This window comes from Salvelinus fontinalis, chromosome 33, assembly GCF_029448725.1.
Source record: "Salvelinus fontinalis isolate EN_2023a chromosome 33, ASM2944872v1, whole genome shotgun sequence".
In the NCBI taxonomy this organism is placed as follows: domain Eukaryota; kingdom Metazoa; phylum Chordata; class Actinopteri; order Salmoniformes; family Salmonidae; genus Salvelinus; species Salvelinus fontinalis.
The window spans coordinates 31,515,429-31,573,867 of NC_074697.1; the positions used below are offsets into that span (position 1 = coordinate 31,515,429).

Below are 58,439 nucleotides of genomic sequence, written 5' to 3' on the forward strand. Positions count from 1 at the left end.
AAGGAATTGTCCGTAGAGCTCAGAGAGGGTGCCAAAACATTTCTGCAGCATTGAAGGTTCACAAGAACACATTGGCCTCCATCATTCTTAAATGGAAGAAGTTAAGAACCACCAAGACTCTTCCTAGAGCTGGCTGCCAAACTGAGCAATCGGGGAAAGAGGGCCTTGGCCCGTTAGGTGAACAAGAACGCAAGAGTTCCTCTGTGGAGATGGGAGAACCTTCCAGAAGGACAAACATCTCTGCAGCACTCCACCAATCAGGCCTTTTTTATTATTATTTTTATTTTTATTTAACTTGTTTGGGATAGGGGGCAGCATTTTCACGTTTGAATGAAAAGCATGCCCAGAGTAAACTGCCTGCTACTCAGTCCCAGTTGCTAATTTATGCATATTATTAGTAGATTTGGATGGAAAACACTCTGAAGTTTCTGAAACTGTTTGAATGATGTCTGTGAGTATAACAGAACTCATATGGCAGGTGAAAACCTGAGAAAAATCCAACCAGGAAGTGGGAAATCTGAGGTTTGTAGTTTTTCAACTCTTGGCCTATCGAATACACAGTGTCTATGGGGTCATATTGCACTTCCTAAGGCTTCCAATAGATGTCAATAGTCTTTAGATCCTTGTTTGATGCTTCTACTGTGAAGTGGGGGCGAATGAGAGGGGATTGAGTAAGGTTTCTCCCAGAGTGGCATGAGCTGACCATGCCACTCCAAAAATCTGACACCGAGGTTGCATTAAGGAGACGTATATCTTTAATTCTGTGAATAACACTTCTATCTTTTATCAATGTTTATTATGAGTATTTCAGTAAATTGATGTGGCTCACGTGAGTTAGCTTGAGTTCCATTGTTTTTCTGAAGACAAAGGAATTCTCCTGTTGGAACATTATTGAAGATTTATGTTAAAAACATCCTAAAGATTGATTCTATACTTCGTTTGACATGTTTCTACAGACTGTAACGGAACTGTCTGCACCTAGTGATCGCGCGTCATGAATTTGGATTACTGGGCTAAAAGCGCGAACAAAAAGGAGGTATTTGGACATAAAGATGAACTTTATCGAACAAATCAAACATTTATTGTGGAACTGGGATTCCTGGGAGTGCATTCTGATTGAAGATCATCAAAGGTAAGTGAATATTTATAATGTTATTTCTGACTTCTGTTGACTCCAACATGGCGGATATCTGTTTGGCTTGATTTGTTGTCTGAGCGCCGTACTCAGATTCTTGCATGGTTTGCTTTTTTCGTATTTAAAAAAAAAAATCTGACACCGAGGTTGCATTAAGGAGACGTATATCTTTAATTCTGTGAATAACACTTCTATCTTTTATCAATGTTTATTATGAGTATTTCTGTAAATTGATGTGGCTCTGTGCAAATTCACAGGATGTTTTGGAGGCAAAGCCAAATGTAAACTGAGGTTTTTGGATATAAATATGAACTTGATCAAACAAAACATACATGTATTGTGTAACATGTTGTCCAGGGAGTGTCATCTGATGAAGAATATCAAAGGTTAGTGATTAATTTCCTCTCTTTCTGCTTTTTGTGACTCCTCTCTTTGGTTGGAAAATGGCTGTATGCTTTCTGCGACTAGTTGCTGACCTAACATAATGATATGTTCTGCTTTCGCCGAAAAGCCTTTTTGAAATCGGACACTGTGGTTGAATTAACGAGAAGTTTATCTTTAAAATGGTGTCTAATACTTGTTCCGCTAGCGGAACCCCGTTCCCAGACAGGTTAACTGGGCAAGTCAGTTAGGAACAAATTCTTATTTTCAATGACGGCCTAGGAACAGTGGGTTAACTGCCTTGTTCAGGGGCAGAACGACAGATTTTCACCTTGTGGATTCGATCTTGCAACCTCTCCGTTACTAGTCCAACGCTCTAGCCACTAGGCTACCTGCCACCCCCTTTATTGTTGAGTAGCCACTCCTCAGTAAAAGGCGCATGACAGCCCTCTTGGAGTTTGCCAAAAGGCACTTAAAGAACTCTCAGACCATGAGAAACAAGATCATCTGATCTGCTGAAACCAAGATTGAACTCTTTGGCCTGAATTTCCAAACGTCACGTCTAGGGATAACCTGGTACCATCCATACGGGGAAGCATGGTGATGGCAGCATCATACTGTGGGGATATTTTTCAGCGGCAGGGACTGGGAGTTCCATCCTGAAGTTGGAATGTTGCAGGCCCTAGCTGTCATTCCAATCTCAGGGGCTTGGACCAAAATTAGGAGAGCAACTTTTTCACTCCGGACGCTTTATCTGGACATGGTTTGTCAGCACCTTCAACAGCCGAAGCTAAGTAGTAACATTAACATGATGCCTTCTAATTGCAATTGCTGTACTCATAATATACAGGAGAACGATCGTCTTACGGCGAGGATAGCTGTGCTGCAAGCCCAGCTTCAGACGCAATCGTTAGACAAGGGTAATTTCAGTGTAGGAAAGGATGAAACAGCGTCTGTGCCACCAGTAAGTACAGATAGTAGTATAAATCCCCTTGCACAGTCCCCGCAGCCGGACAACTTTCTCATGGCTTCTGGATGGAAATGCTGTAGGAATGCTCAACCGGTGTCGCTCATTCAGCCGACAGAAACTTTCAACCGGTTTTCCCCATTAAGCAGCGAGTCGGAGTCTGAGGCCGAGCCTTCTCTGGTCTCTACTCCTCCCGTTACGGCGTCTGAGACGCCGAAGCTTCCCAACATTAGCTCTGACAAATTGAAAACCCTAGTCATTGGCGACTCCATTACCCGCAGTATTAGACTTAAAACAAATCATCCAGCGATCATACACTGTTTATCAGGGGGCAGGGCTACCGACGTTAAGGCTAATCTGAAGATGGTGCTGGCTAAAGCTAAAACTGGCGAGGGTAGAGAGTATAGAGATATTGTTATCCACGTCGGCACCAACGATGTTAGGTTGAAACAGTCAGAGGTCACCAAGCGCAACATAGCTTCAGCGTGTAAATCAGCTAGAAAGATGTGTCGGCATCGAGTAATTGTCTCTGGCCCCCTCCCAGTTAGGGGGAGTGATGAGCTCTACAGCAGAGTCTCACAACTCAATCGCTGGTTGAAAACTGTTTTCTGCCCCTCCCAAAAGATAGAATTTGTAGCTAATTGGCCCTCTTTCTGGGACTCACCCACAAACAGGACCAAGCCTGGCCTGCTGAGGAGTGACGGACTTCATCCAAGCTGGAGGGGTGCTCTCATCATATCTACCAACATAGACAGGGCTCTAACTCCACAATGAAATAGGGTGCAGGCCAGACGGCTGTTAGCCAGCCTGCCAGCTTAGTGGAGTCTGCCACTAGCATAGTCAGTGTAGTCAGCTCAGCTATCCCCATTGAGACTGTGTCTGTGCCTCGACCTAGGTTGGGCAAAACTAAACATGGCGGTGTTCGCCTTAGCAATCTCACTAGGATAAAGACCTCCTCCATTCCTGCCATTATTGAAAGAGATCGTGATACCTCACATCTCAAAATAGGGCTACTTAATGTTAGATCCCTCACTGCAAAGGCAGTTATAGTCAATGAACGAATCACTGATCATAATCTTGATGTGATTGGCCTGACTGAAACATGGCTTAAGCCTGATGAATTTACTGTGTTAAATGAGGCCTCACCTCCTGGTTACACTAGTGACCATATCCCCAGTGCATCCCGCAAAGGCGGAGGTGTTGCTAACATTTACGATAGCAAATTTCAATTTACAAAAAAAAAATGCCGTGTTCGTCTTTTGAGCTTCTAGTCATGAAATCTATGCAGCCTACTCAATCACTTTTTATAGCTCCTGTGTCACGCCCTGGCCTTAGTATTCTTTGTTTTCTTTATTATTTTAGTTAGGTCAGGGTGTGACATGGGGAATGTTTATGTTTTGTGGGTTTTGGGTGTTGTTTATGGTAAAAGGGGTTTGTGTATAGTATATGGGTTTGTGTGGAGTACATGTTTCTAGTGTTGTCTATGTATGTTTAGTTGTCTAGGAGAGTCTATGGTTACCTGAATGAGTTCCCAATTAGAGACAGCTGATTTCGGTTGTCTCTGATTGGGAGCCTTATTTAGGGTAGCCATAGGCTCTCATTGGTTGTGGGTAATTGTCTATGTCAAAACGTTTGTAGCCTGTATGTATGTGCACAACGTTTGTAGCTTCACGGTCGTTTTGTTGTTTTGTTAGTTTGTAAAGTGTTTTGTGTCGTGTTCATCTTCGTGTTGTTTAATAAAGAAGATGGCTTATTTTCCAACTGCTGCTTTTTGGTCCGTCAATCCGCCACACGATCGTGACAGAATTACCCACCATAGGACCAAGCGGCATGACCAGCGGCAACAGGAGCAATACAAGGATTTATGGACATGGGAGGAAATTTTAGACCGGGAGGTACCAGGAGAATATAACCGCCCCAAAGCTGAGCTGGAGGCAGCGAAAGCAGAGAGGCGGCGATATGAGGAGCTAGCTCGGAGGCAGGAAAAGGAACCTACAAAGGATCTGGGTTACACTACGTGGGAGGAGATCGACAGGTGGGCGATCAACCCAGGGAGAGTGCCGGAGCCCGCCTGGGATTCTCTGGCGCAGTGCGAGGAGGGATACCGGCGAATGGAGGCAGCACGACGAAGCGGTAGGAAGCCTGTGGGAAAACCCAAAAAATTTCTTTGGGGGGGGCTTAAAGGGAGAGTGGCGAAGTCAGGTAGGAAACCTGCGCCTACTCCCTGTAATTACCGTGGAGAGCGAGAGTACGGGCAGACACCGTGTTACGCAGTAGAGCGCACGGTGTCTCCTGTACGTGTGCATAGCCCGGTGCGGGTTATTCCACCTCCCCGCACTGGCAGGGCTAGATTGAGTATTGAGCCGGATGTCATGAAGCCGGTCCTACATATCTGGCCACCAGTGCGTCTCCTCGGGCCGGTTTACATGGCACCAGCCTTACGCATGGTGTCCCCGGTTCGCCTACATAGCCCGGTGCGGGTTATTCCACCTCCCCGCACTGGTCGGGCAACGGGGAGCATTCAACCAGGTAAGGTTGGTCAGGCTCAATGCTCAAGGGAGCCAATACGCCTGCACGGTCCGGTATTTCCGGCGCCACCTCCCCGCCCCAGTTCAGTGCCACTAGTGCCTACACCACGTAACAGGCTTCCAGTGTGTCTCCAGAGCCCTGTTCCTCCTCCACGCACTCGTCCTATGGTGCGTGTCTCCAGCCCGGTATCACCAATTCCGGCACCACGCACTAAGCCTCTTGTGCGTCTCCAGAGTCCTGTGCATCCTGTTGCTGCTCCCCGCACTAGCCCTGAGATGCGTGTCCCCAGCCCGGTGCCACCAGTCCCGGCACCACGCACCAGGCCTACAGTGCGCCTCAGCCGGCAGGAGTCTGCCGTCTGCACAGCGATGACTGAACTGCTCGTCTCCCCAGCGCCATCTGAGCCATCCGTCTCCCCAGCGCCATCTGAGCCATCCGTCTCCCCAGCGCCATCTGAGCCATCCGTCTGCAATGAGCCTGCAAAGCCGCCCGTCTGCCATGAGCTTGCAAAGCCGCCCGTCTGCCATGAGCCCACTGAGCCGTCCGCCAGACAGGAGCCGCTAGAGCCGTCCGTCAGACAGGAGCCGCTAGAGCCGTCCGTCAGACAGGATCTGCCAGAGCCGCCAACCAGACAGGATCTGCCAGAGCCGCCAACCAGACAGGATCTGCCAGAGCCGCCAACCAGACAGGAGCAGCCAGATCAGTCAGCCAGCCATGAGCAGCCAGATCCGTCAGCTAGCCATGAGCAGCCAGATCCGTCAGCTAGCCATGAGCAGCCAGATCCGTCAGCCAGCCATGAGCAGCCAGATCCGTCAGCTAGCCATGAGCAGCCAGATCCGTCAGCTAGCCATGAGCAGCCAGATCCGTCAGCTAGCCATGAGCAGCCAGATCCGTCAGCTAGCCATGAGCAGCCAGATCCGTCAGCTAGCCATGAGCAGCCAGATCCGTCAGCTAGCCATGAGCAGCCAGATCCGTCAGCCAGCCATGGGCCATCCCTCAGTCCGGAGCTGCAGTCCCTCAGTCCGGAGCTGCAGTCCCTCAGTCCGGAGCTGCCATTCTTCAGTCCGGAGCTGCCCCTTATCCTGGTGCTGCCCCTTATCCTGGTGCTGCCCCTTATCCTGGTGCTGCCCCTTACCCTGGTGCTGCCCCTTACCCTGGTACTGCCCCTTACCCTGGTACTGCCCCTTACCCTGGTACTGCCCCTTACCCTGGTACTGCCCCTTACCCTGGTACTGCCCCTTAGTCCGGAGCTGCCCCTTAGTCCAGAACTGCCCCTTAATGCAATGGGGTTAATGTGGAGAGGGGTCATTTTGAAGAAGCTAAGGAGGTGGTTAGGGACTGTGGTGAAGTGGGGACCACGACCAGAGCCGGAGCCGCCACCGTGGAGGGAAGCCCACCCAGACCCTCCCCTAGACTGTGTATGGTGCGCCCGGAGTTCGCGCCTCAAGGGGGGGGTTATGTCACGCCCTGGCCTTAGTATTCTTTGTTTTCTTTATTATTTTAGTTAGGTCAGGGTGTGACATGGGGAATGTTTATGTTTTGTGGGTTTTGGGTGTTTTTTATGGTAAAAGGGGTTTGTGTATAGTATATGGGTTTGTGTGGAGTACATGTTTCTAGTGTTGTCTATGTATGTTTAGTTGTCTAGGAGAGTCTATGGTTACCTGAATGAGTTCCCAATTAGAGACAGCTGATTTCGGTTGTCTCTGATTGGGAGCCTTATTTAGGGTAGCCATAGGCTCTCATTGGTTGTGGGTAATTGTCTATGTCAAAACGTTTGTAGCCTGTATGTATGTGCACAACGTTTGTAGCTTCACGGTCGTTTTGTTGTTTTGTTAGTTTGTAAAGTGTTTTGTGTCGTGTTCATCTTCGTGTTGTTTAATAAAGAAGATGGCTTATTTTCCAACTGCTGCTTTTTGGTCCGTCAATCCGCCACACGATCGTGACATCCTGTTTACAGGCCTCCTTGGCCATTTACAGCGTTCCTCACTGAGTTCCCTGAATTCCTTTCGGACCTTGTAGTCATAGCAGATAATATTCAAATTTTTGGTGATTTTAATATTCACATGGAAAAGTCCACAGACCCACTCCAAAAGGCTTTCGGAGCCATCATCAACTCAGTGGGTTTTGTCCAACATGTCTCTGGACCTACTCACTGCCACAGTCATACTCTGGACCTAGTTTTGTTCCATGGAATAAATGTTGTAGATCTTAATGTTTTTCCTCATAATCCTGGACTATCGGACCACCATTTTATTACGTTTGCAATTGCAAAAAATAATCTGCTCAGACCCCAACCAAGGAGCATCAAAAGTCGTGCTGTAAATTCTCAGACAACACAAAGATTCCTTGATGCCCTTCCAGACTCCTTCTGCCTACCCAAGGACGTCAGAGTACAAAAATCAGTTAACCACCTAACTGAGGAAATCAATTTAACCTTGTGCAATACCCTAGATGCAGTTGCACCCCTAAAAACTAAAAACATTTGTCATAAGAAACTAGCTCCCTGATATACAGAAAATACCCGAGCTCTGAAGCAAGCTTCCAGAAAATTGGAACGGAAATGGCGCCACACCAAACTGGAAGTCTTCCGACTAGCTTGGAAAGACAGTACCGTGCAGTATCGAAGAGCCCTCACTGCTGCTCGATCATCCTATTTTTCCAACTTAATTGAGGAAAATAAGAACAATCCAAAATGTATTTTTGATACTGTCGCAAAGCTAACTAAAAAGCAGCATTCCCCAAATGAGGATGGCTTTCACTTCAGCAGTAATAAATTCATGAACTTCTTTGAGGAAAATATCATGATCATTAGAAAGCAAATTACGGACTCCTCTTTAAATCTGCGTATTCCTCCAAAGCGCAGCTGTCCTGAGTCTGCACAACTCTGCCAGGACCTAGGATCAAGAGAGACACTTAAGTGTTTTAGTACTATATCTCCTGACACAATGATGAAAATAAACATGGCCTCTAAACCTTCAAGCTGCATATTGGACCCTATTCCAACTAAACTACTTAAAGAGCTGCTTCATGTGCTTGGCCCTCCTTTGTTGAACATAATAAACGGCTCTCTATCCACCGGATGTGTACCAAACTCACTAAAAGCGGCAGTAATAAAGCCTCTCTTGAAAAAGCCAAACCTTGACCCAGAAATTATAAAAAACTATCGGCCTATATCGAATCTTCCATTCCTCTCAAAAATTTTAGAAAAAGCTGTTGCGCAGCAACTCACTGCCTTCCTGAAGACTAACAATGTATGCGAAACGCTTCAGTCTGGTTTTAGACCCGTCAAAGCACTGAGACTGCACTCATAAAGATGGTAAATTACCTTTTAATGGCGTCAGACCAAGGCTCTGCTTCTGTCCTTGTGCTCCTAGACCTTAGTGCTGTTTTTGATACCATCGATCACCACATTCTTTTGGAGAGATTGGAAACCCAAATTGATCTACACGGACAAGTTCTGGCATGGTTTAGATCTTATATGTCGGCAAGATCTTAGTTTGTCTCTGTGGATGGTTTGTCCTCTGACAAACTGTAAATTCCAGTGTTCCTCCAGGTTCCAATTTAGGACCTCTATTGTTTTCACTATATATTTTACCTCTTGGTGATGTCATTTGGAAACATAATGTTAACTTTCACTGCTATGCGGACGATACACAGCTGTACATTTCTATGAAACATGGTGAAGCCCCAATTTTTGCCCTCCCTGGAAGCATGTGTTTCAGACATAAGGAAGTGGATGTTGGCAAATGTTTTACTTTTTAACTCGGACAAAACAGAGATCCTGGTTCTAGGTCCCAAGAAACAAAGATCTTCTGTTGGATCTGACAATTAATATTGATGGTTGTACAGTCTTCTCAAATAAAACTGTAAAGGACCTCGGCCTTACTCTGGACCCTGATCTCTCTTTTGACGAACATATCAAGACTGTTTCAAGGACAGCTTTTTTCCATCTACGTAACATTGCAAGAATCTGAAACTTTCTGTCCAAACATTATGCAGGAATAATGTATCCATGCTTTTGTTACTTCTAGATTAGACTACTGCAATGCGCTACTTTCTGGCTACCAGGATTAAGCACTAAAAAAACTTCAGTTGGTGCTAATCATGGCTGCTAGAATCTTGACTAGAACAAAACCATTTGATCATATTACTCCAGTGGTAGCCTCTACACTGGCTTCCTGTTAAGGCTATGGCTGATTTCAAGGTTTTACTGCTAACCTACAAAGCATTAGATTGGAGCCAGCCCATGTATCTTTCCGATTTGGTCCTGCCGTACATACCTACACATACGCTACGGTCACAAGACGCAGGTCTCCTTATTGTCCCTAGAATTTCTAAGCAAACAGCTGGAGGCAGGGCTTTCTCCTATAGAGCTCCATTTTTATGGAATGGTCTGCCTATCCATATCAGAGACGCAGACTCGGTCTCGATCTTTAAGTCTTTATTGAAGACTTATGTCTTCAGTAGGGCCTATGATTGAGTGTAGTCTGGCCCAAGGGTGTGAAGGTGAATGGAAAGGCACTGGAGCGACGAACCACTTGCTGTCTCTGCCTGGCTGGTTCCCCTCTCTCCACTGGGATTCTCTGCCTCTAACCCTATTACGGGGGCTGAGTCACTGGCTTACTGGTGCTCTTCAATGCCGTCCCTAGGAGGGGTGTGTCACTTGAGTGGGTTGAATCTCTGACGTGATCTTCCTGTCCGGGTTGGCACCGCCCTCGGGTTCGTGTTTCTCTCTCTCTCTCGACCTGAGCCCTAGGACCATGCCTGATGACTCCTTGCTGCTCTACTTTCAACTGTTCTGCCTGCGGCTATGGAACCCTGACCTGTTTACCGGATGTGCTACCTTGTCCCGGATCTGCTGTTTTCGACTCTCTCTCTACCGCACCTGCTGACTCTAACTCTGAATGATCGGCTATGAAAAGCCAACTGACATTTACTCCTGAGGTGCTGACCTGTTGCACCCTCTACAACCACTGTGACTACTAGTATTTGACCCTGCTGGTCATCTATGAACGTTTGAACATCTTGGCCATGTACTGTTTTTTAATTATCACCTGGCACAGCCAGAAGAGGACTGGCCACCCCTCAGAGCCTGGTTCCTCTCTAGGTTTCTTCCTAGGTTCCTGCCTTTCTAGGGAGTTTTTTCTAGTCACTGTGCTTCTACATCTGCATTGCTTGCTGTTTGGGGTTTTAGGCTGGGTTTCTGCATAGCACTTTGTGACATCGGCTGATGTAAAAAGGGCTTTATAAATACATTTGATTGATTTCTCCAGTGTCAGATCATTGGTCTTTAACTTCTTATGGCTGCAGGGGGAGTATTGAGTAGCTTGGATGAAAGGTGCACAGAGGTGCCCAGAGTAAACGGCCTGCTCCTCAGTTATAGTTGCTAATATATGCATATTAGTATTAGTATTGGATAGAAAACACTCTGAAGTTTCTAAAATTGTTTGAATTATGTCTGTGAGTAAAACAGAACTCATATGGCAGGCAAAAACCTGAGAAAAAATCCAAACAGGAAGTGGAAATTCTGAGGCTGGTCGAGTTTCAACCAAGATCCCATTGAAATCACAGCGAGATATGAATGCGTATTCACTTCCTACGGCTTCCACTAGATGTCAACAGTCTGTAGAACTTTGTCTGATGACTCTACTGTGAAGGGGGGGGGGGGGGGGGGGGGGGAGAGGAGAATTGAGAGGCTGAGATCTAGTATGAGGGACAAGGGGATACAGGAGTATATTGAGTAGAACCTCATTAGATATAGTCTGGAATATTTTATATTTCTTAAGCGCAACGGGGCTGGCAGGTAGGATTTAGTTTCTCCCTGTGTCTGGTCCACACTCCAGTACAGTAGATGGCGGTAATGCACCATAATGTTGGATGCCTACCGCCGATAAACCCCACCGAAGAAGAAGACTAAACGTGGAGTTGCTGGTACAGAAAGAAGCAGACGTTCAGCCAACATGGGACCACAGGTTCGTTCTCTGGCCCTCGTCTGGATCAACTTGCTCTAATACTCTAGTAAAATAATTTTGACATGCAAATATTACATTTTTAAGTTGGATTCAATGATTATATGATTCGTTCCACCAATTCAGTGCCTTTTGAGAAGTGTAACATGGTAAAACAAAAATGTTTGATTTCACCTAATTTTAACATAAAGAGCAAATGTTCAACTTCATAAAAAACATGTTTTCACATCTGAAGGCATTAAATAAAAAAATATACTATAGTAAGTGCCAAATAAAGTAACAGGGTTGAAGACTTCTTCTTAAATCAGACATAAATCCCCTTGTGATGGGGGAGTGGAAGCTTGTGTGCAACCGGGAGTGGCAATTGAATACAAGCTTCACCCAAAAAAATGACATTGTTAAAACATTTCTAGTTTGTCTGTCTATGGGTAACAGGGTTGATGTGTTTTCCTCAACCCGCTCAGTTTTCCACCACAAAACACCAGAAAATTGCCAAAAAGAGTAGAACTAGCTCACCTGCTTTTACACTATGATTTGACTATGATTTTCTTTTGAAAAAGATATCTTACAAATAATAGTTTCAACATATTAAAATGACTGTTAAGGTCACGTAATAGGGTAGACCTTAAAATGAGGGACAGATATGAATAAATCACTAATCACATTATAATATTTTTATTTAATTAACCTTTATTTAACTAGGCAAGTCAGTTAAGAACAAATTATTATTTACAATGACGGCCTACCAAAAAGCCTCCTGCGGGAACGGGGGCCTGGTATTAAAAAGACAAAATAAATACAATATAAATATAGAACAAAACACACATCACAACAAGAGAGACAACACAACACTACATAAAGAGAGACCTAAGACAACAACATAGCAAGGCAGCAACACATGACAACACAGCATGGTAGCAACACAACATAACAACAACACGGTTAAATCAATCAATCAAGTTTATTTTATATAGCCCTTCGTACATCAGCTAATATCTCGAAGTGCTGTACAGAGACCCAGCCTAAAACCCCAAACAGCTAGAATGCAGGTGTAGAAGCAAATATAATGTATTATTTAATTAAATAATAGTCTTCAGAAATTACTTTGTCAAAGCAACAAAATAACTAAGGCTTTTCAGTAATGGTGAAACTTGGGATACATTTTGGGATTGAGTGTGTTAAAATCTTCCTAGAAGACGGTTGATGGCGGAAGGTGTCAAAATGCTGAATCTTGGCACTTTAGCAAGCCTTTATTCAGAAATACTGGTGTGCAAAACGGATGGCACTGTGATAGACTGCATCCAGTTTCCTGAGTAGAGTGTTGGAGGCTATTTTGTTAATGACATTGCCGAACTCGAGGATCGGTAGGATAGTCAGTTTTGAGGGTATGTTTGGCAGCGTGAGTGAAGGAGGCTTTTTTGCGAAATAGGAAGCCGATTCTAGATTTAATTTTGGATTGGAGATGTTTAATATGAGTCTGGAAGGAGAGTTTAGTCTAGCCAGACACCTAGGTATTTGTAGTTGTCCACATATTCTAAGTCAGAACCGCCCAGAGTAGTGATGATAGCCGGGCCGGCGGGCGGGTGCGGGCATCGATCGGTTGAAGAGCATGCATTTAGTTTTACTAGCGTTTAAGAGCAGTTGGAGGCCCCGGAAGGAGTGTTGTATGGCATTGAAGCTCGTTTGGAGGTTTGTTAACAGTGTCCAAAGAAGGACCAGATGTATACAGAATGGTGTCGTCTGCATAGAGGTGGATCAGGAAATCGCCCGCAGCAAGAGCGACGTAGTTGATATATACAGAGAAAAGAGTCGGCCCGAGAATTGAACCCTGTGGTTCCCCCATAGAGACTGCCAGAGGTCCGGACAACAGGCCCTCCTATTTGACACACTGAACTCTATCTGAGAAGTAGAAGTAGTTGGTGAACCAGGCGAGGCAGTCATTTGAGAAATCAAGGTTGTTGAGTCTGCCGATAAGAATACTGTGATTGACAGTCGAAAGCCTTGGCCATGTCGATGAAGACGGCTGCACAGTACTGTCTTTTATCGATGGCGGTTATGATATCATTTAGTACCTTGAGCGTGGCTGAGGTGCACCCGTGACCAACTCAGAAACCTGATTGCACAGCTGAGAAGGTATGGTGAGATTCGAAATCGTCAGTAATCTGTTAACTTGGCTTTCAAAGAATTTAGAAAGGCAGGGCAGGATAGATATAGGTCTGTAACAGTTTGGGTCTAGAGTGTCACCCCCTTTTAACTGTGCGCCGCCCTATGGGACCCCAATCGCCGCCGGTTGTGATACTGCCTGGAATTGAACCAGGGTCTGTAGTAATGCCTCTAGCACTGAGATGCAGTGCCTTAGACCGTTGTGACACTTGGGAGCCCGGGTCTGAATACTTATGTAATGTGATATTTTTTTAATTTTTTTATAAAATATGGAAAAAGTTGAGGGGTCTGAATACTTTTCCAGTGAACTGTACATAACCAGATGCCAAATTATCGTGAGGCTAGCCTTCATCCTACTATAGGAATGTACTCAAGGAACTGGTTTCCCGGACAAAGATTAAGTCTAGTCCTAGAGTAGAAATCATGCTCAATGGAGAATCTCCATTGAAAGTGCTTTTTTGTCCAGGCTTTTCTGCCTAGGAAACCATGCGGCTTTCATCTCCGGCCGACAGTCCCGTCTTCTGCACCTCTCCTGAGCGCAGTTTCTCTTTCAGACACATGGGCAGGTACTTCTCTGGGTCCAGGATAGTACGTGCTCTCTGTGGACACACACACACACAATCCAGACTTCTAAACAATTCACATGCTTACACACAAACACATACAGTTGCAAGAAAAAGTTTGTGAACCCATTGGAATGACCTGGATTTCTGCATTGATTACTCATAAAATATGGTCTGATCTTCATCTAAATCACAATAATAGACAAACACAATCTGACTGAACTAATAACACACAAACAGTTGTACTTTCAAATTTTTATTGAAGACATTGAGTAATCATTCACGGTGCAGGCTGGAAAAAGTAGGTGAACCCTTGAATTTAGTAACTTGTAGATCCTCCTTTAGCAGCAACAACCTCTGCCAAATGTTTCATGTAGCTGCTTATAAGACTTGAACAATGTTGTGGAGGAATTTTGAACCATTCGTCCCTACAAATCTGTTTCAGTTCATCAATATTTCTGGGTTGTCTTGATTGCACAGCCCTCTTCAGGTCATGCCACAGCATCTCAATTGGATAAATGTCAGGACTCTGACTTGGCCATTCCAAAACATGAATCTTCTTCATTTTCAGCCATTCTTTAGTTGATTTACTTGTGTGCTTCGGGTCATTGTCTTGTTGCATCACCCAACCTCTCTTAAGCTTAAGGTCATGGACTGCTGCCCTGACATTCTCCTGTAAAATGTCTTGATACACTTTGAATTCATTGTTCCCACAGGCAGCAAAGCATCCCCAAACCATGATTCTCCCTCCACCATGCTTCACAGTTGGGATGAGTTTTTCGTGTGCAGAGTTTTTCCTCCATACATAGCGTTGTGCCATTTTCCCAAAAAGTTCAACTTTTTTCTCGTCTGTCCACAGCACATTTTCCCAGAGGCGTTGTGGAACATCCAGGTGGTCTTGGGAAAACTTGAGACGTGCCGCAATGTTTTTTTTTTAGATAGCAGTAGTTTGCTTAGTTGTGTCCTTCCATGAACACCATTGTTGTTCAGTGTTTTTCTGATAGTGGACACATGAACACAGACTTTTGTTTTTTGTAGAGTTTTCTGGAGGTATTTTGCTGTTACCTTTGGGTTCTTTCTCACCTCTTTCAGGATTGCCATTTGTGCTCTTGGAGTGATCTTCACAGGACGCCCACTCCTAGGGAGAGTAGCAACAGTCCTGAATCTTCTCGATTTGTAGACAATTTGTCTTACCGTGGATTGATGAACACCAAGGTCTTTAGCAATGCTTTTGTAACCTTTTCCAGCTTTGTGCATCTCTATAATGCGTCTTCTAAGGTCCTGTGAAAGTTGTTGGGATCGAGGCATGGTTCACACTAACCAATCTTTCTGGAGAAGAACAGATTTGTCAGTAACCAGGCTTTGTGTGCCTTTATTTAAAGGGCAGGGCACCTGTGAAACCCGCACCTCCAATCATCTCCTTAATTGAAACAACTGACTCCAAATAGCTTTTGGAGAAGTCGTTAACACAGAGGTTCACTTACTTTTTACAGACTGCACTGTGAATGATTACTCAATGTCTTTAATAAAAAAAATAAAAGTACAAAAATATAATAACAAAATGAGCACAAACCCTGCTCTTTACTCCGGAGCCATAAAAAATGTAATAAAAGTCTCACAATACAGGTCCCATGTACACACCTCTTTGTACTGGATCTGCTCTGTGAACTTCAGGTCTCCCATGCCAGTTGTGAACTTGAACAGTTCCAGGGTGGTAAACTGGAGGTTGTTGAAGGTTACGTGAATGTGGACATGATGGTGGTATATTTCTGGCCAGTGTCCAATTCCCATGACGGGGACTCATCTATCAGGGCCACAACTAGAGGTCGACCGATTATGATTTTTCAACGCCGATACTGATAAATTGGACGATTTTTATTTATTTATTTGTAATAACGATTACAACAATACTGAATGAACACTTATTTTAACTTAATATAATACATAAATGAAAAAATCAATTTAGCCTCAAATAATGAAACCTGTTCAATTTGGTTTAAATAATGCAAAAACAAAGTGTTGGAGAAGAAAGTAAAAGTGCAATATATGCCATAAAAAAGCTAACGTTTAAGTTCCTTGCTCAGAACATGAGAACATATGAAAGCTGGTAGTTCCTTTTAACATGAGACTTCAATATTCCAAGGTAAGAGGTTCTAGGTAATATAGTATTTATAAGACTATTTCTCTCTATACCATTTGTATTCCATATACCTTTGACTATTGGATGTTCTTATAGGCACTTTAGTATTGCCAGTGGAACAGTATAGCTTCCGTCCCTCTCCTCGCTCCTACCTGGGCTCGAACGAGGAACACATCGACAACAGCCACCCTCGAAGCAGCGTTACCCATGCAGAGCAAGGGGAACAACTACTCCAAGTCTCAGAGCGAGTGACGTTTGAAACGGTATTAGCGCGCACCCCGCTAACTAGCTAGCCATTTCACATCGGTTACACCAGCCTAATCTCTGGAGTTGATAGGCTTGAAGTCATAAACAGCGCAATGCTTGAAGCACAGTGAAGAGCTGCTGGCAAAATGCACGAAAGTGCTGTTTGAATGAATGCTTACGAGCCTGCTGCTGCCTACCATCGCTCAGTCAGACTGCTCTATCAAATATCAAATCATAGACTTAATTATAACATAACACACAGAAATACGAGCCTTTGGTCATTAATATGGTCGAATCCGGAAACTATCATTTCGAAAACAAAATGTTTATAATTATCGCATATACCCTGACTCTGCGTGCAATGAACGCAAGAGAAGTGACACAATTTACCTGGTTAATATTGCCTACTAACCTGGATTTCTTTTAGCTAAATATGCAGGTTTAAAAATATATACTTCTGTGTATTGATTTTAAGAAAGGCATTGATGTTTATGGTTAGGTACACGTTGGAGCAACGACAGCTTTTTTTCCGCGAATGCGCACTGCATCGATTATATGCAACGCAGGACACGCTAGATAAACTAGTAATATCATCAACCATGTGTAGTTAACTAGTGATTATGATTGATTGTTTTTTATAATAAGTTTAATGCTAGCTAGCAACTTACCTTGGCTTCTTACTGCATTCGCGTAACAGGCAGGCTCCTCGTGGAGTACAATGAGAGGCAGGTGGTTAGAGCGTTGGACTAGTTAACTGTAAGGTTGCAAGATTGAATCCCCGAGCTGACAAGGTAAAAATCTGTCGTTCTGCCCCTGAACAAGACAGTTAACCCACCGTTATTATTGGGGCGATGGTTCACATTCCAACAGGACAACATCCCTAAGCACACAGCCAAGACAATGCAGGAGTGGCTTTGGGACAAGTCTCTTAATGTCCTCGAGTGGCCCAGCCACAGCCCGGACTTGAACCCGATCTAACATCTCTGGAGAGACCTGAAAATAGCTGTGCAGTGACGCTCCCCATCCAACTTGACTGAGTTTGAGAATATCTGCAAAGTAGAATGGGAGAAACTCCCTAAATACAGGTGTGCCAAGCTTGTAGCGTCACACCCCAAAAGACTTGAAGCTGTAATCGCTGCCAAAGGTGCTTCAACAAAGCACTGAGTAAAGCATCTGAATACTTATGTAAATGTGATATCAGTTTGTTTTTACTTTGTCATTATGGGGTATTATGTGTAGATTAAGGGTGGGGGGGACAATTTAATAAATTTTAGAAAAAGACTAATGTAACAAAATGTGGAAAAAGTCAGAGTACTTTCTGAATGCACATGTTTAGAATGACTCACTGTATATCATTTGAAAATTCAATTTCATACATATCACCTCAAGCCTTGCTGTTACAAATAAAATAAACAGAATCGGTTTTGCAAATGCAAACTTTATTTTGGTTAGGGGAGAATGTTTGTGCAAGGCATAGTTTCTGAAGGATAGGCAAACTGGAATAACACAATTCTACAAAGTAGAGAAACATGAGCTTCCCCAACCACTGCCATTCATGTCACATTTCCACTTATATGGAGCAGAAACTCTCTCTCACAAGCACAATTTAGTCATCACAGTCCCACATGCTGATCCTACAACTGTCTAGAGGAAGGTAGACAACTTTTGTCACCACCTTAAAATAGCATGAGTCATTAAACTTAATTCAATCCAACCTGCCTAAAGAATGTTTGTGTCCAAAATGGCCCCCTATTTTCTAAATAGTACCTTAGGTCAAGTCATACACTATAGAGCAAATAGAGTGCCATTTCGGACACAGCCTGTATCTAAGCTTTGGGCCATGGTGGTGGGGAAAGCTTGGTGACTTTGGTCAGTGGTTCAGTAGCAACCATTCAGACTCCTAACAGTGTCTGGAAACATTGTGGCACGTGAGAACGGACTTCTGTCTAGTATCAGTAGTTACAGTTAGAAGCTTGGGCCCCCAACAATGGATAGAAGTGCACCACTGTGTAGTGTGCACAAGCACCTAGGCTATGCTTCACACCCTTTCTCTCTCTCGCGCACACACATTCCATATTAAATCCAGTGGAGGCACTTCATTTGAAATAGTAACTGTAAACCTTTTCTCGAGCGGTACAACATAAAACAGGACAAATCAGCTAAAATGTAACGACAGGTACATTGCTTGGTTCACTGTAGCAACAGTTGGTCCATTTCCACTGCAAAGATGTACCATCTCGCATTTCAAAAATCCATGACAACAGTATAAATAGTAACCTTTATTCCACTAGTACAACCCATACATCATTACTATACACACACACACAATTGTGTGTTCAGACTTGAATTCATTAGCAGCTTCAAGGGCCAGGCACACAACAGTAGTAAGAGCCAAACAGAATCTAGCTCCCGCCCTCAGGGAAGAAAGCTCAATCCATAAGATTAAAGGTGCTACACATAGGGGACAAATTATATCCGGAAGCTCTGTGAATTGCAACAGCACTAGGCTACTTCCAAAACAAAATCTACCCTCTCCCGCAACCCATTTCCCCTAACATGGAGACTCACGCTTGAGCCTTTTAATTTCGGTTTTGGTCCACCAGCTTCAAAACAGCTGTAAAAATGATATATTTTTTGTTATTGAAAATATATTTCACCGATTTAGATGGTACAATGATTCCCTACACTATTCAGTGCTTGTTTTCTTACATACAACTGAAATACAACAGGAAATTACGGAGCGTTTTTTTTTTTTTTTTTTTTTTTACATTGGCCGCTTGACCCGATTTCCACTAAATAACACAGCTAAAGTCAAAACAGCTTTCCCATTTCAACAACATGTTGCTCTGGCGGGAGACGAATATCACAGCTAATTGGGCAGGTATGTAATACTATGAAACGATATCATTCCACTATTACTGCAGATATATTATGGCCATTTTATGAAATGACAATGCAAAATCCTATGTGTAGCACCTTTAAGGCTACATAAAATGACTTATGACTTTTCCATCTCTTACTGAATGCAGCTAATTGTGAGACGTCAGTTTGCATTGTTTTGTGTCTAATGATATGCTTTACCTATGGCACCTATGAGGAAAAACCTATGACTTCAGAATGCTGTGATCAAGGAAATAAATTAGCTAAGATCTAAATTACTGAAGGCTATGTCACATAGAAACAACTAAAGAAACGTAGTCTGAAGACCATAGTTACAGCCCAGTGCCACACACACCTATAAAACTCTGCTAAATACTATTCATCCATTAAAGGAGGATTTTTACTTAGCAATTTAACAGTGTCCTTAAATGAAAACATATGCAGAAACAATTGCTAGTATCATAACTATTTTCGATATAGGATTCTACACCATGCAGTTTGAGGAAATCCAGCATGGTGTGTAGTAAGTCATACAACATTTAAGGTGTCGAGGGTAACTAATACAACATTTTAAGGCTTTCTTTTCAAGAGTTATCAGGGAGGAGGAATGTGAGGCCATCAAAAAAGTAAGCCGTTACCCAAGCTAAACTGAGGGAAAATGCAGCATGCTAGACCCATAGAAATACAATTACTAGAATAAGAAGTAATTATATTTCTATGGCTAGACCCATCTACTAGCATGAGGTAACCTGCATTTAAAAGAACTGGATCTCAGTTCTTCTTTCTAGGTAGTACAGAGACAATATACAATTAGGGTTAGGCTAGCAACTGAAGAACAGGCGTATCCTACGAAGCAAGCTAGATCTACTTAGGGTTTTCTAAAGCTAGCCAGAATCCGTTAGCGTCACAATCCAGCTGTTATTCGTACTACGAAGGTGGATATTGCTCATCCGCAGGGTAGGGTAGTGTAGTAACTGCACATGTGTCGCACATGGCTGAAACATCAATCCATGGGTGAGTCAGTGCCACATTTTCATTTGTGGTGAAATCAAAATAAAATCTTTCAAATTCCACAGACTATGGTATGAAATGGGCTTTTAGAAGCACCATCTTTATTACTTATCGTTGATGCCAACTTGGTGCGCTTATCAATGAACAACCACAAGGACCTGTTTCCCCACTCCTATCGATACAATTTTATAAATTTATTAAAAGTGTTACTGGGTGTGAAGTATAAAATGCATTGTCATTACCAAATATGTAATGTGATATATTTTAAGATTACTCTAAGACAAACAAAAATGGATTAAATATTTAAATCACTAATCTTCCTCAAATGAAAGGGATCGTGACGCTATCTTTGCAAGAGGGTGGAAATCTAACTCTGTTGGTCCTCCACTCGTGGCTCAGTCATTTCATTCAGTGTAAGTGGAGTTAGCCGTGAGTTAGCCTTCCCCAACGCAGGTTAGTTCTGAAGGATTCGTTGCCAGAGATTTACCTGGCTAAAAGGTGAGCCACTTTCGTATGACCGGTTATCCCGAGTTGAACTCAGTTGACCAAAGTTACCTCTCTAACTCCTCAAACCTGCTTCGTAGGATACCCCTCAGCTTACCACAACCCCCACAGACAGGCAAAGATCCACAAGGAATTGTTTACAGTAGTGTATAGTGGTGAAACAAAGTAGCAAATTAACCTCCTGGTATGTTCAGTTGTACTTGCAAGTGATCAATTTGGTCTTTGCACACACAGATAATTCCTTTCAAGATCAAGGGATTGATTCTACAGGGTTCACATTATTCAAAGACATGTAATGTTTTCCAGAAGTGAGCTTATGTTCCCTTTGTAATTGTTTAGCATAACATTTTGATTCTCCAAGTCATCATACTGAAAACGTCACCGGTGAAATTCAAGTAGAGACAATTAAAGTAACAGCACAAGGTAGGGATAAAATAAAACAATTCAAAATTACTTCAAAAGCACTCCGTCTTAAGGCCTCACCATACACAAGAGGGCAGGACACAATGGCTGTAGCATTACCTTACTGTATATGGGGAAAGATTGAAGTAAGAATATACTCTTAGACATTGACCTGATTCATATTAGCATACACAAATACCCCTTCAGCAAATTAGTCTCATTGGGGCATTAAAAAGCATTTATCCTCCATCATGTCTATATGGAATTTTTCTAGATGCATAATTGTAAATGTAAACATAGGACAGGAAAGAAAACCCAATTTTAAGCCACTGTAAAAGGGAGTGGTTGGTTCCATGACAACCTGGGCATAACTGGCACTTATGTGGACAGGATGTAGCCCTACTAGGTTCTCTACCCAGTCCTAGATCACAATAGTGTTTCCCAGAAAATACTACAATCAGCAGATGTCCATGTTGTGGTATGAGTAAGTATTCCTCATCACTGGAATAACAATATAAAACCTTTCATCTGGCACTAAGGTTTAACAGATACCATTTTAATGGGCTGAGGACGCATTTTTAAAAAGACAGATAAGTCAGCGATTGAACATTGAGAGCAGGAGCAACCAACTAGGGAGAACATTCAATTGATCACTTGCAAGATATCTACAACATGTTTACACCTGATTGTAACCTTGAATCATTCACCAACCATAACACATGACTGGTGAGGTGAAGAGAGATATCTATCTATAGCCTGGGTGGTGAGCATGGATATTTCTACTGTTACCTAGCTCTGGGCTCTGGGCTGGAGCTCTACCCATGGGGGGCCTGTGCATCTTCCCCATGGCGCCTGGGTTCTGCTGGAACGCCTGGAACTCCCCAGACAGGTAATCATTCACATTCTGCTGCATCAGCTTGGTCTGACCCAGGTCTGGGACCCCGGGTCTGGCTCCAGGTCGGTACTGTGATCCTGGTGTGCTGCAGTCTATGGAGGCCCCTGCCGGGCTCCCCTGGAAGGCCATGGGCAAATCCTGTGGGCCTAGACAGTCACTTTTGGCTGCTTGTAGGACGCTGCCCCATGGAACCTGCAAGTAGCGCCCGTTGGTGTAGCTTGGCATGATGCCGCCCGCTGGGCCGGTGACGGGGGGCGAGGGGATTGTCTTGTCTGATGGGTGTTTAATGGGGAAAGATTGTGGCTGCGAGGCCAGAAGCTTTTGGGGATAGTTGTGGGTCTTGGCAGGGAAGCCAGGCCCAGAGGGGGCTTCTCTCCTTGGGTTCTTGCAGGGGTGGGCTCCATCAGGCAGGTGCTGCATGTGAGCCAGCTGGTGCTGGTTCCAGGAGCGCTGCTGTTGGATTTGCTGCTGTTGGAGCTGATGTTGCTGCTGTAACTGATGTTGTTGTTGCTGCTGCTGGTGAACCTGTTGCAGCTGCTGTAACTGATGTTGATGCTGGTGAGCCTGTTGTAACTGCTGTAATTGCTGCTGCTGTAACTGCTGCTTCGTGTCAGTGTGGAAAGTAGGTGGCATCCTGTTCATAACAGCCATGTTGGGCTGTAGGCCATTAGCACCAGCAGGGCCCTGGGACCCCCCAGGGGCTTTCTCTGTGTGGCCCAGCAGGCAGGAGGGAAGGAGGCCAAGGTTGTGGGGTGTGTTGACCCTGGAACTGGCGTTGATGAGGAGGTTACGGCTGATGGGGCTGGGGTTGGCGATCTGGCCCTCGCACACTGAGGTGGCGCCTAGTCCGGCCCGAGCCTGGCAGAACTGGTTGATCTGGTGCACGATGCTGCTAAGGTCGGTGCCCGGCCGGTTGTGGTGCAGGGCGGCCGCCATGGACAGTGGGATGGTGGAGGTAGATACGGTTACGTTTGGTGGGACGTCTGCATCTGGCAGCTTCCTGGGGCCATAGGGGGGGCCTGGCTGGGGTTGCACGGCATTGGAAGCAGAGGGGGAGCCAGGGCCGGCACCGGAGGCCTGGGGGAGAGGCTGAGATGGGGGGAGGCCCTGGGAATGTTGCAGACTGGGTGGCTGGGCCTGGGCCACATCAGGCAGGTGTCGCAGGCCCTGGGGGAGAGGCTGTGACAGGGCCAGGCAGTGGGGGTGCTGCAGGCCCTGGGAAAGTTGCAGACTAGGTGGAGGCTGGGCCTGGGCTACGTCAGACAGGTGCAGGAGACCTTGAGCCCGAGCCTGCTGTAGTAAAGCTTGTTGGTGGGGAAGAGTCTGGTGCTGCAGAGTCGGAGGATGAAGAAGATGCTGCTGTTGTTGCTGCTGCTGTAAGGTTTGTGGCCGAGTCTGATTTTGCTGCTGCTGCTGTAGTAAAGTCTGCGTGTGAGGCAAAGTCTGCTGCCGCTGGACATTCTGCGGGTGCGTCAGATTCTGCTGTACCGTTTGCAGCTGGGACAAGCTTTGTTGCCGCTGTAAAGTTTGAGGGTGGGCCATGTTCTGTTGCTGTAAAGTCATGGGGTGAGCCATGTTGTGCTGCTGCTGTAGAGCATGCTGTGGATGTGGGGGGCCCTGTTTCTGTGCAAATGCCTGGGACTGGGTTTGAGACATGCCCTGGAGGTGGGGGACAGGCTGGGGGAGGTTTAAAGTGCTCTGAGCAACGTATGGCCCGCTGTGGAGGTTCATGGATTGTTTGGGAAGCAGACGGGCTCGGCTGCTGTCTGTGTCTTTGAGGACGCCTTTGCCGGGTGAAGTGCGGAGGACGGCCAGGAGGCCCGCTCTGGTGCTGCTGACCTGAGACGGGTAAGGACTCTGGCGCTGGCTGGAGCTGGATGTGTCCAACCCGTTCACAGTGCGGCGGATGTGCTTCCTCTGTGGTACTTTGACACTGTTGGGGAAGATCTTTATGGTCAGAGGATTGTTGGCAACTTTCTTAGCAAAGGCATCCAATTCTGCTGGGGTTGGATAGTTGGCAGATTTCATCTTCTGTGTAGTGTCCCCTAGGATGGGAAAAAGGATAGAGTGAGGGAACAAGGAATTTTAGCCTAACCAAAGTTAATTCATTCAACTAATGACTGAAAGGATATACAACTCATTAAGTGGAAATATGAAGAGGAAACTGATTTCTCTGATATTATAGTACTCAATTCTATCAGATAAAAACACTTACATTGCTGAAGTCCAGTGTTCATCTGCGTGTGGGAGAGAAATTGGGGGGTAGGTTCACCTGATGATGCTGGCAGACAGGCCAGCATGTCACACTTCCACTAATGCAACATGGGAAAAGCTCTCCTCACCATGCTGAGAGAGACACACACACATCAGCAGTCAAACACCACATTGACCATGTAAAATGACTCAGCCATAACGCTATTTATTTCCTGTACATTGTGTCACGGCTCCTCCTCTGCAGTGCAGGGGGCGGTTCCTCCTGCAGGCAGAGGGTCGTTAAGTGATTGGAGCCACCTGGGCTCAGGGTATAAAGCTGTCACTAATCACTCTTGCTCTCTCTCTCTCTCTGCTCCTCCAGGTATGCTCATGATTTGTTTGTTCCTTTTTAGTTTTGCATAGTTTTCACTCAGTCATGTTCACACACACATATTCACGCACCCATGCACTTTACAAACACCTTACATCATGATACTTCCACACCTCATTCCTTTTTCTTAGTTTAAGTTAATAGTTTGTTTAATAATAAAGAACACTTTTGAATTGGCCTATACCTGTTGTTCGTGTCCTCTCATTTGTCACAGGCTATGAGCCGGCTTGTGACAAGTGGGGGCTCGTCCGGGATAGTAGTTAACTTGGGTTAGTTTAGTTCAGATTGACAATTTTTTTTTTTTTTTGAGTGGATGTTTTGGTTGGGCCAATTTTGTTGAAGAGAGCGTTGAGAGCCATGTGTTCTTTTGGTTCAGTTAGCTTGGTAGCTAAGCAATTCACTCTGTTTTTTTCTGGGTTTTGTTCAGGTGGGAGTCCTCTCCTGTTCAGGCATATCAGCAAGTGTCCATAGGAGGCTTGTGGTGTTTTTGTTTTAGGTGGCAGTGAACGTGGGTAGAGCATCCCTTTCCCTTTTCCCCTACATCGGCTCGGGAGCACCTCCGTGGTTATGGGAGGGCTGCCAGTTTCTGGTTGTCTTTTCCACTCCACTGGTTTTGTGTGCATAAAACCCCACCACATGTGACTGCACGAAGACCAGGGCCAGTTAGTTAGTAGTTTTTGGAGGATAGTGGGGTGTGGCTCCTGTCCTTGAACCCAGATTGACAGCAGGTGAGTTGTGTTTTTTTGAGCATTTGTAATAGTTGTATTGGTTGAGGAAAATGTCTTCCATTTTGAGTAGTTTTGTTCAAGCTCCTTCAGAGGTAGCCTTAGAGTTGTGTACTAAGGAGCAGTTAATTGAAATTGCTGAACATTATCAGATTGAGATTGTTGATAAAAAAATTAAAGAGACTGTTAAAACTAGCTTAAAGCAGGGTCTTAGGGAAATGGGTGTTTTTGGCGGTCAGTCTGCTAGTAGTGAGGGTGCAAGTTTTCAGGCTAGCCCTTCATTAACTTTTGAGCAGCAGAGGGAACTGTTGCAAATGCAATTAGAGCAAATGCAAATGCAATTAGAGATAGAGCGATTGAAAAATGCTAATAGACCGGAAAGACTACCACAGTTTGATGTTTCACAGAATCTTCGTTTGTTGCCTAAATTTGATGAGTCAGATCCAGACACATACTTTACTTTATTTGAGCGTATTGCGGAAGCTAGAGCTTGGTCAGATTTGGACATGACTACGTTGTTGCAATGTGTACTTACAGGTAAAGCACGTGAGGCTTTTGCAGCACTGAGTGTAGCTGACAGTAAAGTTTATGCTAAAGTTAAATCAGCAGTTCTGAAGGTCTACGAGCTTGTGCCAGAGGCATATCGTCAACGTTTTCGTTACAGGAAAAAGTTAGATTCACAAACCTATTCTGAGTTTGTTTGTGATTTAACTTCTGCATTTAAGCGTTGGTGTACAGCTTCTGAAGTTAGTACTTTTGAGGGTCTGTCTAATTTGATTGTGTTAGAACAGTTCAAAAATTCTGTTTCTGACCAGGTTGCTACATACATGAATGAACGGAAAGTTAAGTCTCCAAGTGATGCAGCAATCCTTGCAGATGAGTACAGGCTAACACATAAAAGCCATTTTGAGTCAAACAGTGACATGTACCATAAAAATAACTTTACTCCTAGGAATAGGAGGTCACCTTTTTTTGGAGATTTTTTCAAAAGGCCTCGGCAGAAGTTTAAGTCTGGAGGACTTAAAGGACCGGTTAATGCTAATACCTGTCGCTACTGTTTAGTTGAAGGACATTGGAAGAAAAATTGTCCTCTGCTTAAATCAAAACAGTCAGTTCAAGTTAAACCTGTTGTGATGGCAAGTCCTGTTACAGCCTCTGACCACCAGGGTGAGCTGTTTCAGCCACTAGTTGAGTTTGATTCTCAGTTTTCCCGCTGTGATTTTTCAGCCTTTATTTCAGATGCTGTAGTGTCCCTGGTAGATGGCAACCAGAATGTTAAAATCAAGATCCTAAGAGACACTGGAGCTTTAGATTCTTTTATTCTGGAATCTGTTTTGCCGTTCTCTAAAGAGTCTGATACTGGCCGTTGTGTAATGGTATGTGGTATGGGTTTAGTTCCATTCTCTTGTCCTTTACATGAAGTTACCCTAAAATGTGGTCTGGTAGAGGGTGATGTAGATGTTGGGGTTAGACCTCAGTTGCCAGTAGAGGGAGTACACATGATTTTGGGGAATGACTTGGCAGGTAGTAAGGTGTGGGCAGATGGCCAATTAAACATCTGTAAGAAGCAACCTTCAGTGTCCCCTGCAAGGGAATCTCCGGATCAGAACTGTGTGTCTCCTGAGATATTTCCAGTTTGTGCGGTTACCCGCGCAGCCTCTCGTAAGGAGATTGAGAGTAAGCCAGAAAGTCTTGAGTTGCCAGTCAAACTCCAGACAGAACAGTTGACTAGTTCTAGAGATTCATTGATGGCTGAGCAAAAAGCCGATACTACCTTGGCTGATCTGTTTGATAAAGTGGTTCCTGATTCAGTGGTGAGGAATAGTGCTCAGTGTTATTTTCTTCTTGATGGGCTGTTGGTCAGGAAATGGGTTCCACACTATGATAAGGGTTTAGGAGAACCAGTCTTTCAAATAGTTGTACCTACTACTTTGCGAAATAAAGTGTTGCAAACTTCACATGGTGATGTGGCAGGTCATATGGGTGTTCGTAAAACGTATGATCGTATACTTCGTTATTTTTTCTGGCCACGTTTAAAGCGGGATGTATCTCAGTTTATTAAAACTTGTCATACGTGTCAGTGTACAAGTAAACCAAACCAGGTCTTGCAAGGTCGGTTGAAAAACTCTCAGACTTTGCAAAACCTTGGGGTTTTGGTAGATCATTTAGACTCTGAGAAACGTGATGAATTGGTAGCTCTTATTAGAAACTACCCTGTTTTGTTTTCTGACACTCCATCGCAAACCCACTTAATTGAACATGATATAGACATCGGAGATGCTAAGCCTATCAAACACAGATTTTATCGTGTATCTGAGGAGAAGAGACTAAAACTGGAAACAGAGATGCAGTCTATGTTGGACACAGGTATTGATTTGGCAAAATGTGAGTTTGCCAAAGCTACAGTCACATACCTAGGCAAGGTTGTTGGTCAGGGATTTGTCTGTCCCGTAGAAGCCAAGGTTCAGGCTGTGAAGCAGTTCCCACAGCCCTCTACAAAGAAAGAACTGATGCGCTTCCTGGGAATGGCGGGGTACTACCGTGCTTTTTGTAAAAACTTTTCGGTAGTAGTGTCCCCACTGACCAATCTGTTGAAGGCCAAGGCTGAATTTATCTGGTCCACCCAGTGTCAAGAGGCATTTGATGCAGTTAAGACTCTTTTGTGTTTGGCACCTGTGTTGGCAGCACCAAATTTTGGGAAACCTTTCAAATTGCAGGTAGACGCCAGTCAAATCGGTGCTGGGGCTGTGCTTCTCCAGGAGAATGACGACAAGGTTGAGTGTCCAGTCAGTTTCTTCTCCCGAAAATTTAATAAGTATCAGAAAAACTATTCTGTAATTGAAAAGGAGGCTTTAGGTCTCATTTGGGCTTTACAGCACTTCGAGGTCTATGTTGGTTCTGGTTTGACCCCTTTAACTGTGTTCACTGACCACAACCCACTTGTTTTTCTGAGGTCCCTGCAAAACCCCAACCAGCGCCTGATGCGTTGGGCTTTGTTCTTGCAACCATTCAACCTTGATATTAGGCACATTAAGGGTAAGGATAATATCATTGCTGATGCTCTGTCACGTGCTCCTTTAACCTAGCTTGTACCTTTTCTCTGCTGACCCCTACGGGCTGTCTGCGCCTCTTTTCTCTTAAATCGCTCCTCAGGTACCAAGGCTGCTGAGTTTGAGGGGCGGACAGTCAGCTGGGGGACACGGGGCTACTGCTAGGAGCCGGGATTGGTATTTTTGTTGTTTATTTGTTTTTTGGGAAATTTGAATTATTTTGATTATGTTGGAGGAAGTTGGGTTGAGGGTGGGACCCTCATTTTAAGGAGGGGGGTGTCACGGCTCCTCCTCTGCAGTGCAGGGGGCGGTTCCTCCTGCAGGCAGAGGGTCGTTAAGTGATTGGAGCCACCTGGGCTCAGGGTATAAAGCTGTCACTAATCACTCTTGCTCTCTCTCTCTCTCTGCTCCTCCAGGTATGCTCATGATTTGTTTGTTCCTTTTTAGTTTTGCATAGTTTTCACTCAGTCATGTTCACACACACATATTCACGCACCCATGCACTTTACAAACACCTTACATCATGATACTTCCACACCTCATTCCTTTTTCTTAGTTTAAGTTAATAGTTTGTTTAATAATAAAGAACACTTTTGAATTGGCCTATACCTGTTGTTCGTGTCCTCTCATTTGTCACAGGCTATGAGCCGGCTTGTGACCTTCCTAAAATGGCTGTCAGCAATTAGCCGGCATTTGCGCCCCAGCCTTCAACAGCAAACACCTTGCCTGCAGCTAGACAGAGATAGCAGCGGGCTTAAGATGGAGATGCCTTTTCTCATTTCCCAGGGCACAGCAGGACAGACTGCATGATGGCTACCAGCTAGAGAGCCTCCAGCTGCCTTCACCAATCTCTATGTCTGCATCCCAAATTACATCCCTTTCCCTATATAGTGTACTACTTTGACCAAGGCCCATAGGGTGGTGATGAGGAAAAGGCACTCCAAAGACCCTTCGTGTCCGGAAGTAATTTAGCCATTCATTATAGTCATTGTGATCTGTAGAGCTAATATTTTCTCGAATTTTCTTGTGCCAATTACCACATGACATTCCTGGATAGCTCATTATATTAATAACGTCTGATTTAATCAACTACAATAGTCAGTTGAAAAAAGGTTACGGGTACAAGACTGTACATATCTGTCTGTGTTGGTAGAATCACAATTGAGGGTACAGTATTTATGAAGTTTTGCAATGAGGATGAAAACTAGCATTCAGTTAGCCAGCTAGTTTACCCAGGGAAAACGAGCATGGGCCAACAGTAGTGTGCATGTGCACCAGCTGGGCACACATGTACACTAGGCTAATTCAGGAAACAGATTGTAGTTTTTATTCCCTGATATAAGGAACCGGCTGCGAAAAGTATGATTAAACAACTCAGACTGAAACGAATAAGTCAGATGACTTATATTTAAGGAGAGCAAATCGATATACAATCCCAAAATCAGCGGTAACTGTCAACAGTAGAACAAAACGATGTTTGAGTGAACCCTGAATACAGAAAATGAATGGTGAATTTCCTTCCGGACACAAACTCCTCACCACTATATAGGGCTCTGGTCAAAAGAAGTACACTATATAGGGTCTAGGGTACCATTTAGGTGGGTGTGTCAATAGTTTACAATACTAAGCAATGCAGAACAGCTTTGTGTTATGTATGTAATGGTGCTTTGTCACCCAGAACCCTTTTCAGTTCTGTAACGAAGCTAAATGTGACCGAATTCTGAAGTCCCAATGACGCAAGTATGATACGTCTTACACTTTAGCTGGTTAGTGTATCCAGCTGACCAGTTCTTGTAAATTATGCACATGTAGCTACTAGTTACAATAAATATATTCATTCTGATGACTGGGTCTACCAGAAATGTTCCTGCATCATTGCGTAAATATCAATAACACTAGTCATTCAACGTGGTTGTAGCCTAGGTAGGGCTTCTCTGATCTAGAATGCCAGGACTTGCATATTACTAGCTCGCTAGTTATGAACAAAGATAATTCTTAAATATTATCTAGCTGGTGTCTCCGTTGAGCAGCATTGTCTAGTAGTCAATAGACCATTCAAAATGTAAATGAACATTAGCTAGCTACTTAGCTACTGTACTGCCAATATTTGCGTGGCAAAAAGTATATATATTTTTCAAATGTATAATATAACCCTGGAACTGTAGTTCTACATCAGCAACGTCACTTAACTAGTTACCTTCTCGTTTAACTGTAGCCTAAGTTAATCGGTTAATAAATAAGCAAGCCATGAATGCTAACAAGCTAGTGTTAAATACCTCGAGTCATAGCACCACAAAGCATTGACCACTTCTTTGTGCTGCTAGCGATCAGATAGGCTAAATAGCTAACGTTAGCCAGCTACTGGTGGCTACTGAAGTAACACTTTTGCTAAAGGAAACACCAAAAACAAATATTACGCAAAATACTTACTCCCTGCGAAGTCAAGAGAAAGGAATTTGCGAAAACGTCATTTTAGCGAGATGATCGAACATAGATATTTTGGTTGTTAGCTCAACAGTGGCTTATTTCTGGTATTTGCTTTCTGCAACAGCAACTTTGAGAACACATGCGCAGTAGGCACTCTGTGGGTTTTAGGACCTTTATTACGCATATTTTAGGTGTGCATACTTAATGCCTGACTAATATTCCTTGAGATTGCTGATGAGAGATGAAAGTGCTGAGATTCTTCCTGCAAGATGCATTAAAAACGATTGATAAGGATTGATTGAATAAGTGACAGACTTTGGCTCAAATTAGTAAAGTATTGCAAGACTAACTGGGGCGGTAACCGAAAAGCGTTGGGCCAGTAACCGAAAAATTGCTGGATCGAATCCCCGAGTTGACAAGGGAAAAAAATCTGTCATTCTGCCCCTTAACAAGGCAGTTAAACAACTGTTCCCCGGTAGGCCGTCATTGTAAATTGGAATTTCTTAACTGACTTGCCTAGTTAAATAAAAATCTGGTTTTACATGCCATGAATGTTGCAGCTGTCCACATCGATGCAAGATACTGAATTATTAGAAGAGCACAACTATGTTGTAATTTTATTAGCATGACAGATGAAGACTCAAATATGGTAATATTATGTAACATTCACAAATATGTAGTCCTGATGAAAAATACAAACATCTACATTGACTTAAAATGGAGTGCATGAATCTCTCTATATTTGACACAACAGTAAAGTGATAATTATTTAACAAAAAATATCCAAAAAGTAAAAAAGTATCTTTAGTGGATTGCCAAAAATAAAAGCTTAGCCAGAACAATGCATTTGGTCGTGAAGCCACAATGTAACTCAAAATTCCAAATTACAGCTGTTACACAACTGAAACCTTTTCACAGTATTGTCAAAATTACTTAGATTACAATGGCTGCAATGAAGTAGAGTCAAATCAACTTGAGGGCAGACAAAAAGAAACATAACAGTCCTTCATAAGTCGTTTTCATTTGACTAATTAAAAATAACATTACGATATGTCTTGGAGGGGGAAAGGACAAGGGAACATTTTTCCAATCCAAACATCATTTGAGCGCTGATATTCTTTATAATTTGCTCAGTGCTTTTTTGTAATCTGTCCACTTACATGATAGCTGGGAGTTTTCCCATCTTGGTTTACCATTTTCCATGAACTCATGTTGAATAGTGCAAGTCACCAAATCAGTGATGATGGCATCCACATATATAAAAAAATGACCAAGATCTGCCGTTTCCCTGTCCTTGTACAAAGGGCTACTCTCCACCTTGGTTAAGATTACAACGTAAATAGTGATACTAAACAACAAGCAGAAAGTTAGTCTTTTACCTCTACGATGACTAACCACAATACAACAAAAAGCCAATATAAATCAGATTGTGATTCAGTCTTGGAATGAGCTCAACAAACAGATCATAAACATGGAGGTAATATGGAATGGCAATAGTGCAACAGTACATATACCCATTTCCACAATTATAGATGATTAAAAGCAAGATAAATGACTAAATACATTGAACAGCATTGTCTAAACAGGAGTGATATCTTCCTCTGACAAGTGTATGATATACAGAGTTATCTTTAACAAAGATTACATCGTGGACAGAACCTGAAGAGCTGTCTTACATGGCTTAAAATGTACTTATATTACTATATAAAACTGCAACAAGTGTCTGTCAATGTTATAATCAAGTCACACTAATCAATTGAAACATCAAATTAAGAAAACAGAATTAACAAAATGACTTATTAAAAACATATCACAGCTCATATAAAAAACAAAACAATTATACATGAGTTCATGTATAATAAAAATGATAAGGAGCAATGACTAGTGTTTGGCTATGAGTAACACCATTTTACTTCTTCTTGGACTCAAAAACACTTCAATATTTCACATACTGAACTTTCACCAGGACAAAAAGTCTCAATAAATTACGCTACATCATTAGAATCCCACAAAGTACTTAATCTCTCCCTTAAACTTACTTCATGCCAATTCAGAAAGAGGCATCATAGCCAAAGAAACAAAAAGGACTGCCAATCAGGTTTCTGGGATGAGTATAAAAAGCCATTCTTGTTGCTATAAATGAAAATGTGTTTGGAATAATGTACTAAACAATGTTTGCAACGTAAAACTAAATTAAAACACATGATTTCTTAAAGAGTGGGAAGAATTCCCAGTTACCCAGAGTTTTGACAAAGTAGAAGCCTAAATAAATTGAGGATAGTAAGCAGTGAGCACCTTGTTTCATGTAGCACTTGATACAACTTGTCACCTGATTGTGAAAACCCATAACTCATCATAATGGACACAAATTAAATCAGTTAAATTAAAAGTTATATACATTAGAGTACAGTAACTTCCATAACCTATAAAATAGTCACATGAGAGCAAGAAGAGATAATTACTGAGTAATAATGAAGTGTATAATAGGCAATGTGAGTACAACTTTGAAAGAAAATCATAGAGATTGCTCTTCTTGAACGCTGTTCACTGACATGATATGGTAAGGTAGAGACTAGAGGTTTATGAGTAAAATCAAAAAGCCTCAGTTCATGCTAAATGATAATGTCATGCGATCTACTTATTGTAAAAAGCTTCATGATTCAAAAAGTAGTGAACTCAAAAGATACATAGAGTATATAAAGGAGCAGCGGTACATGCAGATATTCTGGTCCTGTAGAAATTAAGGCACCAGAGGTTTAAAAAAATCCACTTGTTCATATTTAATAAATAAATAATAATTTCAAGGGTATTGAAGGCAGTCCATGAGTGTGCATAAAACAGAGAATAGAAGGGAGAGATTGTTTTCAGGCCTGAGCATCAGTCATCCTCTGCAGTAGTGGGATCTGTGGAATAGGAAACAAAAAAAAATCAATTTAGGCTAGAAAGAGATATTGTATGCTAACGTTTCATTTCACTATTTCTGAAAAATTACATGTAGGTTGGAACAATCCAGCAGCACCAATAGGATTCTATAGGACATATTGGCTAATTCATAGAATTAGAACAGACATTACCACTCTATACAAGTCAACGTTCCATGATGGGTGTAATTATATTTCTATGGACTCACTAATCTGTTTTACCTACCATTTTCACCATGCATGTCTGGTGAACAATACTATACTGACGCTAAGTGAAGTTAGACTTCCTGTCCAGCCCCTAATTACCTTTGATAGGTCAATTCCTGTGAGGGCGCTGACGGACACAGGAAGTTCAGCCAGGAGGCGGTTCACTTCCCCCGTCACATGGTTTCCCTCCCCGCTCAGGATTACTATCTCATTGGTCCTGGCCAGCGGCGCCGCCACCTTGGCTGCAATCTAGGAAGACACGGGCACATTGAGATGTTTTTATTGTGCTCACATCACAAGACACATTTATGGTATATAATGGCATATTACATCAACAAATCATCTGACTTCTGAGTCACTTTAAAATGGTGTAATCGTACACTTGTACATGCAGTCTACCACCTCTAACACTGGCTGACAAAGATAACTACTGGCTGATGACTGATACTTCTGTACTTTGTCAAGTCAGAAATAAAAAGTCAAACGCTGGCATTATTACTGTTACTAGATTTTAACTGTTTATTACTGCTTTATTAGTATCAATGTTACTAGGTTTATCTGGGGGCACGTTAATGAGTGTGTCTACTGTACATCTACACATTACCACCTCAATATAAATACATCTGTATGAAGGTCTCATCAAGGCAGTAGTGATTTAATTTGATCACATCTAAACTATTCAAACGCATGCATGAATACACTGCATTTAAAACAATCAGTGCAATATGACTTATGTGACTTAATTCCATAGTCTGTTACCTTGGGCAGGGCCTCCAGGACAAGAGCAGTCTTGGCTGCCTCTCCATACTGCTGGTAGGCCTTAGCCTTCAGTCTCATCTTCTCAGCCTCAGCCTTCCCTATAGCCTCAATGGAGCCAGCCTCTGCCTCGCCTATTCTCCGGATCTTCTCTGCCTCTGCCTGGGCCGTCAGAACCTTCTTCATCCTGAAAGACACAACACACTTGTATCAGAACAACTGGGAAACTAGATTGTTTTCCAAAAGAGACAAAAAGCATCCGCTAGTTTCCAAAATAAACAATTTAATTCATATGCTATTATTGTGTAATTACCATTTTAACTGCTCACTTGATAAACTAGCATTTTTTCCCCACAGTTAAATGAAGTGCTACCAATCTACGTGTTGAAGAATTCCAGACTCATGAGAAAATATTTTTGTGATAGAAGACAATGCACAAAGTAGAGTGGAATCACTAGTGATCGACAGTTTGTATGTTACAGCTAGGTAAGTGTATAACAGGACTGTGGAAATGCTCTGTTATGATATAAAAGCTGTTCCCACTTCTGTCCCTCAGCCAGCTGTTGCATCTTGTATGCCTCTGCCTCGGCAGGCCTTTTCACCATGGCGATGAGCTCCTTCTCTGTGCGGGAAATCTCCTTCTCCTCAATGGTGATCTGCTTCTTCCTCTGAACCACCTCAATCTCTATCTCCTCCAGCCTGATCTTCTGCTGTTCTTTAGCTGCCTGCAGCTCATAGGCCAGCTGGGCTTCCGCTTTCTGGAGACACAGAGACAGAGAGAGACATGACCATGACGTCCATGTTGAAGCACACAGACAGAGAGACAGGATCATGACATGGCCGTCTATGTTGATAGAGGAGTTTTTATGTTGAGGTTGGCTGGAGGAAGCGTTTGCCTGCTTAGGGCTATATTTAATGTTAATTCCAGGCTCTTTGATCGCGTAAAATGTTGCATTTACTAAATTACTAACGCCTACTGATAATTTAGACTCAGATGGACCAACATCATAGAATAACTTAGTAGACTGGAATTGCTATCGCACTGTACTCATTTAACTGACATTCAAAAGTGGAGTACGCAGTTCATGCAGACCTTGGTGTTGACTTCTTGGTTGAAAGCAGCCTTCTGCAGTTCAAGTTCTCGTTTGGAGTCTGCCATCTTTGTGTCGGCGAGGAACTTGACATCCATCATCTCCTTCTTGCACTCCGCTTCCTGGCGAGAGAGTGAGACAACGAGAGAGAGAAAGACAATGAGAGAGAGAGAGAGAGAGAGAGAGAGAAGAGATTTGAATGTACATGAGAGAGAGAGAGGGCGAAAGGATGAGGAGAGAGAAACAGTGGAAGTGTATGAGGAGAGGAAACGGGGAAATTAATAAAATGAGCTTACAAACCTTTCAAATGAAATGTATGTACATTATTACATTAATATAGAAATAATTGCCCCTCTCGAAGTATTACATTTATTGAATCTTACTCTTATCCCAGCATCCCTTTCTGCCTCTGCCACACCGATGTCTGCATCCCTCCGGACTGCTGCTGTCTGAGTCTTCCCCAGTGAGCTCAGGTAGTCCACTTTATCATAGACATCCTACAACACATACACAGTAGCTCAGATTACCATACACTACCAGAGATACTTGAGGGAACAAAAACATAAATAAAATGTCCAACATCAACATATAATAACATCTAATTCATTGTCGCACTTGCAGTGAAGAGCTTGTCATGACATGGCCCTTTCTGGGTGTAGATAATGGCTTCCCCCCCATCTCACACTATCCTAACCCAGGTTTATCACCTCCGGTCGTAAATACCGGGTAGAAACTACCATGCAGTATTGAGGGAGAGAGTGTCTCCTAGAACAGAGACTTGGCCAAACTCCTAATCCCCAAAATGAGAGAATTAAACCATATGGCTACTTTTGAGAAAAGTGTCCACGGATTTAAGGGACAGTTATGACAAGTGTGTTTCATTTGATGATCTCATGAAGAACAGGAAACACACATAACGGTATCTCTTAAAGTGTACATTTCCCAGCTGGCAGGTTTACATCTAAATATTGTGAAAAGTATGTGATTAAACATGAAACTATTTGTGAAAAGATGTAATGTGATATTGACCTTCTAAATGAGTATGGATTTTCATATAAAGATTAACTAGTCAGTGGTCACACCCCCAGGAGCCTAGCCATCACATTAGGCGCCATGGACCAACCTTTTCTACTGTTACGTATAAAACCAACTCCTGATGAAATTCACATCAGACTAAGCAAACCCCAGTGTGAGCTGTGGTTGCAAATGGTTAAGACTAGAGGTCGACCGATTAATTAGGGCCGATTTAAAGTTTTCCATAACAATTGGAAATCTGTATTTTTGGACACCGATTTTTATTTATATATATATATATATACTGCTCAAAAAAATGGCAAGAAGGGTTGGCCTGCTGGAGGTCATTTTGCAGGGCTCTGGCAGTGCTCCTCATTGCACAAAGGCGGAGGTAGCAGGCCTGCTGCTGGGTTGTTGCCCTCCTACGGCCTCCTCCACGTCTCCTGATGTACTGGCCTGTCTCCTGGTAGTGCCTCCATGCTCTGGACACCACGCTGACAGACACAGCAAACCTTCTTGCCACAGCTCGCATTGATGTGCCATCCTGGATGAGCTGCACTACCTGAGCCACTTGTGTGGGTTGTAGACTCCGTCTCATGCTACCACTAGAGTGAGAGCACCGCCAGCATTCAAAAGTGACCAAAACATCAGCCAGGAAGCATAGGAACTGAGAAGTGGTCTGTGGTCACCACCTGCAGAATCACTCCTTTTTTGGGGGATGTCTTGCTAATTGCCTATAATTTCCACGTTTTGTCTATTCCATTTGCACAACAGCATGTGAAATTTATTGTCAATCAGTGTTGCTTCCTAAGTGGACAGTTTGATTTCACAGAAGTGTGATTGACTTGGAGTTACATTGTGTTGTTTAAGTGTTCCCTTTATTTTTTTGAGCAGTGTATTTTTTTTTTACACCTTTATTTAATCTTTATTTAACTAAGCAAGTCAGTTAAGAACACATTCCTATTTTCAATAGGAACCTAGGAACGGTGGGTTAACTGCCTCGTTCAGGGGCAGAACGACAGATTTTTACCTTGTCAGCTCAGGGGATTCAATCTTGCAACTTTACAGTTAACTAGTCCAATGCTCTAACCACCTGCCTCTCATTGCACTCCACGAGGAGACTGCCTGTTACGCGAATGCAGTAAGCCAAGGTAAGTTGCTAGCTAGCATTAAATTTATCTTATAAAAAACAATCAACCAATCAATCATAATCACTAGTTAACTACACATGGTTGACGATATTACTAGTTTATCTAGCGTGTCCTGCGTTGCATATAATCGATGCGGTGCGTATCGTTGCTCCAATGTGTACTTAACCATAAACATCAATGCCTTTCTTAAAATCAATACACAGAAGTATATATTTTTAAACCTGCATATTTAGCTAAAAGAAATCCAGGTTAGCAGGCAATATTAACCAGGTGAAATTGTGTCACTTCTCGTGCGTTCATTGCACGCAGAGTCAGGGTATATGCAACAGTTTGGGCCGCCTAATTTGCCAGAATTTTACGTAATTATGTCATAACATTGAAGGTTGTGCAACGTAACAGGAATATTTAGACTTATGGATGGCACCCGTTAGATAAAATACGGAACGGTTCCGTATTTCACTGAAAAAATAAACGTCTTGTTTTCGAGATGATAGTTTCCAGATTCGGCCATATTAATGACCTAAGACTTGTATTTCTGTGTGTTATCATGTCATAACTAAGTCTATGATTTGATAGAGCAGTCTGACTGATCGATGGTAGGCACCAGCAGGCTCGTAAGCATTCATTCAAACAGCACTTTCGTGCATTTGCCAGCAGCTGTTCATGACTTCAAGCCTATCAACTCCCGAGATTAGGCTCGTGTAACCGATGTGAAATGGCTAGCTAGTTAGCGGGGTGCGCGCTAATATCGTTTTAAAACGTCACTTGCTCTGAGACTTGGAGTGGTTGTTCCCCTTGCTCAGCAAGGGCCGCGGCTTTTGTGGAGCGATGGGTAACCCTGCTTCGACGAGGGTGGCTGTTGTCGTTGTGTTCCTGGTTCGAGCCCAGGTAGGAGCGAGGAGAGGGACGGAAGCTATACTGTTACACTGGCAATACTAAAGTGCCTATAAGAACATCCAATAGTCAAAGGTTAATGAAATACAAATGCTATAGAGAAAAATAGTCCTATAATTGCTATAATAACTACAACCTAAAACGTCTTACCTGGGAATATTGAAGACTAATGTTAAAAGGAACCACCAGCTTTCATATGTTCTCATGTTCTGAGCAAGGAACTTAAACGTTCGCTTTCTTACATGGCACATATTGCACTTTTACTTTCTTCTCCAACACTTTGTTTTTGCATTATTGAAACCAAATTGAACATATTTCATTATTTATTTGAGGCTAAATTGATTTTATTGATGTATTATATTAAGTTAAAATAAGTGTTCATTCAGTATTGTTGTAACTGTCATCATTGCAAAAAAAAAAAAAAAAAAGTTTTTTTTTTTTTTTAAAAACAAAAAACGGCAGATTAATCGGTATTGGCTTTTTTTGGTCCTCCAATAATCGGTATCGGTATTGGCGTTGAAAAATCATAATCGGTCGACCTCTAGTTAAGACCACGCAAACCCCAGTGTAAGCTAAGGTAGCAAATGGTTGAATCTCTAAGACCAAAACATGCCGGGTGATGCTGGTGTGTGAAGTGGTTTAAACTACAACTCTACCAAAGGACAGGACTATACCACGTGGAGCATTGGCTACATGGCTGGAAATGGTTAAACAGACTATCGATCCCTACAGAATAAGAGCAAATCTTAGATGTATAATTACTAATCCGCAGCTAGAAATGACATAAACCTAGAACGAGAATACCAACAACCGCCGAAACATCTATTCTAGGAGAACATTCCCGAATGGTACTCTTTAGTATCCATTCTAACAACCACAAAATACTTTAATCTTCAGGGAAACGCATCCAGAGAGACTGCTGAACTCTCCAGCAGACGGACCAGATTCCAACAGAGAAGACAACAATGACATACGGGCGTAAATATATACTTCCAATTATTTTCGAATGAGCAGCCATTCATGTGCGAAGGATTAGCATTTCAATTAATATAAATATAGACTGTGTGTAATGAATCTATTTTGTCTTTCCCGCTCTCAGTATCACCCTTCCCTTTTGTCTACCAAACTGTCATATCGGCTTTACCCACTAGGGACTTTCCTATCATTGTTAGTAACCAATATCTACTGTTTGTTATGTATTTCTGTGATTTGATTAGTTAGTAAATAAATAATTAAGCCAATTTGTATATCGGTGATTCATAATTTATGCTAGTGTTCGTGCAGATAACCAATAATTTTACGACGTTCAGATGAGACTGATAGAATGTAAAGAATAATTAATGATTGATTGCTATTAATATAAAAGATCTTTAAGAGTGGATTCGGGAGATAGCCTCTATATAAACTAATGCTTCAGTGGTGCTCCAACTTCCTAGTTAATTAAGTTTACATGATTAGTTTAATCACGTAATAATAATTACACATAAGGAATTGATTTGAAAATAGCATGTCATCTCATTTAACCATACTAGAGACACGACAAGCTGCTACTAAAAAGTGGATCTCATTGACGGGGACTGTGACATTCTAGGCTAACGGCTATTAGAACTACTACCAATCCACATTACTCAATCCTAATCAACAACGGTAAAGACTAGTTAAGTGGAGTTGCCTCCCAAACAGGTTTACATCATCCATTAAATGCCATAGGATAAAACACACCAATAAAACAAAAACATTCAAATAAAAACGTGTGTTTAACTGCATTTACCCTCCACACTTCATGGCACCACCAATTGACTCACCTTGATAGTGAAGCTGAGGATCTCAATGCCCATCCTGCCCACGTCGGGCGCTGCCACCTCCCTCACCAGCTGGGCAAACTTGTCCCTGTCCTGGTAAATTTGCTCCACCGTCAGTGTACCTGGGGAGAGGGAAGAGCAGAAGAGCCTGTCAGTCTCTACAACACTGGATATAGACCTACTTCACTTCACTGGTAATCAAATAATCACTGAAATTCATGGGTATTTACAAAGATAAAATGCATTGATAAAAACACATAGATCTCTAAAGTCATCATCATCATAAAGTAAGACATGATAAAATATCATAATACAGAACATATAACGTTTACTTTTCAATAGTGCAGTCTATATTCTCAGATTTCATGTTTGTGGTATTAGAAGTTACCCTTTCACACATTCAGGCTCTCATTACATTGACTGTCATTTCTACTTTTTTCTAAATTAAAATAATTTAGACAGGCTATATTTAGTACAAAGCTTGAACAAACGGTTTGAAAAGCTACCTATCTGCAATTCTTTGTTGTTGAAAAACTACTCATCAGCAAAACCCATGTGTATGTGTGTGTGGGACACTGAGGTTTAGCCACTGATTTACATCAGCTAACAGAACAAAGCTGACAACAACCAACTGAAATCAACAGAAGACCATAATATAAAAAAACATATATTTTACTTTGGAGAGATTCTCCTCACCTAGAATTGAGCGTAAATGTCCCTCCAAGGTTTGCAAAACCACTCCTTTGATTTCGGGGACGGATTTGCCCAAAAACTGCTCGCAAGCAATTGCCAAAAGATCATGATCTGTCATCACTTTGATCTGGAGAAGAGATGAAGGAGAGATTCGGAAAGACTGTGGCCTGGTTGCATACGCAAATATGAATCACTGTGATTTAACAACTTGATCTATGGCTGTAAGTTAGTTTACACAAAGAGCTCGCTATTGCTGCAGTTTGTAAACTGGTATGCTACAATGAGATATTAAAATCAATAACAATTAAAGTTATAAATATTTTCCAATTCAATGGTGTCGGTTTTATACAACTGACGAAACGATACTTTGGCACTGTTTTCACTGACAACGCATTTTGCGAGACAAATTATGGGAGGTATGTCATGGTGGTAACTAGTCTATTTCTAGCAGTTTAATTATTAATATTTTTTTTACCTGTGCCACCCCAGTGACAGTGATGGCGACCCCCTCTGCAGTCTCAACATCCTCACACTTGGGTTGGAGTGTCATAATCTCCAGTGTAATCCTATATGAGGGGAAAAACGTATTTTAGTTAATGCAGACCTTAAATTAAAGGGGCAACCTGCAGTTGAAACAATAACGACACGTTCTCTCTCCACTGTTTCGGAAAAAAGCTAAGGGATGGGACTGTAGAAATGCAACCACTCAAATTCATACAGAGCTATGGATACAAGGAGTGACCATCCATGATTTCAAAATTATAGTTTTAACCATCTTGTGAGGCTATAGTATACAGTGTTTGTTTACATTCACTTTGTTTACAAACATAATAAAACAAGCTTAAATTTTGGGTTCTGATGGAGTACGACAGTTGAACTAAGCTCATGAGGCCTTTATAAGTTAAATTATTCAAGAATCAATGGTTACATATCATTAACCAAAAATGGATATAGCAACTGCAGAAAAACACTCTGCATCAGTATTATGTGACAATGTTGTCACTGACAACACATCAGGAGAAGAAATAATGGAATCATTTGGAGGCTCAGCTGAAATATTGTTATCTTATCTCATCATTGAATAAATATCATTGGGAAGTCACATGAGGAGTTTCACAATGGCAACATTTCAGTCATGGAATATTTCTATAGTGGAAAGTTTATTGTTTCTGGAGATTTACTACTTCTATTGCCACCACTTCCTTGACACGCCCCAAACGACTAGTGACTAGTTACTGGCTATTGAGCAAAAATAACCTGAAGAAACCCTAAACAAAACATTGCATGCTTTCATGTAAACCCAGAGGATAATGCCTTACAGTCAGTTAATAAACAGAAGACAGCACCTAACCTACTGTGAAAAAGGGTAAGAATGGGGCCAAGTGACACACGGGGAAAAAGGCAGAATAGTGAATGTGTACTGTAGTGTAAGGTGGGGCCAAGTGTCCTTTGCCATGTTTCCATTTGAAACATCCAGAATTCATTAACACAATGTAGGTCAGTCAGGAAAGTGTGGCAAAGAATAAAATAATAGTCTTCCACGCACACACCTCCTGGCTGATTTTTAGTCTGCAGATGATTGGTGTGTTTACTGAATTATAGGCTATCATTGTGGAAATCTACGATAGTTGAAAAACCTGTTGGAGCTGTGTCCATAAATGATTGTGGGTTTCTAAACCTCAGGCAGCCCTTTTATCCAATTTAGTATTTGTATGGAAACGTTTGTATTTGTATGGAAACGTCTTATTTATCCATTGAAGAAATAAAACAAGCCTCCTCCAGACCATTTGCAAAACAACCCATGATTGCTGATAGACTGATGAAGACAATTCTATAGCATACCATGACATCGTCATCAACGGTCTCACCTTTGAATGTCAGTGATGAGCCACCAGGCCCAGGCCCAGCCCCCCACCATGTAGGTCTTCTCATCTGAGCCACAACAGGCACCTGAGAAATGAAAAAGACAAGATTTCCATCAGGGAATGACTATCATTCATCAGCACTCATTACTGATGCTCAGTTGACACTCTTCTTAGTTGTTACCACAACAATTCCTTTGTCTTGGTGCCATGCAATAGCTAGGTTACTACAGGGCCAAATGTAAAACATGTAGGTATAAGCTACTCATAGACGTCTATAAGGGTAGGCTACATGATTACATAGCATTGTGTATAATTTCCCTGCAAGCTAAGAAATCCCTTGGCAGCTAAGTGAGGATCATATTACAGTGTACATAGGTAAGGATGTAGTAACTCAAACAATCAAAACATGGAAGTGTTGGTATCACTTAGCTCATTCAAAACTATAATTTTGACCTAAAATATTTTTGTCCCTCATATAGGTTTACACCAGAGATTATGACACTCCAAACCAAGTGTGAGGTTGCCATCCCTGTCACTGGGGTGGCACATGTAAAAAAGAACCTGTCCATAGCCTGCTTCTCAGGCATATTGCATGACTGTTATTTGGAATTGTGGTAAAGGCCACCAGCTGGAAAGAGACTAGTTACCAGATTGCATTAGCAAGGCTTGCATCCCAGTTCAGCAACATTAAAGTGACTGTTTCCAGAATTCAAATCAAATTGTATTTGTCACATGCTCAGAATAAAACAGGAGTAGACCTTACCGTGAACTGCTTACTTACAAGTTCAAGAAATATCCTGCTAGCTTACAAGTTCAAGAAATATCCTGCTAAGCATTCAAAATGTAATGAGTACTTTTGGTTGTCAGGGAAAATGTATGGAGTAAAAAGTACAATATTTTCTTTAGGAATGTAGTGAAGTAAAAGTTGTCAAAAATATAAATAGTAATGTACAGATACCCCCAAAAACGACTTAAGTAGTACTTTAATGTATTTTTACATAAGTACTTTACACCACTGCCATTTTCACAGGTAGACTGGTCCTGGCAGCTAAATCAATCAAATAATCAATCTATCGATTCTCAAATGCGATACAGTTCTAGAAACAAATACCTTTACTTTCATATCACATCTACATTTCACAAATGCAAAATACACACTTTATTGTACACTGTTTTAACCGGCTTTACCATAGTTGCAGCCGACAATATTTTTCAGTTACAATATGTTTCTGGCGACCTTCTTCGGTTACACACAGGTGTTCGGAGCACGCGAGTTAGCTAATTAGTACAGGTGGTCACTCTGTCTTTCTAATTAGCATAGGTTGTCCCTCTGTCTTCCGTAAACAGTAAACACATGTTTTAACATAGAGATATGGCTGTGTGGGAACAATAACCCTATAAAAAAAGGTGTGTATCAACTTAATATTTTCCTTTTTCAAAATGATTTGATATGAAAGATCAAGTCCTTCTGCTTCCAAAATCCTACCACAATCAATGCGTGTTAATGTTCAGACAGAGTTGCTTTCAACAAAACTCCCCACAGAAGACGCCTTCCTCCAATGACTCGTGTGTGTAATGTAATAGAACTGAGAGACATGATCAAGGGCTAGTAACAACCTAACTGACTACGTTAGTGAAGCGATATGACTTGTTATGTTGTTTATCCGTCGAGCAAAATCAATGCAGTGACCGTTTCATTAACTAGCTAATCAATCAAATGTATTTATAAAGCCCTTCTTACATCAGCTGATGTTACAAAGTGCTGTACAGAAACCCAGCCTAAAACTCCAAACAGCAAGCAATTGCAGGTGTAGAAGCACTATACATTAACTGAACCGTTGGTAAACAAATAGGTTAACAAAATAACCATATATTAACAATTAAGCTTGTATGATAGCAAGTTAGCTTCCTAGCTACAGTAGCATGGCAGGAAGGGGGGACACCTACCAGAGACAACCACGGCTTCATTTGGTCCAACTGTAAGGCAGCTACCCATCTTCTTCTGGTGTTATAATCTCTCAAATATACGTGAAACCCTTCTGTATTGTAATATATATTGGTTGTGTGGTTAAATGTCTCTCAATTCGATTAAAAACAGTAAACATTCACAGCGTCTTTGCCACCTTCCTATTAAATCTCCTGCAAGCCCCCGCCCCAAATCAAGACGGTGACGTAGCCTAGCTAGAAGCTAACGTTTGTCAACACGACATGCCCTGCCCACTTCATGGGTCTCTCCCTTCGCATACAGTGTACTAGTAGCCACTAGGTAGTAGTAGTTTCTATTGATAAAGAAGGAAATATACTCTCCTACAGAAAGTTCTTAGAAACATATAACTTCCCAATACATTATAAGGATTGTAATTCTATATGCAAAGCAATACCTTCAGGACTTACTCAATTAATTAAATCTAATTTGTGTTTTGTGTTTTGGAGAACATGTCAAGATAGATGCACAATTTATATTAGAAGATTGCCCCCTGCCGGATAAGAAATGTAATAATACTTTCATAAGATAACTTTTTTTTTTTTTTTTTTTTTTTCCATCTTTATTTAACCAGGTAGGCCAGTTGAGAACAAGTTCTCATTTACAACTGCGACCTGGCCAAGATAACGCAAAGCAGTGCGACAAAAACAACACAGAGTTACACATGGAATAAACAAACGTTCAGTCAATAACACACTAGAAAATCTATTAGCAATGTGTGCAAATGTAGTAAGATTAGGGAGGTAAGGCAACAAATAGGCCATAGTGGTGAAATAATTACAATTTAGCAATTAAACACTGGAGTGATAGATGTGCAGATAATGATGTGCAAGTAGAGATACTGGGGTGCAAAGGAGCAAAAAAATAACAATATGGGGATGAGGTAGTTGGGTGGGCTATTTACAGATGGGCTGTGTACAGGTGCAATGATCGGTAAGCTGCTCTGACAGCTGATGCTTAAAGTTAGTGAGGGAGATATAGGACTCCAGTTCCAGTGATTTTTGCAATTCGTTCCAGTCATTGGCAGCAGAGAACTGAAAGGAAAGGCAGTCAACGGAGGAGTTGGCTTTGAGGATGACCAGTGAAATATACCTGCTGGAGCGCGTGCTACGGGTGGGTGCTGCTATGGTGACCAGTGAGCTAAGATAAAACGGGCTTTAACTAGAAAAGACTTACAGAGGACCTGGAGCCAGTGGGCTTGGTGACGAATATGAAGCGAGGGCCAGCCAACGAGAACATACATGTCCCTATCTGTGGTGAGTTGGTACAGCCTATCCCGACTCCCCGTGATCCCTGCTTACCACCTACAGAGCGATATTCGAGGAATCCTGGTGCCTGCCGGAGTTTTCTTTCTCAGTGCTCGCTTATTTTTGAGATACAGCCATCTTAGTTTTCTTCAGACCAATCGAAGATGACATATATTATTACGCTAATGTCGGGAAGGGTGCTCTTCTGGGCTACAGCAGTTTGGGAACAACAATCGGCCATCTGGAGGAATTCATGGCAGAGGTGAGAAGTTTGAGTCTCCGGTATCCGGGAGAAAGGCGGCCAGCCAACTGCTTGATTTAAGTCAAAACTCCCGTAGTGAGGCAGACTACGCGGTGGGCTTTCGCACGTTGGCCGCTGAGAGTGACTTGAATCCGGAGTCTCTTTTTGATACTTTTCTGCACAGATTATCTGAGGAAGTTAAGGATGAGCTAGCTGTTTCCTGTCTCTCTGTGCCAGTTTGTCTTGTATGTTTCCAAGTCAACCAGCGTTTTTTCTCGTTCTCCTGCTTTTTGCATTCTCCTTTTTCTAGTCCTCCCGGTTCTGACCCTTGCCTGTTTCTGGACTTTGTACCCGCCTGCCTGACCATTTTGCCTGCCTTGACCACGAGCCTGTCTGCCACTCTGTACCCCCTGGACTTTGATCTGGTTTTGACTTTTTGCCTGTCCACAACCATTCTCTTGCCAACCCCTTTGGAGTAATAAACATTGTAAACCTCCAACCATCCAACACATAAACACAGTGGAAAAATAAGCCCGCACAAAGAGCAGGCGGGCCTACCAGCTTAAATAGCCCAACTAAAAACCATAACAAGAAACAGGTGAAACCAATAAGACAAAACGAATAGAAAAGGGAAAAGGGATCGGTGGCAGCTAGTAGACCGGTGACGACGACTGCCGAGCGCCGCCCGAACAGGAAGAGGAGCCACCTTCGGTAGGAGTTGTGACAACTAGGGGCACTCTCACATGGGGTTAGGTCACTGGTCACGTGTGTGTATATAAGTACACAGGTGACCAGGACGTGTTAGCACAGCATGAATACACCTCTGTGCTTTTGTACAGTAAATTATTTTACATTCTCCAATAAATAGTTTGCTCAACAAAAGAAATACATCTGGATAGGCAATTCTATGTGGATGTGTAATGGGGCTTTTGGGTGCCTAGTAGTATTAATGTATAATATCAGCCCAAAACGCTGTGTCTTTGTGAGACGCAGAGTAGGTGAATGGATGATCTCCGCATGTGTGGTTCCCACCGTGAAGCATGGAGGAGGAGGTGTGATGGTGTGCGGGTGCTTTGCTGGTGACACTGTTGGTGATTAATTTAGAATTCAAGGCACACTTAACCAGCATGGCTACCACAGCATTCTGCAGCGATATGCCATCCCATCTGGTTTGCGCTTAGTGGGACTATCATTTGTTTTTCAACAGGACAATGACCGAAAACACACCTCCAGGCTGTGTAAGGGCTATTTGACCAAGAAGGAGAGTGATGGAGTGCTGCATCAGATGACCTGGCCTCCCCAATCACCTGACCTCAACACAATTGAGATGGTTTGGGATGAGTTGAACCGAGTGAAGGAGAGTGAGTGAAGTGAAGAGAAGAAAAGCAGCCAACAAGTGCTCAGCATATGTGGGAACTCCTTCAACTCCTTCAAAACAGTTGGAAAAGCATTCCAAAAGCATTCCACTACCTCATGAAGCTGGTTGGGGAAATGAAAAGCTGTCATCATGGCAAAAAGGTGGCAACTTTTTAAAGAATCTAAAATATATAACACTTTTTTGGTTACTACATGGTTCCGTATGTGTTATTTCATAGTTTTGATGTCTTCACAATTATTCTGCAATGTAGAAAATAGTAAAAAAATAAAGAAAAAGCCTTGAATGAGTAGGTGTGTCCAAACTTTTGACTGGTACTGTATGTCTTCCAGGAGAGCCATTAAAATAATCCCAGCACTCTTGAGAGAGAAGAGAAGAAGCAGAACCTGATCTGGCTTTGTTCTCCTTTTCGTTAAAGCCCACAACAATACGTCTGCTACTCTTCTAATGTGCGGCATTCGCAGTCGGTTTGGTTGCCTTGCCTGCCTTCTCTCACAGAAACAGAGAGGAGCAGGAGCTCTCGGATAAATATTTACCGTAATTACTTTAACTCCACCATGTCACGCCCTGACCTTAGTATTCTTTGTTTTCTTTATTATTTTTGGTTAGGTCAGGGTGTGACAAGGGTGATATATGGTTTTTGTCCTGTCTAGGGTTTTTGTATGTTTATGGGGTTGGCACTAGTCTAGGTGTTTTGTATGTCTATGGTTGCCTAGATTGGTTCTCAATTAGAGGCAGCTGTTTATCGTTGTCTCTGATTGGGAACCATATTTAGGCAGCCATATTCCTTGATTATTTCGTGGGTGATTGTCTATGGTTAGTTGCCTGTGTCAACACTTATTATATAGCTTCACGTTGTTTTTGTATAGTTCGTTCAGTGTTCTTTCTTCATTAAAGAAGATGTACTCAAATCACGCTGCGCTTTGGTCTCATCACTATAACGAACGTGACACACCACCACTAAGAGAGAGAGGGAAAGATGGCAGCCAATGTTGCATTAACGACCACTTGTGCAGTGGCAGCAATTATCAAGTGCAACACTGCAGTTATCGGCCTATCCACCATCATCAGGATTACACAGGCACTTACGCCATTCTCCCTTCCTCCAGGAAATACATGTATCTGTCCCTGTGGAAACCCTTTAGAGATGTCATTATTTATTTATTTGCAGAACACAGAGCTGTGGTATAGATTCATGGGATTTGCATTGCAGAGACACTATAAAAGTTGCGTTGTTGTAACTTCTAGCTCTTGTTTCCACTGTTTGAATGTCCTAGACCCCCCCCCCCCCCCAAACACACACACACATACACACACACATTCTAAAACACCTCACACACATTTGAAAGTTACCACCCCTACAACCACAGTAAATATCCAAGCTGTTGTCCTCAATGCTGCAGTTTAGTACGTGGACACCCATTCAAATTACGGTAGTGGATTCTGCTATTTCAGCCACACCTGTTGCTGACAGATGTATAAAATCGAGCACACAGCCATGAATCTCCATAGACAAACATTTCCAGTAGAATGGCCTTACTGAAGAGCTCAGTGACTTTAAACGTGGCACCGTCAAAGGATGCCACCTTTCCAACAAGTCAGGTCGCCAAGATTCTGCCCTGCTAGAGCAAGTCAACTGTAAGTGATGTTACTGTGAAGTGGAAATGTCTGGGAACAACAGCTTCTTGTGCTGAAGCCCGTAGCGCGTAAAAATCGTCTGTCCTCGGTTGCAACACTCACTACCGAGTTCCAAACTGCCTCTGAAAGCAAAGTCAGCACAAGAACTGTTCGTCGGGAGCTTCATAAAATGGGTTTCCATGGCTGAGCAGCAGTACACAAGCCTGAGATCACCATGTGCGATGCCAAGCATCGGCTGGAGTGGTGTAAAGCTCGCCGCCATTGGACATCCGCCAAACTGGGTTCCTGCCCCAATAAATAGTGACAACTGTAAAGTTTGGTGGAGAAAGAATAATGGTCTGGGGCTGTTTGTCATGGTTCGGGTTATACCCCTTAGTTCCAGTGAAAAGAGATCTTAACGCTACAGCATACAATGACATTCTAGACGATTCTGTGCATCCAACTTTGTGACAACAGTTTGGGGAAGCCCCTTTCCTGTTTCAACATGACAATGCCCCCATGCACAAAGTGAGGTCCCTACAGAAATGGTTTGTCGAGATAGGTTGTGGAAGAACTTGACTGGCCTGCACATACCCTGACCTCAACCCCATCGAATACCTTTGGGATGAATTGGAACGCCAACTGCGAGCCAGGCCTAATCGCCCGACATCAGTGCACAACCTCACTAATGCTCTTGTGGCTGAATGGAAGAAAGTCCCCGCAGCAATGTTTCAACATCTAGTGGAAAGCCTTCCCAGAAGAGTGGAGGCTGTGATAGCAGCAGAGGGGAAACCAACTCCATATTAATGCCGAGGATTTTGGAATGAGAAGTTCGATGAGCAGGTGTCCACATACTTTTGGTCATGTAGTGAATCTTTCCTCTCTAATACTCAGGCTACTCCATACTGCTGCATGGGAACAAACTTCTAAGAGCATTGTCGTGTCTTTTATCAAGTCCATTATCAATGTGTAATTATTATTATGTGATTAACCTAATCATGTAAACTTTAATTAACTAGGAAGTCGGGGCACCACGGGAAAATGTTTATAGAGTCTCTATTTCCCGAATCGACTTCAGATATTTTATATCTTATCAAAACAGTCGCTTATTAATTAATTATTATTACCTCATCAGTTCTCATTACTGAACGTCGCAAACCCTTGGATAACTGCACGAACGCTAGCCTAAATGATGAATCAGCGATGTACAAGTCGGATTAATTACTTATTTACTAGCTAACTAAATCATCACAAAAATAAATAACAAACAAACAGTAGATATTTGGGTTGCTACATGATACAAAGAAAAAGTCCCCAGCGGATGAAGCCAATATGACGGCTTGGTAGACGGGAAAGACTAAATCAAATTTGGACTCATCAGACCAAAGGACAGATTTCCACCGATCTAATGAGCGGGAAAGACTAAATGGATTCACTACACACAGTTGATAATTATATTCATTGAAATGCTATTTCTTTGCACATGAACAGCCGCTCATTCGAGAATAATTGCAATGTATATATTTACGACCATATGCCGTTGTTGTCTTCTCTGTTGGAATCGCCGGTCCGTCTGCTTGAGAGTCAGTTCATCAGAGAGTCTCTGGTTAACTTCCCCAGAAGTCACAATGTCCTTAGTGGTTGTAGCTTTGTCCACGGCTCTGGATAGTGTCTGTTGTAATGGATACGTCAGGTCTACAGATGGTCGTTGCATAGAATAGACGCTTCCGCGATTGTTGGTATTCTTGTACTAGATTTACGTAATTTCCAGCTGCAGATGAGTAATTATACGTCTAGGATTTACTCTTATTCTGTAGTGATTGATAGTCTCAGAGTTGAACCATTTCCAGCCGTGTAGCATAAAAGATATGTATTCAACCCACGCTGCATTTTGGTCCGATTCTTGCTCATCCTCAGACGAGGAGGAGGACGAGCGTGACAACCATAGACTCTTGCATTTTCTGGGTTTTCTTGGACTGTCTGCAGGTGGTAGCTGTAATTTGTTGAGTCACGCATAGTGAACTCCCCCTCTGTAAACTTAGAAGAAAAGCGGCAGATCCTTCCTGAACTTAAGTTTTTTGATAAACCAGCAGCATCATTGGAAGAGAGGTTGTCGGCGGAGATGGTGGAAATGGTGGCATGAAAAACCTTGCTTTCTCCTTTGCATGCCAAAGAAACACCTTGTGTCTCCAGTTGTATCATCAAGCAGAGGCTGGAAGAATTCATCATAACTTGTTACTCCTTTCTGAATTAGCTTGTGTTGTATCAGGGTGGAGAGGTAAATGTTTTGCAGCTGAGATGTGAGTTTCTTGTCAAGATTGACAACTTTGAAATACACAGCTGAAAGCTTGTTTTCCTTTTCTTGATCCAAGTGGATTGACAACCTCAAATTCATCTATATAAAAATTAAGCTCCAAAGTTTGTTTTTGCATGAGCAAGGGATTGTTCTTGAAAAAATCCTCATCTGTGAAATCGACCAAGATTTAATTGTTGGCAGTTTCTTCTTCTCTATTTAAGTTCGCCCAAACATCTTAATTTTGTGACACCTTCTTCAAAAGGTCAGGTATGGGATTTATGGAAAACTGCCCCTATCCTGTTCTTCACCACTCAGATGTGTCTCTCATACTAACTATTCCCGTTTCTTCAGAGCAGTATTGTTCCAGCATCCACCCTGTGTTGATGCTTCTCATGCACTCTTCAAAAGCCTTTGTCTGGTTTAAAAGCTCACACAAGTCATCGTCCTCATCTACATTGAAGTGAATGTTTCGAAGATGGATTTTCAAGGCAACGCTGTACATGAATAAAGAAAATAATGAAGATCCTCCACTATACTGTTCTGCACAGTCGCAGGAACACAATGCTTCTCACTGATCTTCAACATAAAAAGACAGAGGTTTCTCTTAAGACTACTAACCAGGTCTTCAGTTTTGAAGTTCACGGACTCAATAACATTAGTTGCCCACGTGAGATCAGAGTCGTCATCGTTCACATTTTCCTCAATGTTGTCAGGCACTGGGATTACAGAACCATTAGGCCTATCTGCCAGCAAATCTTTGTGTTTCTGTAGATATGTGTCTTATATGATGCAAAGCATTTACCTGTTTTCATGCAATCTCCAATATGTTAACAGGAACCATGGCTCACTCTGGTGATACAGACCAATGTGGCGAATCTGTTTTTATGAGCAGAAAAAATGCTTATTGCATATTGGGCTAATTACAGTGCATTCGGAAAGTATTCAGACCCCTTGACTTTTTCCACATTTTGTTACATTGCAGCCTTGTTCTAAAATTGATTGAAAAAAATATTCCCATCAATCTACACACAAAACCCCATAATGAGAACGCAAAAACAGGTTTTAAAGAATGTTTACAAATATCGCATTTACGTAAGTATTCAGACCATTCACTGTGTACTTTGTTGAAGAACCTTTGGCATCGATTACAGCCTCGAGTCTTCTTCAGTATGACGCTACAAGCGTGGCACACCTGTATTTGGGGAGTTTCTCCCATTCTTCTCTGCAGATCCTCTCAAGCTTTTTCAGCTTGGATGGGGAGTGTCGCTGCACAGCTATTTTCAGGTCCCTCCAGAGATGTTTGATCGGGTTACAAGTCTGGGCTCTGGCTGGGCCACTCAAGGACATTCAGAGACTTATCCCAAAGCCACTCTTGCGTTGTCTTGGCTGTGTGCATAGGGTCGTCCTGTTGGAAGGTGAACCTTCGCCCCAGTCTGAGGTCCTGAGCGCTCTGGAGCAGTTTTTCATCAAGGATCTCCTTGTACTTTGCTCCGTTCATTGTCTCCCAGTCCCTGCCACTGAAAAACACCCCACAGCATGATTCTGCCACCACCATGCTTTACTGTAGGGATGGCGCCAGGTTTCCTTCAGACGTGACGCTTGATATTTAGGCCAAAGAGTTCAATCTTGGTTTCAACAGATCAGAGAATCTTGTTTCTCATGGTCTGAGAGTCCTTTAGATGCCTTTTAGCAAACTCCAAGCTGGCTGTCATGTATCTTTTGCTGAGGAGTGGCTTCCGTCTGGCCACTCTACCATAAATACCTCATTGGTGGAGTACTGCAGAGATGGTTGTCTTTCTGGATGGTTCTCCCATCTCCACAGACGATCTCTGGAGCTCTGTCAGGGTGACCATCGGATTCTTGGTCACATCCCTGACCAAGACCCTTCTCCCCCGATTGTTTAGTTTGGCCCGGGCGGCCAGCTCTAGGAAGAGTCTTGGTGGTTCCAAACTTCTTCCATTTAAGAATGATGGAGGGTACTGTGTTCTTTGGGACCTTCAATGCAGCAGAAATGTTTTGTGCATCGACACAATCCTATCTTGGAGCTCTACGGACAATTCCTTCGACCTCATGGCTTGGTTTTTGCTCTGATATGCACTGTCAACTGTGGGACCCTTATATAGACAGGTGTGTGCATTTCCAAATCATGTCCAATTAATTGAATGTACCACAGGTGGACTCCAATCAAGTTGCAGAAACATCTCACGGATGATCAATGGAAACAGGATGCACCTCAGCTCAATTTTGAGTCTCATAGCAAAGGGTCTGAATAGTTATGTAAATACAGCTTTCTGTTTTTTTACTTTTCATAAATTAGCCAAAATTTCTAAAAACCTGTTTTCACTTTGTCATTATGGGGTATTGTGTGTAGATTGATGAGGATTTGTATTTATTTAATACATTTTTGAATAAGGCTGTAATGTAACAAAATGTGGAAAAGGGTAAGGTGTCTGAATACTTTCTGAATGCACTGTACAAAGCAGGCATTTTGACTGGTGTTGACTGGCAGGTAGCCTAGCAGTTAGCCTAGCAACAAAAATCTGTTGTTCTGTCCTCGTGCAAGTCAGTTATAACACCCCCACAACAAGAGCTACCCTGTAGCGGAAGTCAAGTTTTGGTTGGACCTTGCATGCAATTGACGATAAAAAAAGGTATTTAAATTAAAAACCTTGGAAAGGAGGGGTGTAGTCCTCCAACTGTTTTTGCTGAAGCCACTGGCAGACATCCTCCACTGACCATCCAGACGCTTTAGAATTTCTGAAAAGAAACAACAGAATCAGGTTTCATGCCAAAGTCCAGTTAGGCTATGCAAATGCACCACACATCTTGTCCCTACGAGGAATACCCATGAACTTACTAAAACCAACTCACCAAAAACATTTGAAATCCATTTATATGCTCATAGATTTCAGTTTGTATTGACTGCTATGTAGGTTAAATGTACACTTCAAGTTCAGCTGTCTTACAACATATCCATACCTTCTTCTTGATCCCTATTGCATTGTGGCCATGTTCTGTCTTTGGAAGAATTTTAAAGGCAGGGAAAATGTGTCAAATAATAGTCTTACAAGCATTTAAATTAAAAAAAATGTAATATATATTTAAAGAAAAATGGCATCGACATACAATTGAATGCAAACTAGACTAACATATTGGAGAAAGCACTCGTTAATACTGTACTGCCATACAGTAAAAGTACTGCCATACAGGCCTAATATCAAATGTCAAGCTATCTTTGTACACAAAGTGTTCAATATTTTATAAGGCTTACTTGAAAGACTATAAACAACATTTTGCTGCTTGGCAATACTGTGTTTGGATTCTGAAGGGCATGCATATATACAAAAGAGGTAGTCTAGTCACTGTATTAATAACATTATGCATTTGAATCCCATCTAGCTAGCTACCATATAAGATATTAATTTCCCTCCACAAGGGGGCATACATGTAATGTTTCCAAAAGGGGATAGTATTGTACATGTAATATTATTCCCCCTTCTGAGTTCATGATGGTAGCAGGCTATATAAAGAGGAAGCCCCCCATTGACAGATTTAGTTCATCGCAGTGTTGCCAACTTAGCGACTTTGTTGCTATATTTAGCAAGTATTCAGACCCCTCTAGCGACACATTTTCAAAAAAGCGACTATCAAATCAAATCAATTTTTATTTGTCACATACACATGGTTAGCAGATGTTAATGCGAGTGTAGCGAAATGCTTGTGCTTCTAGTTCCGACAATGCAGTAATAACCAACAAGTAATCTAACCTAACAATTCCACAACTACTACCTTATACACACAAGTGTAAAGGGATAAAGAATATTGTTGAAGAATATTGTTGGAGAATATTGTTGGACCCAGTTGCACAGGACGGGGTCGAGCCCCAGGGTCTCGAGCTTGATGACGAGTTTGGAGGGTACTATGGTGTTAAATGCTGAGCTGTAGTCGATGAACAGCATTCTCACATAGGTATTCCTCTTGTCCAGATGGGTTAGGGCAGTGTGCAGTGTGGTTGCGATTGCGTCGTCTGTGGACCTATTGGGTAGGTAAGCAAATTGGAGTGGGTCTAGGGTGTCCGGTAGGGTGGAGGTGATATGGTCCTTGACTAGTCTCTCAAAGCACTTCATGATGACGGAAGTGAGTGCTACGGGGCGGTAGTCGTTTAGCTCAGTTACCTTAGCTTTCTTGGGAACAGGAACAATGGTGGCCCTCTTGAAGCATGTGGGAACAGCAGACTGGGATAAGGATTGATTGAATATGTCCGTAAACACACCAGCCAGCTGGTCTGCGCATGCTCTGAGGACGCGGCTGGGAATGCCGTCTGGGCCTGCAGCCTTGCGAGGGTTAACATATTTAAATGTTTTACTCACCTCGGCTGCAGTGAAGGAGAGCCCGCAGGTTTTGGTAGCGGGCCGTGTCAGTGGCACTGTATTGTCCTCAAAGCGAGCAAAAAAGTTATTTAGCCTGTCTGGGAGCAAGACGTCCTGGTCCGCGACGGGGCTGGTTTTCTTTTTGTAATCCGTGATTGACTGTAGACCCTGCCACATACCTCTTGTGTCTGAGCTGTTGAATTGCGACTCTATTTTGTCTCTGTACTGGGACTTAGCTTGTTTGATTGCCTTGCGGAGAGAATAGCTACACTGTTTGTATTCGGTCATGTTTCCGGTCACCTTGCCCTGGTTAAAAGCAGTGGTTCGCGCTTTCAGTTTCACGCGAATGCTGCCGTCAATCCACGGTTTCTGGTTTGGGAATGTTTTAATCGTTGCTGTGGGTACGACATCGTCAATGCACTTTCTAATGAACTCGCTCACCGAATCAGCATATTCGTCAATGTTGTTGTTGGACGCAATGCGGAACATATTCCAATCCGCGTGATCGAAGCAGTCTTGAAGCGTGGAATCAGATTGGTCGGACCAGCGTTGAACAGATCTGAGCGAGGGAGCTTGTTATTTTAGTTTCTGTTTGTAGGCTGGAAGCAACAAAATGGAGTCGTGGTCAGGGCGGGGGAGGGCCTTATATGCGTCGCGGAAGTTAGTATAACAATGATCCAAGGTTTTACCAGCCCTGGTAGCACAATCGATATGCTGATAGAATTTAGGGAGTTTTGTTTTCAGATTAGCCTTGTTAAAATCCCCAGCTACGATGAATGCAGCCTCAGGGTGTGTGGTTTCCAGTTTACAAAGAGTCAGATAAAGTTCGTTCAGGGCCATCGATGTGTCTGCTTGGGGGGGAATATATACGGCTGTGATTATAATCGAAGAGAATTCCCTTGGTAGATAATGCGGTCGACATTTGATTGTGAGGAGTTCCAGATCAGGTGAACAGAATGACTTGAGTTCCTGTATGTTGTTATGATCACACCACGTCTAGTGACAAATCTAGCGATTATTTCTGGTGTTATTGGAGACATTTGGAGACTCTGACGTGAAAGCACGTATCGTTCTTGCTCTTCTCAACGAGCAGCGGGTGCTGCCGTGGGCCCCACCCCTGTCCCAAAGCACTCACAGGTGGCCCAGTCCTCGTGCAGCAGTCCCTCCCAGCTGCAGTCAGAGCAGGAGATGTTCACCCCTCCGCGTCCAGACTGCAAATGAATCGCCCATGTGGGAAGCCGCCGCTGGCTGATCCCGCCCTGGCTTACATTCAGGGCGGGATGTAAAATGTAAAAAACTAAACTAAAAAACATTTTTTTTAAATAGAAAACAAGAATCAACAGAAGAAAGTTCATTTGTAGTTCTAAACATATTTAGTTTTTTTTTACTCACTTTCTTGTCTCTGCCACGAAAGTACTCCTCTCTCCTACAGCGTCCATCACAATTACATGCACATGGCCAATTATGCAAATTAGGCGATGACATCATTTAGTGACTTCTAGCGACTTTTAGGACAGCCAATAGCGAAGAAGTGCCAAGATGGCGGCTTGAACAGACGCTTTTTTTACCGAGCTCCGTACCAAACTTCAGAAAGATTGTGAAAAAAAACAACAAGTTTACAGTCATTACTATTTTTATTTGTTCAAGATATGTGAACGCTGTGTGTAACAAATCCGGTATCAGGATAAATAAAAAGCAAGGTCTGCTAACTTTCTTTAATTATGTTTAATTACCGCAAGCAATGAATGGCAAATGCAATTTTCGTATATACGGGTTCGCTGTATCTCCACGCAGGGTAGAACAAGGAACTGGCAGGAAGTACGTAAACAGCTGTTTTTATACCGTGATGACGTAGTTCCAACGCGTCTGTTGGCCTATCACAGTAGAGGCTGAGTGCGGTTTAGACTTTGCTCCGCCTTTGCTGGCCCTCGGACTTGTCCAAGTCCCTTAGTGCTCTCCTCTGTCCACCTCTGGTTGTTGGGTAGATTAGATCCGTCTTGTGCCGCTACACTCAAACAGTTCCTTATATGGTATTGTCCACTGTCCTAACCTCCCTGGTTGGCCTGGAGATATGCACCCCTCCCCTCTCCAGATTGACCACAGCTTTTATGGCCTGTCACTCAATGTTGGTCAGTCTTTACACACATACATCTATATTGTTTGTGTGTGTGTGTGTAACAAAACAATATTCATCTTCATACAATATGGTAGCAGGCTATAGTGCATAAACATAAATCCTAACAGATTAAACACAGATATATTTCGGCATGTCCAAGCAAAGTTGTGACAAAAAAGGAAAGGAAGAAGCTAGCCGTTCTATTGCTAATCAACAAGCGAGAAACCG

General features: G+C 42.6%; 2 protein-coding genes across 2 annotated transcripts; both read right to left on the reverse strand.

The window, feature by feature from the left end:
* Nucleotides 1–17,511: 17,511 nt before the first annotated feature.
* On the reverse strand, nt 17,512–31,069 carry LOC129832025 (protein FAM222B-like). Its single transcript, XM_055895739.1, has 3 exons — nt 30,575–31,069; nt 24,001–24,131; nt 17,512–23,830 (listed from the first exon to the last, which is right to left on the reverse strand). The coding sequence occupies exons 2-3, from the start codon at nt 24,083–24,085 to the stop codon at nt 21,636–21,638; spliced, it is 2,280 nt and encodes a 759-aa protein (XP_055751714.1). The 5' UTR covers nt 24,086–24,131; nt 30,575–31,069; the 3' UTR covers nt 17,512–21,635.
* An 89-nt stretch (nt 31,070–31,158) lies between these two features.
* LOC129832026 (flotillin-2-like) lies at nt 31,159–45,140 on the reverse strand. The gene is made up of 11 exons (XM_055895740.1): nt 44,913–45,140; nt 42,969–43,050; nt 41,576–41,666; nt 41,104–41,227; nt 40,411–40,529; nt 35,930–36,043; nt 35,549–35,668; nt 34,999–35,213; nt 34,459–34,642; nt 33,799–33,948; nt 31,159–33,474 (listed from the first exon to the last, which is right to left on the reverse strand). Exons 1-11 carry the CDS (start codon nt 44,959–44,961, stop codon nt 33,436–33,438), a joined length of 1,287 nt encoding a protein of 428 aa, XP_055751715.1. The 5' UTR covers nt 44,962–45,140; the 3' UTR covers nt 31,159–33,435.
* Nucleotides 45,141–58,439: the final 13,299 nt, after the last annotated feature.

Bases quoted from the DNA above. Each gene is read 5' to 3' on its own strand.
- LOC129832026 (XM_055895740.1), bottom strand. From the start codon at position 44,961: ATGGGTAGCTGCCTTACAGTTGGACCAAATGAAGCCGTGGTTGTCTCT. The intron at 43,051-44,912 runs GTAGGTGTCCCC...TTCATTTCTCAG, and splicing joins TGAAGCCGTGGTTGTCTCTG to GTGCCTGTTGTGGCTCAGAT. The intron at 36,044-40,410 runs GTGAGTCAATTG...TATGTGTTGTAG, and splicing joins TCCTCAGCTTCACTATCAAG to GATGTCTATGATAAAGTGGA.
- LOC129832025 (XM_055895739.1), bottom strand. From the start codon at position 24,085: ATGCTGGCCTGTCTGCCAGCATCATCAGGTGAACCTACCCCCCAATTT. The intron at 23,831-24,000 runs GTAAGTGTTTTT...TTCCCATCCTAG, and splicing joins GAACACTGGACTTCAGCAAT to GGGACACTACACAGAAGATG.